This window comes from Triturus cristatus, chromosome 4_2 (genome assembly GCF_964204655.1).
Source record: "Triturus cristatus chromosome 4_2, aTriCri1.1, whole genome shotgun sequence".
NCBI lineage: Eukaryota > Metazoa > Chordata > Amphibia > Caudata > Salamandridae > Triturus > Triturus cristatus.
The window spans coordinates 312,977,019-313,049,107 of record NC_140586.1 but is presented as its reverse complement, the minus strand read 5'-3'; the positions used below and the strand labels follow the sequence as shown (position 1 = coordinate 313,049,107).

The 72,089-nt window shown below is 45.5% G+C and overlaps 1 protein-coding gene across 2 annotated transcripts; it reads right to left on the bottom strand.

Annotated features, from left to right (window-relative positions):
• Positions 1–16,359: 16,359 nt before the first annotated feature.
• Positions 16,360–65,109, bottom strand: LOC146833775 (E3 SUMO-protein ligase KIAA1586-like). Of its 2 annotated transcripts, none has more exons than XM_085601642.1 (3): positions 64,993–65,109; positions 25,725–25,875; positions 16,360–19,633 (listed from the first exon to the last, which is right to left on the bottom strand). In XM_085601642.1, exons 2-3 carry the CDS (start codon positions 25,814–25,816, stop codon positions 18,448–18,450), a joined length of 1,278 nt encoding a protein of 425 aa, XP_085457768.1. In that variant the 5' UTR covers positions 25,817–25,875; positions 64,993–65,109; the 3' UTR covers positions 16,360–18,447. The 2 variants fall into 2 exon arrangements, with proteins under 2 accessions (XP_085457768.1, XP_085457769.1); XM_085601643.1 differs by lacking the exon at positions 64,993–65,109 and adding an exon at positions 64,470–64,735.
• Between the last annotated feature and the right edge of the window lie 6,980 nt (positions 65,110–72,089).

The window sequence follows — 72,089 nt, the reverse complement described above, 5'->3', positions numbered from 1 at the left end:
AGGGATATCTTTTTATCCTTGGTTCACCACCTAGAGGGTTCTAGAGCTCCCCCTCTGCGAGATGACCTCTTCAGTGGATGACCTTACGAATGTGGATTGGGCCAATTTGGAATTAAACTTACCTATGGAAACCCAAGGTACATTCTTATTCAGCAAGAAAGTTCCATGGTAAGGATAAAAAATAATAATAGACTCACTAGATCTAATCGTCCTTAGAGTCGCAAATGAGTCAACATGTTGGTGTTATGCAGTGGGCACTGTGCTCAGTCTTCTGTCCCTTGACCCTAGAGCCAGCTATATACAGCTTTTATCCTCTATTCTCCGCGTCCTATTGAATTTTGAGGGTCCACTCAACCTTTCATCCATCTGAGGTCGATAAAATGAGTACCGTTGGGTAACAATAAACATCTATTATTCAGCGGCAAGAGACCCTTCTGGGTGAACGTGCGCTTTACAAATACACATGTTATGTTATGTTATGTGTTTACTTGAAAGGACCTTCTTTCCTTGATGCATTGATTTGCTGATCATGCCCCCACATTCCCCTCCTAATGTGTGTTTTTGAAAGATGGCCTGCAGACCATGCTGCATTTCGAATGGCTGTTGGCCCAAAACGTTCAAGTTGCTGCAGATAAGATTGCAGGGATTCTCAAAGGACTCTTCAATTACGAAAATCTTGTCTCGGCCAATAAATTTGTTTTAAATTTAAAACCTGTTTCTTGTTGCGTTTTGTATTCCACGTATACGTAGAAACAAAAGTGTAGGTATCAGTGCAACATGTGCACTGGCTGTGAGACCCAGATGATGAGGGTCTACTTCACCCCAGTTATGGCTGTCATTGATCGCACTGCCAGACGAGGGGCATTTGCCTAGCTTGGAATAGAGGTTATGGCACCCCTATTACACCAGTGTATAGAACTAACACTATAAGGCCCACCGAGTACCTCTTCATAACACTGCTGGCTCAAACTACAAAAGGATCTACACCAACCCCCCCCAAAAAACACTGAGCAAAGTTCATCTTCCTGGCCTGTTTTGTGCAACTTCATTGAGCTCTTTTTTTTTTTTTTTTTGCTTTTGCGAAGAGAAAAAAATCCCATCACTCTGCTATGTTACTTAAAACCCAATAACAGCCCCTCTACCATTTTGACTTTTTAGCAAAGAAATTGAGTTGGAAAGACAAAACCTAGAATTTGCAAATTTTCCTGCAGATTCATCAAATGACCTAAAACGGTTATTAGTGGAAACAAAAAGTGCATGTCTTATATAGAGTGCAAGAGGGTCATAACTAAACTCGATATCACCAAATCTGTAATATATACTAAAATGTGGCATGCCTAATGTAACTTTTTGGCCTTTTTGTAGCACATTCAGCAGTAGAATGAAATCTCCTGGTTGTTCTTTCTTTCAGTTTTCCGTTAAACAAAATGGATTATGTTTGTCACTTCTTTAGGTACTGTACTGTTGTCTAAGTAGGACATGCAGCGGTAGAAAGTAACTCCATCAACGTTTAGGCTTGACGGCCCAGTTCTGTGATTCCTACATATTTTGTCTTATGGGGAGAACGACACTACTGAGCATTTCTTCTATGTTTATTACTTTTAGCAGTAAAATGACCAGAGCCCCTTCGGAGTGACGCTGTCATAGTTGTCTTAGGAGTGTCCTTCCTTTCATTGGGTATGACAGACCACATAAAATGTGTCTTTGTTCTCATGCATGTATGTTCCACTGCCTTACCCTTGGATGTGATTTACATACTGGCTCCCATGTATGATTCCTTAGTCCCCTGCTTTCCCCATGTATGCACCTTGGATTCCATTGCCTTGCCAATATGTTTCCTGCATTCCTCTGTCGTACTTTTTCTTTGTGACTTGTATTTCACCGTCTTTCGTGATGTATGTGACCTACATTGCACTAGCTGCCTCCACTGGCTTCATGTATGTGGTTTGTACTCCATTGGCTTCCTCCATGTGTGTGACTTATAATCCATTGGCTTCGTCCATGTATGTGTCTTCAGTTAGACTGACATCAGGTATGTGACTTACATTCAGTTGTCTTCCTCCATGTATGTAACTTGTAACCCACTGGCTGCCTCTACTGGTTTTTGATGCATGTGACTTGTCTTCCCCTAGCTTCCTCCATGTATGTGACTTAAATTCCGTTGGCTTATGCTATGCATGTGACTTGCATCCCACTGGCTTTATGTGCGATTTGTATTCCATTAGCCGCCTCCAAGTACGTGACTTGTTTTCCATTGGTTTCTCCATGCATTTGGCTTGTATTCCACTGGCTTCCTCCAAAGGCTTCATATGTTATTTGGATTCTGCTGGCTTTATCCATGTATGTGACTTGTATTTCACAGACTTTCTTCATATGTGTGACATATATTCCACTCACTTTCTCTGTGTATGTAACTTGTACTGACTGCCTCCACTGGCTTTTTCCATGTATGTATCTTATATTTCACTGGTTTCAACTGCAAGAAGTAGGTCTATCACCTTCCTCAATACCATATAGTTAGGGTAACATTGTATTGCAACTTTGGTCACACAAACACAGGTTATGGAACAAAAAAAATGCTAACTCAGCTGATGGGCTTAATTTCACTTGCAGTTGCAAGGGATTTTTTAGGTCTCGCGCCTAGCGTTGCAGTGCGTAGCCCTGCTCGCGCAGCGAGAGACTTCTTGTAGGGGGTTTCTAAACTAACCTAGGAATCGCACACGCTTGTGTGTGTGCTTTCCGTTTTGCCCCACGCTATTTGCCTTTGCGTGCGTCTTTTTAACAAAGACAGCACGCAATTGGCCAAAGGCCGGCACATTGCTCAGCCCAAGGCCTATTGGTGTCGGTTACCCGCACCACCGCCATGTGGTTTCAATTATCATGCCCAGACACGGGCGCGATAATTGAAACCACATGTCTTGTTGAGGGTGGCGCGCGCGCACCACTCGCGGGCTTGTTTTCAAGTTACCAACTGCCGGTGGATGTTTGAGGGTTAAGTCTCACGCAAGCTGTTAATTTGAAGAAGTAGGTAACAAGCGTGTCCCCTGTTAATGTGAATATTCGGATATTTACCCTTTTAAAACAGCATAATCCTATGTGCTTAAAGGAGCTTGGGGTCTTGAACACACCCATCATTTGTCGTTTTTCGGGATAGCAACTATTGGTGTTTACTGGATTGAAAATGCAGAATCCTAAATGTTAGTGACGTCTGTGTACATTATAGTTACGGAAAGATAGGTTTTGCTGGTCGGTGGGTCCACGAGCTCAGTCGCAACTTAAAAGGATGGTTCAAAGTTACGGTATTACACGATCACTGTATGCGTGCAGTGCACGGCTTCACTTCTGGTTACCTGACTTTTTTTCCTTACCTCTTCACCGCTTTGCTGAAAAAGAGTGAAAATAGCACCTGTTTATCTCATTACGGGCGCTATAAATTAAACGCGCTGAATGATAAGCCAGAATCTGTAATTAGCACAATGCATATTTGTTCAAAACAGTGACGTTTCGAGGAAGCCCAAAGAATACGGCTTTTAATGCTAAAAAAAACCATGAGGAACAAAATGAAATCGGAGAAAGCTCCATTTTTTACTGTAAGAATGATTGAACAGTCAAAGATAAGTGTGTGTTTAATTTTGTCAAGTGTTGTACTTCCAGAGCACAGGGGGCTGCGAATGATGAGCACAGTGCGTGCGCATGTGGTTCCTGTAGAATCTGGCCACAGACTGCATTCCGACAAAGTGGGGGGGGGGGCGGCACAGACTGCCTGCCAATGAAAGTTACGGAGTGCATCACACATAGAACAAGCATTTGCAATGCAATAGGTCTCGCATTTGTGAAAGTTTAACCTACTGGCATTGTAAATGACAATGCCTTTTATTTATGTGTTGGTTTTTAAAATGTAAATAAAAGGCATTGTGATTTACAATGCCAGTAAGTTAAACTTTCACAAATGCGAGACCTGTTGCATTGCAAATGCTTGTTCTATGTGTGATGCACTCCGCATCACACATAGAAAAATAAAAATGCTTTAAAGGATTGTTTTTGTGCAGCAAGGTGTCCCTTCCTGCTCTGTCTGTAATACAAGAGGTTTCTTAGATATACTGAGTTCATCCTGTCTGAGATTCTAGTGCTTATTATTAATGTTTTTTATTTTGTTGCTTTTGTACAAAATAAACACCATGTCTGTCAGTCATTTTTCCTTTGGGTGCTTTTTCCGAAGGCAATACCATGTTTGTTATCCTACTCTCTTAAGGAGGCTCAGCTAGTAACCCTGCTCTTGCAGTTGTCAACCAAAACTGCTGATTCTTTAAAATATTCAGTTCCACATCCCCAATTTTTCCTAATCCTCAGGAATTACCTGAAGAGCAGGTTATCCCTTAGACTGTATGGGTGATGGCTAGTCCAAGGCAGTAGAGTATGAGTATTGCATTCCATTGGTTTTCTGAAGATGGTAGTGCATAATATTGCATCCTCCACTCGATAGTAATAGCATGAAAGTGTATTTAACATTTGCTATGTGATACTATAGACTGTATACCTTTGGATTTCAAATTGAGCAAATAATGGAATAATTCAAGTGTTCTATGATCCCCTGCCTAGATCAGTATTATGTTATCTATATATCTATGTCAACTAGTCAGGTTTTCTCTGCAGGGGTTCCTCTCATTGTATATATAGTGTCATATTGATCCATAAAGAGATTTACTAGGTGAGGGGCGAAGTCAGCTCATGTTGCAATTCCATTCACTTGATAGAAATGCTCATTTTTTAATCTGAAATAAATTCCTAGTAAAGGCTATTTCTAATAGCATCTTAAAGAACTGAGTGGTTAACATGTATGGAGAAGGCCTCCTATTCAATGTGATTTCTATAACCTTAAGGGGCTTATTTATGAGCGCTTGCGTCATAATTACGCCACCTTTGCGTCACTTTTTGAGACGCTGCAGCAGTGTAAATAATGCATCAAGCTGCGCCATATTTATGAAATGACGCATCTAGGCAGATGCGTCACTTCGTAAACCCCTGCGCTACATTATACCTGTGTCCAGTATAATGTATGCAGGGTGGGCGTTCCCCTGCAAAAAAGCCTTGTAGAAGTGGCGCATTGAAATCTATAAGATTTCAAAGCGCCACTTCTAGGAAACCATTGTGTCAAAACCTTACGCCTGCCACATGGTGACTCAAACAGCTTCTCTAAAGCATTGCTGGAGTTGCACTGGAAGTCCTCTTTTAATGGAAGGAAAATACGAACCTGCTAATATTTGTGCGCATGTTTGTTTTCTATGATAAATACAAAATGCTGTTTTCTGTTAGCAAGTTTTGCTATATGCCGCTCCCTGTAACAAAACCTTCATCTTTATTAATGAACAATCAAAAGAGGCGCTTTACAAACATTTTAGGAGCTGGGTTTTCAGGACAATAAATGAAGGTGTAGCGGGGACTGGAGGCAAGGCTGCTTTTGGCAGATGAATGGGATAGAAGACGGCCTGCAGATGCACTCATAAGGAGTGCTCGTTCAGAACTGCAAAAAAAAGTACTTTCACAGTGAAGTTGCCACTGGAAGGACATTGGCCAGAAGCCAGCAGCCAGTGACCGGAAGCTGTACTTGGTCCAAGCTCCACGCCAGGCAAGGACAGCAAAGCAAGAGCGGAAGTGAAAGCGGATGACATGGAGACAAGGGCTGGCCAATCGGAAGCACGTAAATTAGAGTACTATTGGAATAACCCAATGGTACGTTCAGGTAAGTAAGGGGCGGGTTTTAAGCCCTTTTTAAGATTTTGTTTTACTTACAAAAGACTTCGCAAGCACAGCGCAAGCACCGTGCAGGCTAGTTCTAAAATTGGGCATCAAAATGGGTCCCTTTCGGGCGCTACATTCATGTCCCTAACTTTATTGGCAAAAACGGTGATTGGGCTCTGAACAATGAATATATAAAACGTTATGATGATGCATATCACCGACTAAGATCTTGCTCATATTTCCCATTTTACGTAATCTTGCTTTCCCTAGTAGTATTAACTATTTACAGGATGTTGTTTCTGCCTTTTTTCGTGTAGAATATTACTCTTATACAATGCATATTATAAAGCTGAATCACCTGCAGGTGGTTATAATGGGCCACATTTGAATGCTCTGTAGTTGAGACTGGAGGCAGTGGGAGTTTTTCACAGTGCCTGTCAGTGGGTCAAAAAGGTGTTCAGAATATATGGTCATCCAATCCTTGGACTCTCAGCAAAGCGCACAGAGCAATGTTCACGTAACCCAGTCGCAATTGTGACTCTGCAAATGTGTGTATAATGTATAATAAACAGTTGTCCAAATACAGACAAGGTGAAAGTAAAGAACAATGCAATTATTACAGGTGAATGGATGGATTGTTGTGAAATGAAGAAGATGCAAGGAAGTGCACTCAGTAGAAAGGAAAAAGATGGTGCCGAATGGGAAGAGAAGAGATATAAAATATGTAGATGTTGAGAGGAATGGGGTGCACGTCTAACACTGAGTGAACGTAACAGGAGTGATTGCGACACGCTGAAGACCACCTTTCACAGGCCTCAGCATTATTTAATTCACAGTCTCACAACTGAAACATTTTCAATATTATACATTAGACCTAAACAGCCAACAACCATTGACAAAGCCAATAGTCCTGGATCAGTTTATATGGCTCTCAACTGTTGGGTTATATATCCGGGTACAATAGCAGAACGCTCGAGAGGACCCGAAATGCAGATTGGGTGGCACATTATTATATTATGTGAATCAGCTAAATGTATTTGACATTTTAAGCTACAGCATTAATTGAATAGGCTTTGCCCTTTGTAGAGACCCTCCTACTTTTTTCAAACCACTTAAAGCCTTGACAATACTCACTTATGCAATTTGTAACACACTGGATAAACTCAGCTCTCTCCTAGGCATTATCTTAGATGCCACCATTTCGAAACAGAAAGGAAGGAGATGATGAGAAAAACGAGGAATTTATTTTCCCCATTGACTAACATTGAAACAGATGCGATTTTAGGCAGGAGATAGTTAAAATAAAGCTGTTTGGCTAGGGTGACCAGACGTCCCCGTTTTCCCAGGACGGTCCCCGTTTTTGGGGAAGTGTCCCCGTGTCCCGACACTTTTCTCCAAGTGACTCAAATGTCCCTGTTTTCAAACAGTGTCCCCGTTAAACACAGAAATGTCCCTGTTTTTCATTGTTGCGGTTGAGCATGCGCGTGCATGCATGCTCTCTTTGCACTGTTTACGGCATGTGTCGTCACTGAGGTGAGCGCTGTAGCAAGAAGGGAAATCCTTTGAAGAGAGACATTTTACACGCAGCGCCACCTACGTCATCGTGCCAGCCAAAGTTTCTTCTTTGGATAAAACAATATTTCTTCATCCTGTAGCTTGTATTCATAGTCATACAAACTTTTCAGTAGCCCTTATGCATACCGTGCAAGGATTAATGCATTGCTCATTGCATGTTTTATTCATAACCAATTGATGCATGCTTTGTGTTCTCCATATCAAAGCTATGACTTGACCTTTTAAATGAACTTTCAGATCACGCAAACTGTTTAGCTGGAAAGGACTTAAAGGAGCAGGGTTAACGCCTGTGGAAGAGGCGAGCAGCGCTGCTCGAGCTTTTTGCTCAGGTCTTCACACTATTGCACTATGAGATGATACCAATGGCTAGAGTGCACTATACATATCCCAGTAAGGTAACATGACATCCCAGCAGTGACTACGCAAATGTGGGAGGACTGTGTGGTCGGCCAGCCTTTGCCACCCTTAAGACCCTAAGGCAGTAATACCTGGAGAGAAGTTTTTTTTTGTATATTGGTCCATGGCTGCCATTTGGCAATTTAGCATTCCGCAGTTTACCTCCCATGCTTTTCTGTCATGAGCAACTAAGCAACATTGGTGAGTTGTACTTTGTGTGGTGGTGACGTGCAGCTATAGAAACGAGCATTGATAAAGCTAGTAAATCTGGCGTTTGCTAGCCTGTGATGTTTTATTGATTTTTGGCAAATATATGCTATAGTCCTTAAAAGTGTAAATGTAATAAAAAGTACTAATGCTGCTGTGTGAAGGAGAGGGTTGCCAATAAAAGAAAGCGGATTTGTTGTCTGTAATGCTTCATCTCGGTCTGTGGAGTGAGCTGTAATTGTAGTCCTTTTTCTATGTCTATGACAGCTGTCAAATAGTCCTACTTTTATGTCGATGGTTACTGCAAACCGTAGTCCTACTTCTATGTCTATGACCTGTCCCCGTTTTTTGTTTTGAGAATCTGGTCACCCTATGTTTGGCTTTCGAAAAAGTGAGTCTCTCTCCTGAATCTGACCTACTGGCATGAATGTCATATGGAAGCCAACACTTGCTCTAAAACGTTCTCAATCTTCAAGTCATACTTTATGAATATAACCCAAACACACGTTTCCAAATTAAAACTCCCGTGTGCTCGCTCTGGCCGGGCTCAGCAGGGCCTCCGTTAACACAAAGCACGCCAGGAAAGAAAGCGAAAAAAGCCGTCTCCCAACAGTACAACACCGACATCTAGTGGCCAATTGGAGGAGCGAACTCGCCGAAAGTCGGTATCGATCTGCAACCTGCAAAAGTCACTGTCAATCGAGTATGTGTCATGAGTCATGAACTGCCTGTAGACCAGGGTCTTAGCGCTGGTGGCGCCCGGTGCGACAATCGTTTTTTGGCTGAAACTGGACGCACAAGAACTCTGTAGCAGTTGCTTTTAAATCGTATGTTATTGCTAAACACAGCGCCCCCCTACCCCCCCCCCAGATCAGTGTCCCCCTTGCAGGTCAGCGCCCAGTGCGTCCGCACCGCCCTAAAGCCGGTCCTGTTGTGGATAAATTAGTTTGATGACCAGATTCAAAAGGGTTAAATTTAATATAGTTACAGAAGATCAAAGATAAGGAAAACGACTTTCAAAAAAAGATCAGGACAGTACATTGTAAAGCCAAGTGCTAAAGAATGGGCATTGAATCACACTGTACAAACGAAATGCAAGGATATGCAAAGGAATTTTTTTTTAGGTTTAGTCGCCATGTCCCAGCATAAACATTGCCTTGTAGATATGGAGTGAGGCTACGTAGTGCAAGTCGCTGCGTTGCCTCACACTGCGATGGTGAGGCGTGCAATGGGATGACATGGGTGTTACAGTGAGTGTTCCTACGTAACACCCATGGCATTTGACACATTCCCAGATTTACAGTGTTCTGTAAACCTAGGAATGCGTCAACATTATTTCTCCTCGTGTTTTTCTCTTACTATGTGTGCTGCATTCAGCAGCATACACAGCGGCCGATTATGATGAGTGTCAGAAAGCCTGCGGCCTCAGGTCAGAGGCTTTCTGACACTCATTGTTGGTTTCAATTCCGACCGGCTGATTATGATACAGCCGGTCATTCCAGCTGGCTCCTGACGGACTCAAGGAGCCCGTCGGCCAGTAGGAACCGGCCGGTAATCCAAATGGATGGTGGTTCACGCTGTCCGTATTACGATGCACGGTTCCCGGCAGGGTCTCCATGCTGGCCTTCCCGACATGGAAACCCTGTCGGAAAGCATGTTTGGCAGTGGCGGTGCGTCCATTGGGGGCGTTGGGTCATTGCCCCCCCCCGCCCCTGCCCGCGCCCGCAGCTCCCTCGGCGTCTCTGAACTTAGTTTACTTAAGTTCAGAGACGCCGAGGGAGAACTGACAATGCATGTCAATCAGCATGACGTCATGTTGAGTTACATGCATTGTCAGACCAGCCAGGGACAGGCAGCATTGCAGCACAAGTGCGCCTGAGTGGGCAAGGTGAGCTCATTATTACCCCGTGCCCAGTCATGCCAGTGCTTAATTTGTAAAATATGAAGTGCAGGTGTTCAAATCTTTGTTGGAGGCCACACCTACTTTTCTCTGGCTCCACCCACTTCCTCCATTGGCTCCACCCATTTCCTCTATTAGCTCCACCCACATCGTCAACTGGCACTGCGAAAAGACAGATGAATTTCAGAAAGGGAGCCTTCCTCATAGTAAGGTTTAGATAGGAGGTTTCCCTACCCTGTGAAAATTTTGAAAAAGATTCAATCAGTCAGTCAGTCAATTATCTTTATTCGATTATTAAAAATCATAAAAGATCGAGCAAAAATACATAACAACATTTCATCAGATCACTAAATTTGCATACAATTATCACAAAAAGAAACATTAAATTTTTACAATAAAACATACATAAATATTTTAAAAGGGATAAAAAGAAGGGTTTGTTAAAAAAAGAGGAAATTCATTTTTCAGAGATAAAGTGCCTGTGCCTTATTTGAAACTTATTTAAACGTGCTCCTGCCACTAGAAAACTAGCGACAGAGAAGGCTACTTTTATATTAGGAAGAAGTTGCAAAAACAACAGGGCTGGTTTTACCTGAATAAAGCCCTGAGTACGTAGAATAGGGAGCAAGTATCTTTTTCTAATCTCAGTATAATGACCGCAAAACATAATAAAATGCATCGTATCCTGAATTGAAAAACAATCGCAATCGCATGGTTCAGCGTCATCAGGTCTAGCCCAGGTTCCAAAATTACCCAATATGAAATGAATTAAGTCAAAACGAAATCTCGTTAAGAGAAAACGATGGTAAGGGTTTGTTACCCAAAGAAGGTATGGTTCCATTCCAGGAACAGAGGTAAGCAAATAATGTTTCCTTACCATGGTTTTTTTTAGCTCTTGTGCTTCCCTTTCCAGGGCATATAGATTTATCAGAGTATTTTTAACTAATTTTAAATCTTCATGAGTTATTTCATCTGGAGATGAGAAGAGCTCCGGACGGCCTGCTAAGGACAGCTGAGTTCTCACGTATCTTACCCATGGGATTTTAAGTGCTCTGTCCAGGGCTAAACAATCTTTTAAAATGATGTGATTTAATGTGAGCTCCTGGTTAAGCCAGGTTTTTAGCCAGCCAATCACTGGGGCTAATTTTAAAATATCAGATATGTAGCCCAAGCCTACCTCTGTGTGTAATGCAAATGTCGGGGTTGATTGGGGAACAGAAAGTAGAGATCTTAAAAATTTATTTTCTACATTCTGTATTTTAGTGGAGTTAATATATCCCCAAATGACAGAGCCATACTGGGCGACTGACAAGCATTTTGCTTTATAAACTTTAATTATGCTTTCCATGGGACGGGCGCCCAGTTTTTTGGCAAAACCCAACAATCCCGCGGTCGCTCTAGCAACAGCGCTACTTTTAACCAGAAGCTGGGGACCCCAAGTGCCCTTTTCATCAAAAGTCACACCTAAGTATGGGAAAGAAGGGACTCTCTTAACCTCCTTCCCCACGCAATAAAATGTTAGCATCTTTTTTTTTTCTGCCTGCGTGTCCAGCGATCATTACATGTGATTTTTCTGTATTAATTTTCATGTCCAAAGATGACATAAAAGCTCCAAAAGATAAAAGGAGTTTATTCAATGCAACTCCAGATCGTGCAAGAAGAACAGCATCGTCCGCGTACAGGAGGACAGGTATCTTTGTCTCCCCTGCACGCGGAATATCACTATGTGATGTTCGCATTACTGCCTCAAGGTCATTAATATATAAGGTGAAGAGGAGGGGGGCAAGTATGCACCCTTGCCTAACCCCCCTCTCAGACTTAAAGAGGCAGGTGCATCTTCCTTCCCTAGTGACTCTAACTGAAGTCATGAGATCCTTATGTAGCTCAGCTAAGTAATCAACTAAAGGGGGGTCAAGGCCCATGCCCAAAAGGATCCCCCACAGCTTCGACCTGTTAACCAGGTCAAAAGCTGAGGAGAGGTCCATAAGGGCCATGTACAGTGAACCACCCCTAGCGACTACATATTTGTTTAAAATTAGCTCTAGGTTTAGGCACTGATCTAAAGTTCCTCTATTGGCTCTAAAGCCATATTGTGCATTAGATAAAATACCCTTACTTTCTAAAATCATGGACAATCTACCTAAGAGGACTCTCCCCAGAATTTTAACACTCGAATCAATAAGAGAAATAGGCCTATAACAGGCCGGGTCTATCCTCTGTCCTTTCTTGAAGATTGGCACAATGGTCGAAATTGCCCAGCTAGGGGGGAAAATAAATTCCCTTGTAGCATTAAAAATATTAGTTAAAATTTTTGAGCTAAGTTCAGGAGCGCTCTTAAAGAAGTCCGCAGGGACCCCATCTGGCCCCGGTGCCTTTTTACAGAGTGTATCTTTAATTGCAAGTATCACCTCTTCCTGAGTAAAGGGAGGAATATGAGTCAATGATTTTAGTACGGGTGTTTCGCAATCTATTGTGGTGTGGGTTTGACTATAAATATTACTAAAATGTGACACCCACTGTTCGTCTGGGATAGTACAGTCAGCTCTCTGATTATCTAGTCCCACAAAATATGGGTGATTTATGACTGCCCAAAATTTAGCACTATCTTTCTGTGTCTCGGGCAGTAACAAATCATTCCAAGCCTCATCTTTAATCTCAGATTTCCTCTTCCTAATAGCTGAATTATATTGTTTCCTCAATAATACTATCAATACTCTGTCTCTAGGTTTACACTTTAGAGCCTTAAGAAGGGCTGAATGGGCCCTAGAACAGTTTATATCAAACCATCTAGGGCCCGTTGGTTTATTAAACTTTGCCTTTACGGTCAAATCTAAGTTAACTTGATGACATATGACACTAAAGGCCTCAACCATTTTGGCACTCGGGTTTTTGTTATCTAAACAAATGGCAATTTCGTCAACAACTTTGGCCATTGTTTCCTGTAAAAAGGATGTTGGGATAACTTGGTCCCATTTCAGCCTCCGATTTTGATCTTTTAGCGCAAGACCTGTCGCACACAGTGTGTCAATCTTCCTATTTTCCAGGACTCCATATGCTAAAACCTCTAAAATCACAGGATTGTGATCGCTAAAAACAGAAGTTTCTACCATATAAGCAAATGTTTTAGGTAGAATACTTAAAGAAACAAAAATGTAATCAATAATTGTGCCAGAATCATGACCCACATATGTTGGTAGCCTCAAATCATTTGAGCAGGTACAAAATTCATAAAGGTTGAGGGTGGCCAAAAACGATTCCAAAATCTCTCCGCTTGGGGTGTGTTCAAAATGCGGAGATGAGGAATAAAAAGGAAGTATCTCAGTTTCCCTCTGACAACCTGCCAGGCAGGGATGAATGTTAAAATCTCCCATAAGGATCACCTCATACTCGTAATAACTATTCTCAATATGAGTAGATAAGAGATCCTCTAAGGATAACAAATGCTCGTTAGGAAATTGACTGGTCGAAGAATTATAAAAATTTACAAATAAAATGGGGTTACAGTTTGATAAAGTCAATTCAACCATTAAACAATTTTTGGATTTAGACTGGATGTATCTAGGTTTACCTTTAACGTCAAGTGAAATATACACAGCTAACCCACCCCTTGCTCTTCCTACTTTACTGGGGACTGCAGGTACTGAGAAATGAGAGTAGCCATCTAGGGCCAAACACTCTAACGTTTCCCAAGTTTCCTGGAAAGCAAGAATGTCATAGCTCCTGATTTTGTCCAACCATATTTTGTCTTTAAATTTGGTTCTGAGCCCAGCAATGTTCCAGCTCATAATTCTACAGGCCCTGTTGCCCGCAGAGGACTGAGGTGATAAAACAGAAGCGGGATGTGGTCCCTCAACATCATTAGTTTGACTTGGCAAAAGTCAATCATTTTGATCCATAAGAGATAGTGGCGCAAAACGGTTAAACAGTTCTAAGGGTTGTGTAACAGGGTTAAACACAAAGGGTTGTTGTCGGTGGACTGGTGCATTATTCCTTATATCTTGTCCCCATCTAGAGTGAAAATCCCAATTTGTATTCCATCCTAGGGCAGGAGTCCTTGGGATTGATACGTTCTGCTGTTCCCCATAAAAGAATTTCAAAGTGAGGGGAACCACAGTACCTTGTCTTCGTTGGGGGGGAAGGATGTTTGCAAGAATATTAGGAAGAACATGTTGATTTGAGAAGCTCACAGCCACACAGTCGCCTTTGAATTTTTTTGGCCGATTTCCCAGCCAAGGAACCCTAGTTGCTGATTTAATTACACTTGCGAGATGTTGCTGTCCTCCTGGAGCTAGCCGCATATTACTGGTTAGCCAATGTAGGGCTTTGCTACACAGTGAGTTAGAACTTTCCACCGTGCCTCTTTCTAATGGAGGGACATTTGCAAGGACTAACACCACGGGTGTGGCTTCAACAATAAATTGCAGGGGATCCGACGTAGAAGTATGGGGTTGTAATTGTGTTTGCATGTGGGGAACATTCGCCGCGGGGGTTGGATTTGCTGGGGGGCACTGGAACGTAGAGCTCCCAACAACAGCGTTGGAAATCAATGTCGATGGGATCTCCCCAGAAGGCTCTGTTCCCTCTCCAACACCCAAAGCAGTTCCGTCAACGGCTTCCCCAGGATTATTGCTCAAAAGAGTAACTAACGTGGTTAAATTTTCAATGCCACTTGCAACTGTGTTTTGATAACCACCCAGCTTCTTAACCTCTGCTTGTAATTTATCAATCTTGGATATGAGGGGTTTAACAATAGAGTTAATTTTAGTCTCATAAACGTGAGGACTTCTATAAGCTCAACTTACTTGTACAATAATGTCAAATATGACTCCTGCAGCGTGTATGGCCCTGCCCCTGCCTCCTCCTGCCAATGAGGGCCGTAGAGGGCCCGCCCTTTGCCCGGGCTTCGCCCCGGGCGTCCCGCGAAGCGGGCCTCTCTGAGCTTTATTTCCGCCTCCTGGCGCGTCAGAGCCGCGCGCCGCCGCCGGTGCTGCCGGGAGTTGTGGACCCGGGGCGGCGACGCGGAAGTTGGAGTTCCCTGCTCCCGCGAGGACTGCCCCTGACTCTTGGCGGTGGCGGCGAAGTAATGGCGTGGCGTGATGCAGGTGAGAATCCTGCTGCGTTGCTGCTTTTCCCCCTGGCTCCGCCGGCCTCTCTGAGCTTTATTTCCGCCTCCTGGCGCGTCAGAGCCGCGCGCCGCCGCTGGTGCTGCCGGGAGTTGTGGACCCGGGGCGGCGACGCGGAAGTTGGAGTTCCCTGCTCCCGCGAGGACTGCCCCTGACTCTTGGCGGTGGCGGCGAAGTAATGGCGTGGCGTGATGCAGGTGAGAATCCTGCTGCGTTGCTGCTTTTCCCCCTGGCTCCGCCGGCCTCTCTGAGCTTTATTTCCACCTCCTGGCGCGTCAGAGCCGCGCGCCGCCGCCGGTGCTGCCGGGAGTTGTGGACCCGGGGCGGCGACGCGGAAGTTGGAGTTCCCTGCTCCCGCGAGGACTGCCCCTGACTCTTGGCGGTGGCGGCGAAGTAATGGCGTGGCGTGATGCAGGTGAGAATCCTGCTGCGTTGCTGCTTTTCCCCCTGGCTCCGCCGGCCTCTCTGAGCTTTATTTCCGCCTCCTGGCGCGTCAGAGCCGCGCGCCGCCGCTGGTGCTGCCGGGAGTTGTGGACCCGGGGCGGCGACGCGGAAGTTGGAGTTCCCTGCTCCCGCGAGGACTGCCCCTGACTCTTGGCGGTGGCGGCGAAGTAATGGCGTGGCGTGATGCAGGTGAGAATCCTGCTGCGTTGCTGCTTTTCCCCCTGGCTCCGCCGGCCTCTCTGAGCTTTATTTCCACCTCCTGGCGCGTCAGAGCCGCGCGCCGCCGCTGGTGCTGCCGGGAGTTGTGGACCCGGGGCGGCGACGCGGAAGTTGGAGTTCCCTGCTCCCGCGAGGACTGCCCCTGACTCTTGGCGGTGGCGGCGAAGTAATGGCGTGGCGTGATGCAGGTGAGAATCCTGCTGCGTTGCTGATTCAATCAAAAGTGAGTTTAAAGCACAAGTTTGGAATAAATTAGCTGAGATCACTAATGCATTGAAAAGGGACAATTCCAGTGCTCTATGTGCTGATTTGGAGAAAGGACAATACTGGGTAGGGTATGCCCTTGTTAATAGCGAGTCTATGCAGTGACTGAATGAGTCTAAGAGTTCAAAAAGATGCAACTTTTACATAGCTTATGTGACAAAAAAAACCAAAATGTTGTGAAAACACTTGTCTAAACAGATAAGCGGAATAAAATCATGAAATACACTTGAATGAGTCACTTTGTCACTTCCAGTGGCCGAAGGGGTTTGGGATTTCTAAATAGCAGAGTTAGTATTCTGTTACAGCAATTACTTTTAGAGAATCAATTAAAAAAGATGATTAACAATTGGGCATGTTACTATAATTTACTCCCTGGCATGGAGCTATATGTGCATTTATTAGACATTCAGAATAGTAAAAAAGATGGAACTTAACTGGCATTTCCAAATGTAGTTCCGTAGCACACAGACAAGAGAGATGAGAAAAGAGGCATTTATTCAAAATATTACTTTTTATTAAACAATTTGTATCGTAACAAAGCACAGAAAAATGTAATTGACCCCAAAAAGTCCTATAGGTAAACAAGCCAAAAGAATAGGTAATTGCTGGCTGGGCAGTGTCTCAAGTCATACCTATTAGTGCAAAATGGCTATCGTGCCATACAAATAATAAATAAAGACAAAATAAAATAACTAAAACTAAAATGCAGATAAATACCCTCAAATAAATACATGTTCTAAAATGGAAAAACGAAAAAGTATTGTCTTATAAAAACAAAATAAATAACATATATAAAATAGAACAATAAATATAACATCCAAACAAGGAAGAGACATAAATATATCAAAATATTAAATAAACTGACACTGTCAAAAAAGTGTTATAAATGCAAATAAATAACCTATATAAACTAGAACAATAATTAAATATCCAAACACAGTAAAGCCGGCTGCCTAACTTTTTCAAAACATTGCAATGACCCGTTTTGTCAGTTGGAATTGGCTAGCATCTATTTTTCTAGAAGAGTCCACAAACAGTCCAAATTGCTTGTGCATAAGTCTTCCTCTTTCCTTGCTTTACTCCTAGTGTCATCAGCTGCCCTTCGTCTTTTTGCAAGCCATGACTGAACATAGGGGATGGGGTTGAATCTGTTCAACGGTGGGCCAACAAGATTTAAAAACATTAAAGAACATGTTGTTTCAGTCAGCAACGATGCTCTTGTAGATGTGCAAATGAGATTCATTTGAGAAAAGCCCCGCTCACATTCTGCAGAACTGATAGTAATAGTGTGTAAGGCCATCAAAAGCTCCTTGAACTGCCTTTTAATTTCTTTTCCTCCAGATTCCTTAAACTCTCTGTAAGCACGTATGGTTTCTCGACTGGCAATGTTGAATCTTTTACACAGAGACTCAATTTCACTTTCACCATAAAGAACGGGTAGCTCATCAGGCCAGTACTGTTGGTATACAACGTTTACAACGCAACTTTTACACCGCACTACCATTACAACGAAACTGTAACAACGCGAAATCTGTTACAACGCATGCCATTACAACGCATGCCATTACAACGAAATGCACTAGATGGCGTGCTAACATTAGAAATAGTGTAGTTTTACTATCCAAACACCTTCCCTACTGCAACGTGGACTGGAGTTAGAATAGTAAATTATACATTTCTAATGTCAGCACTCCATCTAGTGTACGTCGTTGTAAAAGCATGCGTTGTAAAGGCTTGCGTTGTAACAGATCTTGCGGTGTAAAAAATGCGTTGTAACGGCATGCGGTGTAAAAGCATGCGTTGTAACGTCATACATCCGTACTGTTTATATAAAACTTTCACTTAGCTAATCAGTGTATCATACTCAGCCTTTTTGTCAGTAGAATTAGTACCTCCTGTAGACAACAAACGATTTCTTAGATTTTCTGCAAGGCTACGAAAAAACTGTCCCTGTTCAATGATTTTGTCAGTGGTCTTTCCTTTGTGCAGCATCACACCTTGGAATATATTTTCTTCTATGCCCTTTTTACACTGTGAGAAGTGGTTCCCTTGCCTGTCTACCATTGCCTCAAACACTGCAATTTGCCGACAAATAGCTCGATGAGCATCAATGATTGTAGAGTCACGCTTCTGTAACTCGAGTGATAACTCTGATAACTCCTGAAGAGCATTATACATGAGGCCAAGATTAGCAACAAACTGTATAGATGATAACCGCCTTCCTAGGCCTGTGTACATATTTCGTGTGGAACTGTCACGGGAACCCTCATCAGCTGCTCTAGTAAAGTGCTTGTAGAGAGCAGGGTAAGCGTTCCAAACAGCCTCTACTGTTCTGAAGCTTGATGCAACCCAACGAGTATCTAACACTCGACCTATTCTGCAAAGCTGAATGTCAAGGGCTTCCGCACATTCTTTTAGCTCCAAACGTTTTTTTACAGATGTGGCAAATAGAGAATAGAGCTTATCAAGTACGTTTTTGAAATGATTTGTAGCGCCAATATCTTTCATGATATCATGAACGGCAAGTTCCAGGCGATGTGCTGAGCAGTGCCAGGCTACAATATTGGGAGAGATTTTTTCTTACAACCTCTTAACAACACCACTGTGGCAGCCAAACATCACTGAAGCTCCATCACAGGCAACTGAAACCAGGCATTTGGAGAGAAAGTCCTCACTGATGTTAACTGTTTCTTTTTTTAGTGCAGACAGTAAACTGTTTACTATGCCGTCAGCTGACAAATCACTCAGCTCAATGAGGTCAACAAAAATATTAGCTGGGGAGTCCATGCCAGGTAGCTGCATTCGCATGTACACAATTAAGGAACTTTTCCTATTTAATGCAGTGGCTTCATCTAGTAAAAGACTTACTTTTGGGGAAAGTTCAATAATTTTGGTAAATATCTTCCTCTTCATTTCTGAGGATATGTGGCGCTGTATGTTTGAGCCATCTACATTGGAGTGCAAAATTCGCCCCATATCAAGTCCATTCAACTGGTGGCAGTCTATCTCGGTTTCAAAACCATACGCTGGTCTGTTCCGCTTTGCTTCCTTATAAGCTACTCGGAATATTCTGGCTGTTGCTGGCATTTGTAAAGATTGCGCTTTTGCAGTTACTTGCAATAAAGGATCTTTTTTTGCATTTTCTAAGATTTTTAAAGTTGCAACATGAGCCTTGCTTTGTGCATGTTCTCTAATCTTTTTCCTCAATGATTTCTGCTGTTGGTCTATATTGGTGCCATATGCCTTTACAGTAGACTCAGTCCATTCTTTGGACAATTTCATTCCCCTGGATTTTTCAACCCCCACATCACGGACTTGGCGACACACAGAACAGCCAAGGTTAGGTCCCTTAACAATTAGCCACGTATGCTTGCGTTGGAAATAAATTTTTTGGTCATGTTTCCAACCTTTAGGGAGAATGCCTTTCCTAAAAACTCTGTCTGAATGTGGCTTAAGTGATCTATCAAACTGTTTGCTAGTGCTTGGTGTTTCCTCTGTGTCTGTACCAATCTCCACAGCATGATGCTGCTCATCTCTAAGAGGACTAGCTTGTATCTTTCCTTCTGTAGGGATTATAACGCTGCTACTAGTAGTGGTGTCACTCTCATCTAGTGCCTTCGCTCGCACTTCATCATGTTCCTTGTTCCCTTCATCCATTGGAACAACATGATCTTTTCTACCAAGTTTGCTAGCAGGCTCCTCATCATCTTGGGGCTTGACTTTTGTGAAGTAGCTTGAAATCTTCTTCTGTCCAGTATGTGACATTCTAGGGAAGCAAAGTGAAAGAAAACACGCTAGACATGTGCGAAGTGTGATGTCAATTCTTCTAGGTAACAGGCACAATTAATATTTATTTGCAGTTTGCAACAAAGACATTTATCTCTGCATCTGTACAGCTATTACCATGACTGATTATAAGAACAACCCAAATGGATCCTACTTTGACTACCCAAATTCAGGCTTTTTCCAACTCACACATACACCTGCCTGCCCTGCAGCGCTCACCAAAAGACATACAAAGTCTGTAAAGTTTACCTCACTTTTAATTTTTGGCCTCTGGTGGTATTAATACAAAAGCAGGGTGAGGTGGCAGTGTGCAGAGTTAGTTACACACTGTGATTCACAAAAAAGATTGATTAATCAACACTCAGGGATAGACTGGGAACCCAAAGTAGCCCTGGCAAGTTTTGTTAGACCACCAGCGGGGTGCAGCAAGAAAGCGCAGCAAGCTTAAAGACTGCTAGAGATGTTTGGAAGAGAATTCTACCCTCAATAACATTTTGTAAAAAGAAAGACAAAAATTGCGCACAACACATTTTACAGTACATATTTCGCTGTATTAAGTTTCAAAGCATAGTAAATTGCAAATGATGACCTAACAACCACCCAGGCCAGAAAGCATGGAAATGTCACACAAGCACCCAGGCCATAAACCGTGGAAATGTCACACATAAGCACCCAGGCCATAAACCGTGGAAATGTCACACATAAGCACCCAGGCTATAAACCATGGAAATTTCACCCATAAGTACTTAGACCAGGAAGCATGGAAACGTCACGCAAAGGAACCCAGGCCACACCGCATGAACATGGCAAATAAAGGCACCCAAGCCAGTGGCGCTGGAACAATTTTCAGAGTGTTGATGCTGCTGAAAAGTCCAATCATCATCACACTAAGTAAGGACAACATAGCAAATGAGCCTGGTCCATTTTCGCGGAAGTGGTGACACTGAGTGTGTGGTATGTTGCGGTGGAGCATTTTGAAGCCCACTAATTGTTGTGGTGTTGAACTGTATGAACTAAATTTTTCCACAATCCTAAACTCACCAACCCCACATGCCTCGACTTCCTACTCTATCCACTCCAGTGCTGTGGTAGGTAGAATTCCAGCATATTGGCTGATGGCATGCTTTGGACAGTTGAGTAGCTACCTACCAGACATCGCTAGTTATTATTTGTTAATGATATGTGTGTAAGGCATAGGCTAGCTCTATGAAACAGTGGTAACGATTCAAGATGGCTCGACATGGGTCTCTGAACTAGCAAAGTGAGTCCTGTGAGGAAGACAGGTTGTATAGGGACCCTACTCCTGCTGTCACATTCGTTATGGTCATGGTACTTATAGGGCCTCTCTAGTCTCTGCCTCTCTTCTCCTTCAGACCCCCTGGAGCCTGCTGCAGTGCTCGCTGCCAGAAGTTTGAGGCGAACCTCTTTGCCCAGGGCAGGTGACAGCAGTGCTTCCATGGCCTTCCGCAACCACCTGCGCCTGAGGTACCACTAGCTGGGCCATGGGGCTCAGCCTGGTAAGGGCTGGCCTCAGCCCGATATGAATATTGCAGCAGGAGCAGACAGGGCCGTTACTATCTCTTTCAATGGGAAAAAGTAAATACATAAAAAAAAAAGTGTGCGTCGTGCCAGCAAGAAAGAACACGCGAACGTTGATGGGTTGGATTGGAATAGGTTTTATAGAACATTGTCTGCAACAATGACCCCAACTATCATGAACTTTGACAATTTGGACATAAAGATAACAGTCCTACAAACACTGGTGTCATACACAATGTCAATTGGCGCCAAAATGGAAAGAGTCCCGGATAACAAGAGCTCAGACCCCTGTAGGGGGTTGAGTAGAGTCTTGCAGCTATAGCCCAGTAATTGAAAAACTAGCTGTATTATCAGACATCATGGAACACATGATAGAAGAAATACAGCAGGCAGTATCACTTCATGAAAATCAGAAACCAAAATTAAATGCCTGGGGCACTTCGCAAGCAAAGGAATCTGATTTTAAAAGTACAAATCAATCATTTAGTCTAACACAGGGCCTGTAGGCTGTAGCCCGCCACCCCAAGAGCTAATACTGCAGCCACAAGCAGAACAAAAAACAACTCAATCAAGACCAGCCCTTAACACCACAGGTGATCCAACTTGAAATGAGTCAATTGTACATTCAATAGAAAGCGGCTTAGGAAAAGCCAAATTCTCGTCAGCTCTGAGAGCCTGTTCCAACCTGTTCTCTCAAGAAAATAAAAAAAAGGCTGAGAAAACTCAACCCAAAACAATCCTGAGGTGTTGGGACGACCAATAATCTATGCACTCTACAAACGCGTTCCAAATATTAAAGCTGGTGGGAAGAACCTGGAGCAAACAAACAGAGACATCAATGAAGTACAAATGAATGTCATAGGTAATCGAGCAATTGTGCATGAAATTTCACTACAATCCATGGCCCGCGAGCAGTGCATCACAGGACCTTGTGAGCTTGCAGGATACCTTTGATCTGGACCTGTATGATAAAGTAATTAATACACCAAAATGGCCTTAAAGATCAAAGTGAAGACCAACCTGCCATGGCATGCAAGGAGTGCGCACAAAAACTATATGGGCACTGGGCAGACAAATGCCTAGCCAGTCCCATCCTCCCCAGACGGCGGTACACTTGGTGACGCTGCGCACCACCCGAGTAGGAGGTGAGGTGTGGGATAATAGGCAAAGTTGAAAAGCTAGCTGACTCATAGCAGCATATTAACCGGCGGATCATCACTTGACTCAAGTCACACACACACTACCAAATAAAAATACAGCGTGCGTTGGTTTTTTTTGCACGCACACACGGTATTGAGTAGTAGGCAAAACAATGCCCAGCCAGTCCCATCCTCCCCAGACAGCGGGCAGCGGCACACTTGCTGACGCACCAGTGCCACCCGACAGCAATGCACCATATTTCATAAGTAAGGTGCATTCCTGCCCTTTCACATTGGCGTTGGGCAGCACAGAAAGAAAACGTGCAGCACTGCCCTACGCTAATGCCTCAAAAATTAGGCTTGTTGTTTTTGACCAGACCCCCATGCTCACTGACCTTTGGTTTGCTAAACACGGTTTAATGTATTTCCTCAATGTACAAATGATTTGCTGTGGGAATTGGGGGCCTTTATGGTTTTCAATTGCTGGCAAAGATGAGGAGGACCGAGGACGAAGTTCTAGAAATTTGTGTCAGGAGGGGTCTTTACGCCTACTTTACGTCTCAACATCAAAAAGTTTAAATACCTCTGGCCTAGAGAGAGCATGTAAGACTTATTTGCTCTCCAGCTCGCTGCCCACCAGCATGTATTTCACTTCATAAACAAATAGCAAACCCTTGTGTTTTAATTATGGAACAGTTTGAAACGAGCTCTTCTGGGCACATTCGTTTCCTCGCCAGACTTATTATCCATTCAGGGCAAGCAAAACGACATCGGTTTCATGTTAACAAAAGTTAAATGTCAATATGAAAGTGCTTTGGACTTTCTCAAGCTCTGAAACCATTTCAAATAAGTAGATCGATACATTTATCAGTGAAACGGTCAAAGGCTAACTATTATACTGCTCAGAAAACGATGCTCAGTGTGCCAAACCAACAAGGGTACTATTGTTTACATTTCCGAGATCTGGTAAACGTGCCAGCCCAGCAGGCAATTCTTGATTCCAGTTTCTACATTGCCTCTCTATGTAAACCTTACACAGCCATAACCATTTCCAGAATACTGCTGTATGTATATCATAGTTGCCAGATGTGCCCGGTACGTAAAGCATTTTTTGCCTTGAGTTTGCACACCCTATTTATGTAGCACGTGTTGCTGTGACAGTTTCCATATTGCCCTGTTTGCAAAGCCAGATTGGCATAATAGCTGACTCACATGTTGTTGTCATGTGTGTGGTTCATATTACCGTATCAATTTCCACATTGCACAGTGTGTGATGTATACTTGGTTTATAGTTCAGTTATGAATATGTAAATACCTTAAAATATTCATAGGATACGATTCCATAGTATTTACCATTATCCCAGTCAGTGGTGGCAGAGTTTAGCCATTTCAAAAACAATCAAAGGTTGAGCGGATTTGTAATCTGTGACCTGCCCTTTAATCAGAATGTTCTGACGCAGGAAGATTAAACCACTAAATTAGATGATCGTGAGCAATCCAATCATTTCAGGAAAATAAAAAGTGGATTAGAAGAAACAGTGGCACACTTGATGCTGCAACAGGCCTTTCCCAAACGGTCCCAGATTTCTTATAGAAATTATGAACGCTGCTTTAGGATGGAGTTTGGATATATCAAAGCCAAAGGCTACAGAATCTGCTGTGCGTCTGTTAAACTTAAACATGCGAAGAAAGGGAATCAAATGAATCACACCCACACCCGGGCCCCAAGCCCCCAACCAAAGAGATTCCAGCGAGGGGAGGTCGAGGACACGGACACCCTTTCTTGCCCACGTAAGCGAGGCCTTTTTTCGGGAACAATCAATACCATGGCACTGGCAGAATGTAATTTTGGAAGAGGCCCCGTAATTTCACTGTGCAATAAACTATTTTTCTCATATCAGTTTTACTGTACGTTTTTAATGGCAAGCAGTTTGATGTCTGCACTACAGTGATAAATGTGTGAATGTTGTTTATGAATTCAGTTGCACTAAATAAGGTATTTTTGGCCCACATTTGTTTCCACCGGCACTGCCAGTGCCATGGCATACACACACTGCACACCGTTTTCCCTTGAAGACAAGAGAATGGAAATCTCCCCCAAAAGAGAAAGAGAGGTAACTGTGCTAGCGTCCTCAACATTCCTACGTTTCATTGTTGCCAATGTGCCCCTTAAGGGGTGTGTTTTTTTGTGACGGAGACCTTAATACACACAGGTGCAGCGCAGCAACCAAGATCCGGGATGAGACCAACCACAAAAAAGTGTCTGCAGTTTTAATAATTATGGTCAAAAGTCATTCACAGGCAAGGTCTTGCTTTGATCATAATGGGCTAGAGACATTTTCATTGCCTAATGAAGTGACGAAAGAAAAGGATGCTCTTAAATATCTCTTTCCGTCTCTAGTCTCTCTGACATGTGGAAAAGATATAAAAAGTCTGTACATCGATCACCCCAGCCCAGGCCATAAAAGGGGTTCTTTTAAACTCATTGTGTGTGGTGTGGAAGGGGAGGAACTCTGCAATAGAAACCACCATCTCTGATGTTTTAGTGGCTGTCAGGAAACGGTTGAAACGTTCACAAAATCACTACTACGTACAAACATAGGGGCATATCATCAAGGGCCATTTCGCTGCTTTCCTGGCTTTTATAGCCAGAAAAGCGGCGATATTCACAGCGCACTATCAGTAAGCTCGCGCTAAGCCTTGTTAGCGCTAGTTTCCATGAGTTTGCTCCCGGTTTCTTATCGCCTTGCATGTCATCGCTAATGACATGCAAAGTAGGCGTTCCGGAGCTACACTACATGGAAATAGTCGCTAACAAGGCTTCGCTTGATTAACAAGCCTGCAGCAGACCCGCTTAGCGATCAGATTAATCGCGCTAAGCTCCCTTATCGCAGGATCTTAACACCTGCTTAAAAGTCGACTACGCTATCTACTTAGTGGGAGGTGGATTGTATGGTTAAGGTCACTGGGGCGTATCAGCAAGGATCTCCTTATCTCCTGCATTTTCTCTCTTCTTTTCAGGCGATACTGGTGCTTTTCGCCGCTATTGCTGGGTTTCATATCGCCTCGGAGATAAGCCTTGATAATTATGCGCTATCTCGGCGTTGAAACCCAGCGATAGCCGGCGATGTGTGAAATAGCGCTAAGCTTGCGTTGGAAATAAATTTTTTGGTCATGTTTCCAACCTTTAGGGAGAATGCCTTTCCTAAAAACTCTGTCTGAATGTGGCTTAAGTGATCTATCAAACTGTTTGCTAGTGCTTGGTGTTTCCTCTGTGTCTGTACCAATCTCCACAGCATGATGCTGCTCATCTCTAAGAGGACTAGCTTGTATCTTTCCTTCTGTAGGGATTATAACGCTGCTACTAGTAGTGGTGTCACTCTCATCTAGTACCTTCGCTCGCACTTCATCATGTTCCTTGTTCCCTTCATCCATTGGAACGACATGATCTTTTCTACCAAGTTTGCTAGCAGGCTCCTCATCATCTTGGGGCTTGACTTTTGTGAAGTAGCTTGAAATCTTCTTCTGTCCAGTATGTGACATTCTAGGGAAGCAAAGTGAAAGAAAACACGCTAGACATGTGCGAAGTGTGATGTCAATTCTTCTAGGTAACAGGCACAATTAATATTTATTTGCAGTTTGCAACAAAGACATTTATCTCTGCATCTGTACAGCTATTACCATGACTGATTATAAGAACAACCCAAATGGATCCTACTTTGACTACCCAAATTCAGGCTTTTTCCAACTCACACATACACCTGCATGCCCTGCAGCGCTCACCAAAAAACATACAAAGTCTGTAAAGTTTACCTCACTTTTAATTTTTGGCCTCTGGTGGTATTAATACAAAAGCAGGGTGAGGTGGCAGTGTGCAGAGTTAGTTACACACTGTGATTCACAAAAAAGATTGATTAATCAACACTCAGGGATAGACTGGGAACCCAAAGTAGCCCTGGCAAGTTTTGTTAGACCACCAGCGGGGTGCAGCAAGAAAGCGCAGCAAGCTTAAAGACTGCTAGAGATGTTTGGAAGAGAATTCTACCCTCAATAACATTTTGTAAAAAGAAAGACAAAAATTGCGCACAACACATTTTACAGTACATATTTCGCTGTATTAAGTTTCAAAGCATAGTAAATTGCAAATTATGACCTAACAACCACCCAGGCCAGAAAGCATGGAAATGTCACACAAGCACCCAGGCCATAAACCGTGGAAATGTCACGCATAAGCACCCAGGCCATAAACCGTGGAAATGTCACACATAAGCACCCAGGCTATAAACCATGGAAATTTCACCCGTAAGTACTTAGACCAGGAAGCATGGAAACGTCACGCAAAGGAACCCAGGCCACACCGCATGAACATGGCAAATAAAGGCACCCAAGCCAGTGGCGCTGGAACAATTTTCAGAGTGTTGATGCTGCTGAAAAGTCCAATCATCATCACACTAAGTAAGGACAACATAGCAAATGAGCCTGGTCCATTTTCGCGGAAGTGGTGACACTGAGTGTGTGGTATGTTGCGTTGGAGCATTTTGAAGCCCACTAATTGTTGTGGTGTTGAACTGTATGAACTAAATTTTTCCACAATCCCAAACTCACCAACCCCACATGCCTCGACTTCCTGCTCTATCCACTCCAGTGCTGTGGTAGGTAGAATTCCAGCATATTGGCTGATGGCATGCTTTGGACAGTTGAGTAGCTACCTACCAGACATCGCTAGTTATTATTTGTTAATGATATGTGTGTAAGGCATAGGCTAGCTCTATGAAACAGTGGTAACGATTCAAGATGGCTCGACATGGGTCTCTGAACTAGCAAAGTGAGTCCTGTGAGGAAGACAGGTTGTATAGGGACCCTACTCCTGCTGTCACATTCGTGATGTAGCGCTTAAAAGTTTGAAAATTGTAGGGGTGCGTTATATTCATTGTTAGTCGGCACCCGCATATAATCAAATGTGTACTCAGGTATTTTGTGTGCAATGTATTAAGAACTGTATAACCTATGTCGATTTCAATAGAAGTGTTAGCTATGTACAAGCATCTTATGTATATATTGAAGCAATGCATAGAGCTTAGTCCTTTTGAACAATGTGATGTTAAAACGTGTAGATTAGAATTCGTGTCTGTAGACTGTTTAGTTTGACCACACATGAAAGAAAGACGTAAATGTCAATACTGTGATTTAAACCTGCTTGTGTAACCGAAGTAGTGGCCAGAATTCGCATATATCGTTGAGGCGAAAGGCCTGGTATTTTCTTATGTTAGCCAAGGGCAATAGGCCAAAAAGGATTTATTCCAGTAGAGGTTTTAGGCTGTAGTAAATTGCAAGTTAAAAGATGCGAAGTATGTCTGCCTTGCATGATCTCACCCCAGGTGCAAGGACAGTTGCTCGTTAGTAGAGAAGCTCTTTGTTCACAAATTGACTTATGTAGTAAAAGCCAGACATGGGAGTGCATTGGAATGTGCCAATCGTAACTCCTAGTGCGGATGGCGTCTGGGACTCAAGGCCAAGCGATGGACGATGGAACTGGACAGCGCTCTGTGGAAATTTACTGAAAGACGACCCCGCAGAAGAGGAGGCGCAAAGGGCGTGTTCTGGGATTTGGGGTTCTGTATTAGGGACAGCGCCCCGAGGGTGGAGGCAGATCAGAGCAGCCCAGGGCAGAGGAAGGCTAGGCGAAGGGATAGAGGGGGCAACTTAGACCAAGCTCTCTAAGTGAAGACTTCTTAGGAGGTTTCACTCTGACACCTTTGATTCGATTGAGGGTCTCATGGGATTGCTAAGTAGGGATGTCATCTAGAGCAGAGTAGGGACAGAGATGGTATGGTTCAGTGTCCCTAGTATCGACATTTGCTTGGTGGTTTTCTACCTCATGCTTTTAGAGATTGTACTTTTAGTTATTTTTAGCCGTATGCGGATTCTTCGTAGAGTAGCATTTGTGTTAGTGCCTATGTACTTGTTGTGCCTCGTACTGAGGACTCTGTATCTCCAAATCTTTATGCTGATAATAAAAACCAGAGAGCCAAGAGATTAAGTCTCGAGTCCTTGATTATGGCAATTTGTGGACAGTAATTTTGATAATTGTGTTTTTCCCTCCACGCTATTGGGCAAGTAAAAAGTTCCATACGACCAGAGTGGGTTCTAGTAGATAATTGCGAGATACTAAAATGGGCCGGAGCAGTTGGTAGCAGAGGATGGTTTCTTTCCGATAGCGAGGGAAGATTAGATAAGGATAAGTGATCCTCGAGGCCCAAAAGACGATAAGTGATGCTGAATCATCAGATGGCGAGCAGCAGACGGCAGCAGATGAGCATCGACGGCGAGTAGCAGCACGGCCGAAAGCAGCAGTTCCAGGAGTGAGTATGAAAATGAGATGTTGTAGATTGCGGTGTTGATTTGTTGTGTGATGTCTTGCGGAGTTGATGTGTATGTCGTGTGATTGTGAGATCAGGCTGTGAGCGCGCGCAGCCCGGGAATTGTGGTGTAGAAGACACCTGAGATAGATTTTGTTGACCACCCAAAGGAGATCGTGAGGTACCATCGATCACCTGGACCGAGATAGGGGGAGTGAACGTGTGTGTGTATGGCAACTTAACGCTGGTCGTGGGTTGTTGTGTGCGGATCGGAGTGTTAGTAACCTATCAGTGGCGAGCTGTCTGCCCGGACGGGGACAGACGGGCGCCAAGCGAGGTCAACAGGGTCGAGAGACTGTGGACGAACAGTCAGAGGCTGTGGACGGACAGCCAGGGAAGTAACTTAATCGGTTATTTCAGTGTATGAATGGGACGAGAGCAAGCGTGAAACGTGTTTGGAGAAGGGAACTGCTGCGAACGGAGGAAGGTGACGTCAGAGGGTGTCGCGCTGTGATAGGCCGGTTGGTGTGAGTTGCGCTGTTATTGGAGGATTTGAGAACAAGAAGTAAATAGAGCGCGAGAGCGAATTCGCTCATCATGAAGTGTCTTAGGGCTTTGCGAGAGTTGTGTAGAGGCGATAAGCATGTGGTTGTTCGTGGGGGAGAAGAAGCCCCTCCCGAGGATACCCCAGCACATTACATGGCAAAGAATGTGGGGTTACATACTATAGTTTGGATTGAGAATTGGCACAAGATTACACAAGGTGAAGGGGAATTAGCTTTCCCGAGGTATGGCTCATTTAGATTAGCTGTGCTGTACCAGCTGAAGTCGGTGATGGGGTCCTTAAGACCCTTGCCAAGACCAGCACAGTTCGAAGCATTACATGCGTGGATTAGAGCAGCGCATGATAAGGAAAAGGGAAGAAGTCAGGAGAGGATGAGGAAGTCGATTAGGGCATTTCAGGATGCCAAGTGGGACGCAGCGGAGAAAAGATGGAGAGTGCAGACAATTGAGGAAGAGAAATTGTATCCCGTGCTGATAGACTCGACGGGGATAAGGCATGTGAAAGCACAGGAAGAGGAGAGTGACTCCGATGATGGGGTATTGCAAAGACTGTTAGACGAGAGACCACCTCCTTATAATCCGGACGGAGAGGATGATAGGTGGGGTGAGAGGGGAGAAACTAGAAGGGTAACGATCCAACCTGAGACCCGAGTAAAAGGGTTGGTTTCGTTTGAAACAGCGAGTTCACAGGGTCAGTCTGAGGCTAGTGGGAGGATTGAAAGAGAGATGAGGTTACCGGATGCATTGAGGGTACCGGTCACCATTGGACCGATTGTGTCGATATACAGTCCGGAATCAGAGGAAAGAGAGAGGTCAGAACGAGTGGCAGAAAGGACGAGGAGAGAAAGCGGGGAAAGTGGGTTGGAAGGGGCAACGGCCCGACCTCCAAGCCCTGTACAATGGAGTACACCGTTGGCAGCAGTGTCAGACACATCGAAGGGAGAGGAAGACCAGAGATCGGAGAGACCGAGGACTCTGATGGAGTCCAGATCAGATTTAAGGTCATGGGTACCGCCGAAGAGGCAAATGAGCTGGAATATGGGCCAAGCGGGGAAGGCTCCAGATGGCTTTAAGAGTCATTCTGCTCCTATAGAGACACCAGAAGAGAGGAGAGAGAAAGAACCGGAATGCGAATATGATGAGGGACGTGGAGCAAGTTGTCAGGTGTTGAAAGGAGCCTTGAAGGCAGGGATGATAGACATAGTAAGGCTCAAGGCAGAGGCGGATGAAATTATATATGGAAGTCTACCTCTTGAGAGGATAGTGTCCTACAATCCGGATGAGCTGTTTTTCGTGGCGAAAGATGTGACGCGGAAAGCACGAATGGCACACGAGAAATTGAGGGGATTGGCGAAAGAGTATGAGGTGGATTTATCCAAGACTAGGGTGTTGCAAGGAAGTCATAGGATGCATTATACTGAGCGGGAGCTGGAGGAGAAGAGGGTTGTTGGACTGAGGTCACATACTAGAGAACTGATTCTAGCCATGCGGCCATGGTTGACGCTTGATAAGTGGGAAGAGAAATGGTCAAAGAAAAAGACCTCAAGGGGAGCGGAAGGAGGAACTCCGGCAGAGGGATTGCTACTAGCAAAGACCTTTCCCCTTAGGGAAGTGGCGAATGGAGGATATGTGCATGTACCATGGAGCAGGGGGGATTTGGCATCATTTACGAATGATTTTCCCAGGCTCAGGGAGAAGCCTGCAGAATGGTACAAGCAAGTTGAGCGTTTTGTCAAAATTTCGAAGGTGTTGTGGATAGATCTAAATACCTTATTCGATATTGTGGTCCCAGGAGATCTGTGGAACGCATGTAAAATTGCTGTTGATTGGCCGGACTATGAGCCTGATAGGAACCTGATTACAAATGGTCCGTCGCCAGTAGTGATGAGGCTGTATGAGAAAGTAATTACCTGGTTGAAATCGAAGGTTTCACCCCAAGATATTGATTGGGTGAAAATAGACAGGACGGTGCAGGAGCCAAAGGAGACAGTACATGAGTTTTATGAGAGACTTTTGAAAGCTTTTAAGCAGTACAGTGGCCTAGACGAGCTGGAGACGAAGGACATGGGACAGTTTGTGTCTAAGTTCGTGCTGGGTTTGAAGCCCGAGGTCAGTCTCATGATACAGCAGCATTTGATCTGTTGGCAGAATAAGCCCGTAGATGAAATCTTGCAATACGCTAGGTACTGCACGGATGAGATTGAGTCAAAGCACAAGAAGATGAAGGATAACCTATTGCTCATACAGATGCAAGCTGCTCAGGGACCGCCGAATGGGGGTCCAGTGGTGCGGAGACAGGGAAATTATCAGACAGGGAATCAGAATGTGCAGGGTCAGGGAAGGCCGAGGCCCGTTGACCCTAGGACAGGCATAGATGTAGCAATATTGAAAAAGACGACAGCTTGTCACCAGTGTCATCAGGTGGGGCACTGGGGGCGCGAGTGTCCCTTGAACCCCTATAATCAGCCGCAGATGGAGGGAGGAATGGGTCAGGTCCCTGGGGCGGAACAGGTACAGACGGTGACTGTACCGAGAATGATGCAAGGGGGGACCGGCATCTCGCAAGTGCAGGTTCCCCAGCCACCCAGAATACAGAATATACAGCAGGGAGCTCGGACTTATTTGCAGATGCCCATGTTCGAAGTAGGAGAGGAGAGGGATGCAGATTTGCTAGCCCAGTTAAGTTTAGGCCAGGATGATGATTGCCTACTTAGAGCCATTTTAGAAGTGGATCAGAGAGGACCTTTTGTGGAAGCGGAACTCGATGGACACCCTACTACCTTTTTGGTAGATACGGGGGCTACCAGGTCAACGATAAGATCAGCGGTAGTTCCGGGGGTAGCCCTTTCTGGAGAAAGCATACAAGTGGTTGGAGTAGCGAACAAAAGGCTAGTTAGCCCTTTGACAGAACCGATTCCAGTTAGGATAGGAAACTTTAGGGATCGACATCAGTTCGTGGTGTGCGATTCTAGTCCTGTTTGTTTGTTGGGGAGAGACTTATTGTGCAAGCTTAATTGCACAATTTACTGTACCCCGAAAGGAGTAGAGGTGCAGACAAGAGATGAGGATGCGACCTTTAAGGTTGCAAATCAGCGGGTGTGTGTGGAAGTGTACCCAGCTTTGACAGTGGAGGAGCTTCCACAGGATTTGAGGGAGTCAGTGTCGTCTGACGTGTGGGACCTAAGTGGAGAGGAGATTGGCTTAGTTAGGGGAGTGGAACCAGTGATACAGGTTAAGCCAAACGTGGAATTCCCGAGAACACCTCAGTACAAATTATCCCCTGAAACGATTGCAGGGATTAAACCTGTGATCGAGTCCATGATTAGACAGGGAATACTGGTGGAGATCATGGGTAGTCCATGTAACTCGCCCATTATGGGACTGCAGAAACCAAGTGGAAAGTTCAGAATAATACAGGACCTGCGAAAAATAAACGACATAGTTGTTCCATGTTGTCCAGTGGTACCGAATCCATCTGTGATACTGTTTCAGATCCCATGTGAAGCTGGATGGTTCACAGTGATTGACTTGTGTCAGGCATTCTTTTCGATTCCCCTACATGAAGAGAGCAGATTTCTTTTTGCATTTAGACTAGAAAATCGTGTATTAACGTGGTGTCGTATCCCACAGGGGTATACGGAGAGCCCATCGATTTTCAATCAACTCTTGAAGAAAAACTTGGAGAGTCTTGTGTTGCCACAAAACTCCGTTTTGGTGCAATACATTGACGACCTGCTTGTTGCGTCAGAAACAGAAGACGCTTGCAGGACTGATACAATTGCGTTGCTGAATTTCTTGGGAGAGAATGGTCACAAGGTGTCTCCAAGCAAGTTGCAATACTGTTTACCTGAGGTGCAGTATTTGGGGCACAGGATTCAGAAGGGTAAAAGGAAGGTGTCTCCAGATCGCATTGATGCGATTTTGAGAATGCCGGTTCCCTCGACGCAGAGGGAAGTTAGAATGTTTTTGGGAATGGTGGGCTATTGCCGTCAGTGGATCCCAAACTTTTCCTTTGAAGCGAAGCCTTTACAGCGGCTGACGCGAAAGGATGTAAGTGATCCGGTACCATGGGACGACGACTGTTTGAAATCATTTCTGAGGCTGAGAGAAGCCTTATGTAGCGCTCCTGCGTTGGGAATGCCGGATTACAACAAGGCATTTGCATTGTTCTGCTGCGAAAGAGAAGGTTGCGCATTAGCAGTGTTAACTCAGAATCATGGAGGTGTCCGTAGACCAGTTGCCTATTTCTCAGCTACTTTAGATCCAGTAGCTTCTGCGTTGCCCGGATGTCTCAGATCCGTTGCGGCAACAGGTGTCAGCATCGAGAGATGTGAGAGCATTGTAATGGGTCATCCTCTTACTGTACATGTGCCACATTCTGTTGAATTGTTGATGACTAGGACTAAAACACAGCACCTCACGAATAATAGGCTGACTCGTTATGAGCAAGTTATTCTTGCAGCCGATAATGTGATATTGAAGAGGTGTGCTGTTTTAAATCCTGCCACATTGTTACCTATTCCAAATATAGATGATAAGGAAGATTGTGAGGACCATGATTGTCTCGATGTGACTGAACTATGCACCAAACCGAGACCAGACATTGTTGATGAACCGCTCCCAGTGTCAGATGAGATTTTCTTTGTGGACGGTTCATGTTTAAGAGACGGTGTTGGTCGACTGAGAGCAGCGTTTGCTGTATGTACCATCACGGGGGTGGTTGAAGCCGCTTGTTTAGAAGGAGTACACTCCGCGCAGGTGGCTGAGCTCATTGCTCTGACTCGTGCCTGTTTGGCAGCGGAAAAGATCCGTGTAACTATTTACACGGACAGCCAGTATGGGTTTGGTGTGGTTCATGACTTCGGACAGCTATGGTCCCAGAGAGGGTTCATGACGTCTTCAGGTTCTCCCATAAGAAATGGTGATCATGTACGGAAATTGCTAAAAGCATTGCAAGGTCCTGATGAAATTGCTGTTGTTAAATGTGCTGCACACACAAAGGGAAATGATTTTGTTTCATTGGGTAACAACTATGCTGATGAGGTAGCCCGATTTTGTGCAGAGCAGGGATGCAATTTCACGGAGACCCACATTGAGGAAACTGGGGAGGAAGTGGCGTATGGTCAGATGTTAGCAATGGCAGACTCATGGGAGGAACTGAAACAGCTTCAGGAAGGGGTCTCGGATCAGGAACGAGACAGCTGGATACGAGCTGGATGTGAGAAGGGAGATGTGGATATATGGGTTTCGAATGATGGACGAGCAGTGTTGCCGGAAAGTTTGTGGAATCCCATGGCGAGGTTGATACATGGTGCTGTACATCTTGGTAGGGATGCAATGATGAGAGTGTTTCGTCAGACTTGGTATAACCCGAAGTTTCGGGCAGTGGCTGAAACCGTGTGCCAGAGGTGTGTCACCTGTCAACAGATGAATGTAGGGAAGAGAACTGCTGTGACGTTGAGTCACATAGGGAGGTCAGGTGGAACTTTCAATAGGATGCAGCTCGATTTTGTTGAAATGCCGAAGTGTAATGGGTTGAGGTACATATTAGTGATAGTATGTGTCTTTTCCAGGTGGGTGGAGGCATACCCTACACGCAGATGTGACACACTCACAGTAGCAAAACTATTATTGAGGGAACTCATTCCAAGGTACGGGTTCCCGACGTCCTTTGAATCGGACAGAGGAACTCATTTCCACAGCGAAGTCATGAAGTTGCTTTGTGCAGCTTTGAATATAGATCAGAAGTTACACTGTAGCTATAGACCGGAAGCTTCAGGGATAGTGGAGCAGGTGAATGGAACTCTGAAGGCTCGAATGGCGAAAGTGTGTTCGTCTACGTCTTTGAAATGGCCTGACGCATTACCCTTGGTCCTCATGAGCCTTCGAAGTGTGCCAGATAGAAGGACTGGGTTGTCACCCCATGAAATCCTCATGGGAAGAGCGATGCGTTTGCCTGCCATACCTGCTACTGCTTTGATAAATATCACTGATGATATGATCCTGGACTATTGTAAAGGCCTTGCTGACGTGGTCCGTTCTGTGTCTCAGCAGGTGCAGACAGCAACGGTTCCAGCCGCGAGTGACCGGTGCCACGACTTGGACCCAGGCGATTGGGTCCTAGTCCGCAAGCACGTGAGGAAGAGTTGTTTGGATGCTAGGTGGCGCGGCCCCTTTCAGGTGATCCTTGTCACGAACACAGCCGTCAAGTGTGGAGGTTTACCGAACTGGGTGCATGCTTCCCATACCCGCCGAGTCCCAGCACCCTTAGAAGATACAGCCCCTCTCGAGAACGAAAGTCCAGCTGAGCCGATAGAAACATCTGAGAGGGCCAGTCAAGCTGTAAGGGTTGCTGAAGCGGCTGATGGTGCACTGAATCGAGTTGGGGGAGGACGTGAAAGAAGTACTGACCCAGAAACAGGCGAAGGAGCAAGAGGTGCAGTGGGTAGTACAGAAACGAGTTCTGCCGAAGAGGAGGAGATCAGTGCACAGGGTATCGAAGGGAAGGCCGAGGTGCCACCGAAGCAGAAAGGGTTTGGCCCGCAAGACAAAATCGGGTAAACCTAAGGTCGGTACCAGACACAGATCTTGCACCAGTCTCGGAGGAACCAGAAGAAGAATCAGGCGACGAGGAGAATCCTCAAGGTGTGAGAAGATCAAGGAGAACAAGAGTGCCAAGTCGGAAGTACGCCTCACCAGAGTGGGCATACCCAGTGACTGATGCCCGGGTTACCGAGCACGGGAAGATTGAGGTCGATGACATTGGTCAACAGTGTCCCGCTCCAGAGAGTGGAAGTGTTGCTGAAAGTTCCGGGATTGGAGATCGAAGGAATATTGACGATTCATATTCCGAGTCCGCCATTCCTGAGTGTCATTCGAGGTATGATCTTGGACAATTTGGAGTTCCCGACGTTCACGACTGTGCCAGACCCACAAGAACTGATCATTCTTAAGCTCGAAATATTGCAGGGAGTCCTGGAGCTGTTGGGACCAGCGCTTATGTTAGATTGATTTGAGAAGGTTGCAAGCAGAAAAGAAGATAACCTAGACCCGAGCGGAAGAAGAACAAAATTAGGGATTTTTCCGTTATAGAATGAAGCAAAGTTAGGGAGGGTTGCCTAAGTTCACGAAAGAGACATTAATGAGAAAGAGACTTACCCTTTCAGAGACTGTATTGGACATTGAGCATATTCCGAAGATGGCAGATCCTGCAAACCCACATCGTAGGGCTAAATTGATAATAGGCACATTGATAGGAGTTGTGATAGTCACCATATTTGCAGTAGTGATAAGTTCGTACATGGTGGCTCACAGGCAAGAGGGAAAGGTTCAGGGAGCACCCACACCTATTACCCCAGAACAGAGAGGTGTCAGTATCAGAGAGCAGGAAATATCGAAGTTGAGGGATGATCGCAGACTCCACATGGATTTGTCGAGGGGTGATTTTAAGCTTAACGCGTATGCAAAGTTGCTGTATGAGTATGTTGATGCGATGGATGTGAAGGATTGTTACGTGTGCATGCAGTTGCCTGTTTCAGTGGATGAGGGTATCAAGTATCATCATCTCCCATTGACATATGGGATTTCTTGTAGTTTATTACTCAGTTTATTTTACGACAGGAGACAGTTCGAGTATTTCTTTTCAAATTTTGATACGGTACTTCCTGAAGTTCCAGCAATTAAGCATCTAAATAAGTATAATTATTATAAGAAAGAGGACAGACTCCTGAAGTATTTTAGACCGACTGTGAAGTTGGATACGGCGCATGCTCACAGGAATAACCTGACATGTGCGTTGTCTGAGACGGAGAAGAAATTCATTGATCAAGTAGAAGACAGGTATAGGAAATTGACCCAGACACGAGACACCGGAGATAGCCCAGTAGATTGGACTGCGGAGGAGAGAGCTCATAAGTCTAAGGGAAGTTATGGACCAATAGCGTTAGATGAGGTACAGAGAGGGAATTTGTGTATTGGTCGGCCGCAATCCGATACGGATAAGGTCGCAGTGGGACATAGCACCTGTTCTCAGACCTTTACTTTGGAAGCCTCTGTTAAGAATTTTATGCAAGGGGTGGTACAAGTAATTCCGACAGTGTATTATGTATGTGGAAAGAATGCGTATGTCAGACTGCCTGCAAATTGGTATGGCATATGCTATTTGGCTATCATATTCCCGAAGATTTATCACACAGAGGACTTGGAGTTGTTAGAGACGAAGCGACAGTCTAGAAGACGTAGGGCTACAAATGCAGGTGCAGTGATTGGGGACATATACGGAGCAATGATACCTAGTATGGGTGTGGTGTTGAATGATGTGAAGATCAGGAGGTTGGCGACTGTAGTTGATGAGTTGTCTATGAACACGGCGAGGTCGCTGTTGTTGGTGGCTGGAGAGATGTTGTCGATACGGAATATGGTTATGCAGAATCGCCTTGCTTTAGACGTGTTATTAGCCAAAGAAGGCGGAGTCTGCAAATTATTGAAGGTTCAAGAATGCTGCACATATATTCCAGACAACACGAAGGAGATAGGGAAGTACATAGATAACATCACGACTATTCACAAGGAGATTATGGATTTCACGGAGGAGAATGTGTGGGAGAAGATTGGGCAAGGATTTGGAAGAGTGGGAACGTGGTTTGCGAATTTGGGAAGAGGATTTCTTGGATCAGTGTTGAAGCCAATTATCATTGCTGTGGTTTGTGTGATTTGTTTGTGGGGATGCGTGAAAGCATGGAAGTGGTATCAAGGAGGCAAAGTCGAAAGAGCTCTTAGAGCAAACGAGAAAAGAATGGCGAAGTTTCAGGAGCAGCAATACGAGAGTCTTAAGAGAATGGAGGGAGTTCGACATGGCAAAGTTATGACTAGCGCGGTTTGAATCAGTTCTAAAGACGAGAAATGTAATGGTGTGATGACGGATGTCATCAAAGGGGGGAACTGATGTAGCGCTTAAAAGTTTGAAAATTGTAGGGGTGCGTTATATTCATTGTTAGTCGGCACCCGCATATAATCAAATGTGTACTCAGGTATTTTGTGTGCAATGTATTAAGAACTGTATAACCTATGTCGATTTCAATAGAAGTGTTAGCTATGTACAAGCATCTTATGTATATATTGAAGCAATGCATAGAGCTTAGTCCTTTTGAACAATGTGATGTTAAAACGTGTAGATTAGAATTCGTGTCTGTAGACTGTTTAGTTTGACCACACATGAAAGAAAGACGTAAATGTCAATACTGTGATTTAAACCTGCTTGTGTAACCGAAGTAGTGGCCAGAATTCGCATATATCGTTGAGGCGAAAGGCCTGGTATTTTCTTATGTTAGCCAAGGGCAATAGGCCAAAAAGGATTTATTCCAGTAGAGGTTTTAGGCTGTAGTAAATTGCAAGTTAAAAGATGCGAAGTATGTCTGCCTTGCATGATCTCACCCCAGGTGCAAGGACAGTTGCTCGTTAGTAGAGAAGCTCTTTGTTCACAAATTGACTTATGTAGTAAAAGCCAGACATGGGAGTGCATTGGAATGTGCCAATCGTAACTCCTAGTGCGGATGGCGTCTGGGACTCAAGGCCAAGCGATGGACGATGGAACTGGACAGCGCTCTGTGGAAATTTACTGAAAGACGACCCCGCAGAAGAGGAGGCGCAAAGGGCGTGTTCTGGGATTTGGGGTTCTGTATTAGGGACAGCGCCCCGAGGGTGGAGGCAGATCAGAGCAGCCCAGGGCAGAGGAAGGCTAGGCGAAGGGATAGAGGGGGCAACTTAGACCAAGCTCTCTAAGTGAAGACTTCTTAGGAGGTTTCACTCTGACACCTTTGATTCGATTGAGGGTCTCATGGGATTGCTAAGTAGGGATGTCATCTAGAGCAGAGTAGGGACAGAGATGGTATGGTTTAGTGTCCCTAGTATCGACATTTGCTTGGTGGTTTTCTACCTCATGCTTTTAGAGATTGTACTTTTAGTTATTTTTAGCCGTATGCGGATTCTTCGTAGAGTAGCATTTGTGTTAGTGCCTATGTACTTGTTGTGCCTCGTACTGAGGACTCTGTATCTCCAAATCTTTATGCTGATAATAAAAACCAGAGAGCCAAGAGATTAAGTCTCGAGTCCTTGATTATGGCAATTTGTGGACAGTAATTTTGATAATTGTGTTTTTCCCTCCACGCTATTGGGCAAGTAAAAAGTTCCATACGACCAGAGTGGGTTCTAGTAGATAATTGCGAGATACTAAAATGGGCCGGAGCATTCGTTATGGTCATGGTACTTGTAGGGCCTCTCTAGTCTCTGCCTCTCTTCTCCTTCAGACCCCCTGGAGCCTGCTGCAGTGCTCGCTGCCAGAAGTTTGAGGCGAACCTCTTTGCCCAGGGCAGGTGACAGCAGTGCTTCCATGGCCTTCCGCAGCCACCTGCGCCTGAGGTACCACCAGCTGGGCCATGGGGCTCAGCCTGGTAAGGGCTGGCCTCAGCCCGATATGAATATTGCAGCAGGAGCAGACAGGGCCGTTACTATCTCTTTCAATGGGAAAAAGTAAATACATAAAATAAAAGTGTGCGTCGTGCCAGCAAGAAAGAACACGCGAACGTTGATGGGTTGGATTGGAATAGGTTTTATAGAACATTGTCTGCAACAATGACCCCAACTATCATGAACTTTGACAATTTGGACATAAAGATAACAGTCCTACAAACTCTGGTGTCATACACAATGTCAATTGGCGCCAAAATGGAAAGAGTCCCGGATAACAAGAGCTCAGACCCCTGTAGGGGGTTGAGTAGAGTCTTGCAGCTATAGCCCAGTAATTGAAAAACTAGCTGTATTATCAGACATCATGGAACACATGATAGAAGAAATACAGCAGGCAGTATCACTTCATGAAAATCAGAAACCAAAATTAAATGCCTGGGGCACTTCGCAAGCAAAGGAATCTGATTTTAAAAGTACAAATCAATCATTTAGTCTAACACAGGGCCTGTAGGCTGTAGCCCGCCACCCCAAGAGCTAATACTGCAGCCACAAGCAGAACAAAAAACAACTCAATCAAGACCAGCCCTTAACACCACAGGTGATCCAACTTGAAATGAGTCAATTGTACATTCAATAGAAAGCGACTTAGTAAAAGCCAAATTCTCGTCAGCTCTGAGAGCCTGTTCCAACCTGTTCTCTCAAGAAAATAAAAAAAAGGCTGAGAAAACTCAACCCAAAACAATCCTGAGGTGTTGGGACGACCAATAATCTATGCACTCTACAAACGCGTTCCAAATATTAAAGCTGGTGGGAAGAACCTGGAGCAAACAAACAGAGACATCAATGAAGTACAAATGAATGTCATAGGTAATCGAGCAATTGTGCATGAAATTTCACTACAATCCATGGCCCGCGAGCAGTGCATCACAGGACCTTGTGAGCTTGCAGGATACCTTTGATCTGGACCTGTATGATAAAGTAATTAATACACCAAAATGGCCTTAAAGATCAAAGTGAAGACCAACCTGCCATGGCATGCAAGGAGTGCGCACAAAAACTATATGACTATATGGGCACTGGGCAGACAAATGCCTAGCCAGTCCCATCCTCCCCAGACGGCGGTACACTTGGTGACGCTGCGCACCACCCGAGTAGGAGGTGAGGTGTGGGATAATAGGCAAAGTTGAAAAGCTAGCTGACTCATAGCAGCATATTAACCGGCGGATCATCACTTGACTCAAGTCACACACACACTACCAAATAAAAATACAGCGTGCGTTGGTTTTTTTTGCACGCACACACGGTATTGAGTAGTAGGCAAAACAATGCCCAGCCAGTCCCATCCTCCCCAGACAGCGGGCAGCGGCACACTTGCTGACGCACCAGTGCCACCCGACAGCAATGCACCATATTTCATAAGTAAGGTGCATTCCTGCCCTTTCACATTGGCGTTGGGCAGCACAGAAAGAAAACGTGCAGCACTGCCCTACGCTAATGCCTCAAAAATTAGGCTTGTTGTTTTTGACCAGACCCCCATGCTCACTGACCTTTGGTTTGCTAAACACGGTTTAATGTATTTCCTCAATGTACAAATGATTTGCTGTGGGAATTGGGGGCCTTTATGGTTTTCAATTGCTGGCAAAGATGAGGAGGACCGAGGACGAAGTTCTAGAAATTTGTGTCAGGAGGGGTCTTTACGCCTACTTTACGTCTCAACATCAAAAAGTTTAAATACCTCTGGCCTAGAGAGAGCATGTAAGACTTATTTGCTCTCCAGCTCGCTGCCCACCAGCATGTATTTCACTTCATAAACAAATAGCAAACCCTTGTGTTTTAATTATGGAACAGTTTGAAACGAGCTCTTCTGGGCACATTCGTTTCCTCGCCAGACTTATTATCCATTCAGGGCAAGCAAAACGACATCGGTTTCATGTTAACAAAAGTTAAATGTCAATATGAAAGTGCTTTGGACTTTCTCAAGCTCTGAAACCATTTCAAATAAGTAGATCGATACATTTATCAGTGAAACGGTCAAAGGCTAACTATTATACTGCTCAGAAAACGATGCTCAGTGTGCCAAACCAACAAGGGTACTATTGTTTACATTTCCGAGATCTGGTAAACGTGCCAGCCCAGCAGGCAATTCTTGATTCCAGTTTCTACATTGCCTCTCTATGTAAACCTTACACAGCCATAACCATTTCCAGAATACTGCTGTATGTATATCATAGTTGCCAGATGTGCCCGGTACGTAAAGCATTTTTTGCCTTGAGTTTGCACACCCTATTTATGTAGCACGTGTTGCTGTGACAGTTTCCATATTGCCCTGTTTGCAAAGCCAGATTGGCATAATAGCTGACTCACATGTTGTTGTCATGTGTGTGGTTCATATTACCGTATCAATTTCCACATTGCACAGTGTGTGATGTATACTTGGTTTATAGTTCAGTTATGAATATGTAAATACCTTAAAATATTCATAGGATACGATTCCATAGTTTTTACCATTATCCCAGTCAGTGGTGGCAGAGTTTAGCCATCTCAAAAACAATCAAAGGTTGAGCGGATTTGTAATCTGTGACCTGCCCTTTAATCAGAATGTTCTGACGCAGGAAGATTAAACCACTAAATTAGATGATCGTGAGCTATCCAATCATTTCAGGAAAATAAAAAGTGGATTAGAAGAAACAGTGGCACACTTGATGCTGCAACAGGCCTTTCCCAAACGGTCCCAGATTTCTTATAGAAATTATGAACGCTGCTTTAGGATGGAGTTTGGATATATCAAAGCCAAAGGCTACAGAATCTGCTGTGCGTCTGTTAAACTTAAACATGCGAAGAAAGGGAATCAAATGAATCACACCCACACCCGGGCCCCAAGCCCCCAACCAAAGAGATTCCAGCGAGGGGAGGTCGAGGACACGGACACCCTTTCTTGCCCACGTAAGCGAGGCCTTTTTTCGGGAACAATCAATACCATGGCACTGGCAGAATGTAATTTTGGAAGAGGCCCCGTAATTTCACTGTGCAATAAACTATTTTTCTCATATCAGTTTTACTGTACGTTTTTAATGGCAAGCAGTTTGATGTCTGCACTACAGTGATAAATGTGTGAATGTTGTTTATGAATTCAGTTGCACTAAATAAGGTATTTTTGGCCCACATTTGTTTCCACCGGCACTGCCAGTGCCATGGCATACACACACTGCACACCGTTTTCCCTTGAAGACAAGAGAATGGAAATCTCCCCCAAAAGAGAAAGAGAGGTAACTGTGCTAGCGTCCTCAACATTCCTACGTTTCATTGTTGCCAATGTGCCCCTTAAGGGGTGTGTTTTTTTGTGACGGAGACCTTAATACACACAGGTGCAGCGCAGCAACCAAGATCCGGGATGAGACCAACCACAAAAAAGTGTCTGCAGTTTTAATAATTATGGTCAAAAGTCATTCACAGGCAAGGTCTTGCTTTGATCATAATGGGCTAGAGACATTTTCATTGCCTAATGAAGTGACGAAAGAAAAGGATGCTCTTAAATATCTCTTTCCGTCTCAAGTCTCTCTGACATGTGGAAAAGATATAAAAAGTCTGTACATCGATCACCCCAGCCCAGGCCATAAAAGGGGTTCTTTTAAACTCATTGTGTGTGGTGTGGAAGGGGAGGAACTCTGCAATAGAAACCACCATCTCTGATGTTTTAGTGGCTGTCAGGAAACGGTTGAAACGTTCACAAAATCACTACTACGTACAAACATAGGGGCATATTATCAAGGGCCATTTCGCTGCTTTCCTGGCTTTTATAGCCAGAAAAGCGGCGATATTCACAGCGCACTATCAGTAAGCTCGCGCTAAGCCTTGTTAGCGCTAGTTTCCATGAGTTTGCTCCCGGTTTCTTATCGCCTTGCATGTCATCGCTAATGACATGCAAAGTAGGCGTTCCGGAGCTAAACTACATGGAAATAGTCGCTAACAAGGCTTCGCTTGATTAACAAGCCTGCAGCAGACCCGCTTAGCGATCAGATTAATCGCGCTAAGCTCCCTTATCGCAGGATCTTAACACCTGCTTAAAAGTCGACTACGCTATCTACTTAGTGGGAGGTGGATTGTATGGTTAAGGTCACTGGGGCGTATCAGCAAGGATCTCCTTATCTCCTGCATTTTCTCTCTTCTTTTCAGGCGATACTGGTGCTTTTCGCCGCTATTGCTGGGTTTCATATCGCCTCGGAGATAAGCCTTGATAATTATGCGCTATCTCGGCGTTGAAACACAGCGATAGCCGGTGATGTGTGAAATAGCGCTAAGCGCGCTTTGCGATGTTCATCGCAACTTGTTGTTAATATGCCCCTTGGTTTGCCCACCCAGACACGGGCGCTATCCTGTCACGTGTCCTCCTTTTATCATTCTCTCCCAAAAACATTGCAATCTATCTGAAGCTAAAAAAATAAAATCAGCACACAGTCGCTATCTAGTACAGTCCAGATTAGGGGCAGCGCGGATTAGCCGCGGCCGGCGCGAGACCCCCAGACATGACCTGTGATGGGTTCGAACATATCCTAGATTCCTCTCCAGCGCCTACACAGCAGCGCCTCCGCCCTTGTGCCGCTTCAGGAATGCGATATTCTTCGCTAATTCAGCCAGTGCTGCCGTCTATAGCGCCTGGACCCGGTCATGAGGTGAGTTTAGGAGTGTGAACACACTCCATATTACCGTCTATAACATAATAAATGTAGCATTAATATGAATTCACGTATTATTACTTTCTGATTATCTATGTTTACCAGCAGTTATGTAAAATGATGGATTCTTTATGTAGCAAATGCTTATAAATAAAAACCTAGGGCCTCATTTATGAAAAGTGACGCATCACTGCGTGAAAACAGTGATGCGCCACTTTTCACTGCCCCCTCCCTGCGACTCCAGTGATGCGTCATATTTACAGTATGACGCATCATGTCGCAAGGAGATACAGATACGTCAGTATTTCTGACGTATCTGTAGGCGCAAAAGTGACGCATCGCTGGAGTGTGTCACAAAAGTGACGCAACTCCAGCAATGTGTCCTTTCACATGGGGCAAGCCCCATGTGAAAGGGCCTGCGTCAGTCTTACACCTGCTGTGAGGCAGGCGCAAGAAATTGACGCATTTGGCACCCTAGAAGTGGCGCAGTGAAATCTCGTAGATTTCACTGCGTCACTTCTACGACCCTTTGTTGCGTCAAAACGCCCCCCTTGCATACATTATACCTGGCGCAGGTATAATGTGGCGCAGGGGTTTACAAAGTGACGCATCTACCTAGATGCGTCACTTTGTAAATATGGCGCAACATGGCACTTGTTTTACGCCACTGGTGCGTCACAAAAAGTGACGCACCGGCGGCGCAAAAGTGACGCAGGGGCTCATAAATGAGCCCCCTAGACTGTTAGATGAAAATCGAACACCACTTGCTCATTCATGAACGTGCCGTTTAGTTTACATATAAAAAAAAACAATAATACTCAAATAACCCAAAGAAAGCTATAAAAAAATGTTTGTGTGTGGCTCCTCTGGGGCGCCTTCCAAGGGCCTCAAAAAGCTCGCCGTGCATCAAGTCTGCAGTTTTTGTCAGGTGAGCTGGGGGGGCTAGTTGTGTATGGCCACAATGTCGTGGGGGTTTAAGGCATTCTTGAATTGATACCGTGCAGAACGTTGGACTCAGGGGCTTGTAATTCAGTTTTTTTCCCTCGTGAGCATGGGCCCACACGTTACAGCAAAAGGGCTGTTTGGGATATGAAATAAAGATGATATCCTCTTGAAGTAAAATTGAAGTTTTATTCAGGTTAAGACCCACGACCTTCCTCTCCGGTTCCCCAGTCAGTTTTTTCTAGTCATACACTAACCAGGCACTCGTCACTTTATTTATTACATGACGTCTACAACAAAGCAGAGCAAAGCAGCGGAAGTACAAAATCTCGGCCCGCCCACTGCCACGATTTACGAGGAGCAGATTCAATCACTCAATTAATTATATAACGCGCCTTATAACAATCGAGAGGCCGGAAATCGGTACAGGTGATTTCCACAGCTACCACCGGCAGCCATTGTTTCAGGGCACGTTATGTATATAATCGAAGCCCATCATTGCCGAAAGATTATTCTGTATTATTTCGTGAACAATAATGGGGTCCTAAGTTGGTTTCTTCTAGCTCTGAAACTGCTTTGTACATACTCCCGCACGGGTGATCATCTTTGGGGAAAGTGAAACAATTTCCCGCACACGTCGTCACGAGACAATAGGCAGCCACGAACGCAGGCCGCACCACGGACACACGGTATCACAGTAGTGCCAGTGGCAAAAAAATGCAGTTCCTTCAATCTTTCTTACCGTGTTTACTCGTGGTGGGCCGTGGGCAGTCCGACTCAGAGGAATAACTGATTATTTTAGGCGTGGTGGTGCACCGAACGGTTCCGAACCGCAGTGTGACTCCCGGACTGGTTAGCAGTGGGCACTGGCAGGCTGCAGTTGTGCTGGGGCGTGGCGGCGGTGGCGCGCGTGGGCATGTGACAAAAAGCTGCCACGCGCTGCGCGTACAGCGGCCCCGCCCCCTACCCCCATCAGAACACTCAACAGAACCGAGTCCGACCCACAAATCCAGCCCGCCCCTGGCGCCCCAATAAACAAACCAGTGTGACGCGCACGCACGCACAGTCAACTGTGTTAAGTGCACGCACGCCGCATGGCCCACTGAGCCCACCCCACTCACTGACTTCACTGTAAACTTTAAACAATTAAACCGGCGAAAGTGAAACCGTTACCAGGCTGCGGCCTCTCTGCCGCCATGATCGATGGAGGATCACACACACTACTACGCCACCAACACCATGGCACCAATAATTTATTCTCTTTCGCACCGTGCGGTGCGTGCGCGGCACGGCAGCAGGTTAAAAATAAAATCATTGAAATCAGTAGTACTAGTAGTGTGAGTTAGTCACTCTGTCGAATGTCGATGAACTGAACTCAACTCACACAGCCGCACTGAACTGCTCCTGTGACCTGCAGGCTCTGCCAGGTGAGGCTGCATGATTGAACACGCACACGCTGATGAGACTGAGTGTACAGTGAGTATTTAATCTAAATTCGAAAAAAACACCAATGACGCACGGCACGGGTCGGGCGAGATGCGTAGACCCGGCCCTGTCAATTAAGTGCCGGTGCTCAGCACCGGCAAGCACCGGCACAAATTAAGCCCTGAGTCATGCGCACTTGTGTTTTCCCTGACTTGCGCATGCCCATTAGGAGCCCCTCGGTCTCCTAATGGGCAGGCGGCGGGCGAAGAGTAAGCTGTGCCCTCAGCCAATCCTGGCGCTGCAGCAGCACCAGGATTGGCTGAGGGGTTGTCACTCCAGTGCTGACGTGCTGTTCCTGTTTGAAGAGGGCAGAGGCGCCACCGCGGACCAGGAGCAGAGGCGGTCAGGTAAGTTTTCCTCTTAATTTTATTCTCCCTCGGCCCCCCACCCCCGCGCGACCCCCCCTCTCGCGACTGCCTCCTCGCTCTTTGAAGAATGTTTTTGCGTGCATTGCAAAATAAAATGCATACGGCGCATGCAGCTCTGTATTCACAAACGTGGTCTTTTTAAACCATCCTGCTTTCGTTTTTTAATGATATAAGCAATGGGTATTAGGTCTCACTAGGCGCTACAGATAGATAGTTCATGATGTTCAACCGATTGTGAGATGTGCTCTGTCGTAAGTCACTGCGTGAGTCCAGTTCTCCCACTGCTGGCAGCTGCCTCCCCTCTCCTTTGTTCCCCCTCTTCCCTCCCTGTCTCGCTCCTCCTCATGTAGTAAAAACCGTTCGGAGACTTCAAGAAACCGAAACAGGTATTACCTTCTCTTTCCTCCTTTCATTTATTTGCTTCCTTGTGAAATGGATCCAAAAAAGAAAAACACTTGCTGGAGTGTAAACGTAGGTTTTTGCTGACATTTTTCAATTTCTAAGTGCAGCCTCAGGGTAGAGAGAAATAAAACATTCAAAATATGAAAAATAACTAACTAACTAAAGCAAGGTGGCCATATTGATTTATTCACACCTAAACACATTAGCGCCACATTACAGTGTTTACCAGTGAAGCCCTACTTTTGATGCCTCCTCGCTCTTTGAACAACCATGTTTTCCCTGGGTGGGAAAGCACACTATTCCTGGAGGTACTGAAATACCTGCTTGTTGGGTGCGTGCATTGGAAAACAAAATGCGTACTGCTGCTCTGTATTCACAAACGTGGTCTTTTTAATCCATTCTGCTTTCGTTTTGTAATGATAAAAGCAATGGGCATTAGGTCAGCTCCGTTACTCTCACACGTTCCTTTCTGCACCCTTGTTCCCTTACGTCACTGTTTCCTTCTCTTTCTATTCCCCGGTTAACTGACTTTTCTCTCTTGCTCTGGGGGTGAAGGCCGATGATGAGAAATACGCCCCGGACTGGACGCCGGACCTTAAAAGAGTGGCAGCGCTAAGTGCCCACCACCTGCAATCACCGGTACATATTAGGCGCTATAGTAGAGTCTAGAGATAGTTCATCCTATTCTTGTGTGAGATGTGCTCTGTCGTAACTACTTGTCATTTGCTATGATGGGGGAATGGAGGTGCGGAGACAGAGAAAGAGACGAGGGAAGAAGGGATACTGAGATGTAGGGAGGGATAGCAAGCAAGATGGATGTGACAGCACCAAGATAGGGAGAGATAGCAAGATAGAAAGAGGAAGCAAGATAGGGAGAGAGGAGAGCATGGGGGGTTGCGAGACAATGGAAGGGGCAGCAAGAGACAGCCACCGGGCAGTGTCAGCAGCACCCAGCCAGTGACAGAGGAGGGGAGATGCTGAGATAGCGAAAGATATAAGGTAGGAAGGGATACTTAGATGATGGGAAAGTGAGAGTGTCACTGGAAAAGAGTGACGCTGATAGAGCAGCTTGCAGCCACTTACAGGTGAAGGTGGTGAATTGTGGGAGAGAGATAGGTAAAGAGAAAAGTGACAGTTCACAGAGGCACTTTCACAATTGGTTTATTAACCTTCCTGCTTTCTCAAATTTGCTTGAAAATGCACCATTTTTCTTCTCTTTTTTCAAAATTTTCACGGGAAGAGAATCGCAACAAACCCCCCTTATGGTGGTTCGGGCTCGCTCACTACGCTCACTCGTAACATTGCAGTATACCAATCATTTTACGCCCCACCACTTTCAAATGTCACCAGCCACCCCTGGTTTTTGGGCACCCCTAGCAGGGCTCCTTACCCTTATGGCCTCTTGTTGGGTGCCGAGGGGACACCTATGGTGCCCCCCTGTTAATCCTTGTACCTTGAGGTGCCTGCCACGGGGTGCAGGAATTTACACAACCTCACATTTCCCTAATGGAGCATGTACTACTCCCATAAGAAAATCTGGGAATGTGACCACACCATGTGCGGTCGCATCCTTATTAGACGGTCGGGACCGCCAACCGGAGGTCGGTCAGTGTCGTTTCCGCAATGGTGTTGCGTCCATTCGACATCGTAATAGGCCCCTCGGAAGAAGAAAATCGCCGTCATTGATTGTTTTTGTGCAAGAAAGTGTCCCTTCCTGCACATAAACAATAATTCCCACAACGCAGACACCCTTGCACCGTGGTTCAAGGGTGCCTGCGTTGGCACATGGCAGCCAATTGAGCGCCAGTGCAGGGAAAGAGAACATGAATTAGCCGTATCTGATAGATATGGCGCATTTCTGCCCTTTTCTTTTGCAGTAGGGCAGCGCAGCAGGAAGGCTTGCGGCGCTGGTCTAGGCATAATATGGTAAATTAGGCCCTGTATTGCTGTTTGCAGCAGTGTAGCCGGTATGTGATAAGCTCTGGTGCGAGGTATTAAATCGCTGCCCCGGCTGCTGTTTGAATTGCAAAATAAAGCAGTAATCAGGTTTCAGCGGGCTCCCCTGGCCTCTGGGCCCTGGTGACAATGCATCCGCTGCACCCATGGAAGCTACATTCCTAGATCAGCCCCAGATAATGCGGGCAAACATCAAAGATATAGACACGTAGGGGTATATTTATGTCAATGCAATGCAGTGCAGCAAGTCACCTTGCTGCGCTGCATTACAAGGAAAAGGTGGGAATGCGCCATATATATTTCAATATGGTGTATTCCTGTCCTTTCCCCATTGCTGGTGCACAATGGGCTGCCTATCACCAATGGAGGCACCCTTACACCATGTGTTCTGCAGCATACATAGAAGGAGCAAAATGCCATTAATGATTGTTGTTGTCCAGCAAGGGACACCTTCCTGCGCAAAAACAATCATCCCTGCAACTCAGACACCCTTGCACCATGGTGCAAGGGTGTCTGCATTGGCGCACGGCTACTGTTTCGGCACTAGCGCAGGGGAGAAGGACAGGAATGCGCTGTATCTTGCAGATACTGTGCATTTTTGCCCTTTCATTTAGACGCATTGCAGCGCAGCAGGAAGGCTTGCTGTGCTGGTGTGCGTTAAATCAAAATAAATGAGACTCGTCTTCCATACATGTAGGGAGTATAGTTTAAGAGTGCTTGGTCTGGATAAGCACAAACTCCCCCCCATCCTTCTGCTGTCAGCGGGTCTTCATCCTTCCCTCATCTGACCTTCCTGGTCCCTCTTCCTTGACACCACATCCCTTTTGCTCCCTTCACGATTCTCTTGTCAGCCCTTCCACTTCTCATCTTAATCCTCTCAAGAGCCTCCTATGATGTTCCTCCTAATAGCTGTTCCTAGACACCCAAACATTCTTGGAAGAGGGGATTTCTCTGGTGAAGTGCAAGAGTAGCAAGTTGAGAGACGGGCACCATTTCCACTGCACCAATCAACTCACGGCTGCATGGCACTCTGGCTCGAGGGTCAGGGCCCAAGGTGCCTGCTGCTGGACTGACTACGTCTATGTTAATGCTGTTTTAGGATACACATGACCAACTTTTAATCCTTCCCTCTCTTTTCTATATATTGTTTTTTTTAAACTGGTGTTTTAATATCTTTCAAGAACAAAATGGCATTAATAAGCAAAAAATGCAGTGATTCTTGGGAAAAAAAACCTCAGCGGAAATGAAAAGCTCTGCTATGAGTAACATCGACCAAGATTCATAACAGACACAACATGAGCATGACCAGTGGACCTAGACAACATAAAGGAGATAGTATCGGATGTGGACTCTGATGGTACAATTAAGTGAAAAGGTTAACAAATCCTTAACATTATAGGCCCATTGACTAGGTCATAAACATGTCAGGTGATCATATAGGTACTACTAAATAGAATCATCCGAAAGGCGAAAGCCAGAACTCTACAGTCGAAATCAAAATACATTCACCCACAGATATTATGACCATTCTGGCTACTTCTTAAGAAGCACCTCCCAACTCTAGACATTCCATATCCACTGCAGATAATCCTTATTATGTGACTAAGGATTCTTTGCCGCCCTCAGTCTGGCGGGGCATAGTATATTGACCTGGCCTGATAATTGACAATGTCTTTTCTCACTACCTTGCAAAACCCTGCTTTTTGCCATCAGCAAACATCAGGGGAACAACACACTGATTGAACCATATTTATAACAACCCTATTCTTAAATGCTCGCCAGAACACCACATCACAATGAACCTCATTCTGTAAAGTCACCAAAACCAGAATAAAACCGTCCTTAAGATCTCATCTCCTTCATACTGGCAATCTGTTGGCCCTCTTTGGTTTGATGGGATAAAGTCCAGGCTCCAGGTTCATCTTCCTTCTCTTAAACTCTGAAATAGGGACCAGCAAGATGCTGCCATTATCTGGTTCACACCAGATAATTAGCCTAAGGTTCAGAGCCAGTCTGTACTGCTGAAGTCTCTCAAGTGTATCCAACTAAGAAGTTATGGAGGATACTGTATGTTATTTAAATTATTTAGGGGCATATGATCAAGAACGGCGTTAACAATTATCGCCGGTTTAGCGGCAGAAAACTGCCGCTAAAGCGGCGATAATGGGCTTGCATGCCCATGAGAATCCCCATAGAAGCTAATGTTCTGGTGTCAACATGGGCTTCTATTGGAATTCTCTGTGGCATATTATCAAGCCCATTATCGCCGCTTTAGCGGCAGTTTTCTGCCGCTAAAGCTGCGATAATTTTAACACCATGCTTGATAATATGCCCCGTAATCTTTTTTCCATTCACATCGGTGGATTATAAAATCAGACTTCCAATCAACTCTAACAGTGTTATCTCCAGTGAGTTGCCCGGTCACCGTACTGGGGAAAAGGCTGAAAGAAATCCTTCAATGGAGCAACAGGTTTTGACTTTCTCCAGACACTTCTGTGGTTTCAGAAGGATGAGCTTGAGTTTTTTCCCTTGTGAAAGCACCACTGAACCCTGATCATCGGACCCTTTGTCTTCGGTTAGCACAAACCCTTCGAACCAGAAAGCAGAGGGTTTGTGAATGCCGAAACCCTTTTTCCTATGTACTAAACACATTTAGTGACTTAGAAAATTGTTTCTGAAGCACTAAATGTGTTTAGAAAATGATACCCATTGGGCATTTGGAAGGGGCGTGCTGAAGGAATTGCTTCCAAATACTGATTCAGTGTGCTATGTATCAGGTTTTGGAACCAACATAAGGCCGCAAATATTTATATTTTACCGACACCTCAAAGATATGGTATCCCACTTGCAAAAGGTAAGCGTTCCCCTTGATACCCTTTCTCTTCCTGAATGTAAAACACAATTTTTGTTTAAAAAGATGCAGGGGACCTCAGCCTCCACGTAAACTAACAAAAAAATAACCTTTTCTTTTTAAATGCAGTCCCATTTACTTTAGGGAAAACAGACGGCATTTAAAAAAACATTTGATTGATTAAAAAGCAATCACAGACATGATGGTGTGCTGACCCCAACAGGCCACCATTTGGGTGATGGTGGGGCCTGGGATCTGATGCCAGGGTAGCCACCTTATGATCCCCACCCTTCCTTGATTGCTGCTTGTACCCTATCATCCCCACCCTTCCTTGATTACTGCTTGTCCCCCATGATCCCCACCCTTCCTTGATTGCTGCTTGTCCCCCATGATCCCCACCCTTCCTTGATTGCTGCTTGTCCCCCATGATCCCCACCCTTCCTTGATTGCTGCTTGTCCCCCATGATCCCCACCCTTCCTTGATTGCTGCTTGTCCCCCATGATCCCCACCCTTCCTTGATTGCTGCTTGTCCCCCATGATCCCCACCCTTCCTTGATTGCTGCTTGTACCCTATCATCCCCACCCTTCCTTGATTGCTGCTTGTCCCCCATGATCCCCACCCTTCCTTGATTGCTGCTTGTCCCCCATGATCCCCACCCTTCCTTGATTGCTGCTTGTCCCCCATGATCCCCACCCTTCCTTGATTGCTGCTTGTCCCCCATGATCCCCACCCTTCCTTGATTGCTGCTTGTCATCATGGGTTGGTGCTGCACGGTCCTTGTCTGGGTAGGGTTGCAATTTCTAGTGGGAAGTGTAGCAACCCAGACCTCTTCCCAGGAATATATCACCCAAGGTTAGGCAGATCCGGTTAATTTGTATTCCATAAATGATTTATAGTATGACGGTTCACATAAAAGCCTCAATATTTATTTCCACTTTTAAATTATAACACAATCATTGCCACTAGATCTTTTTTTCTTCCTTTCATCTTCGCCTGCAGGGAGAACTTGCTTGAAGATGGCATGAGATTGAAAGAGCATTGGGCCTTGAAACGTAATATTTTAGCCAAGTCATCAAAATTTCTCCCCCTTGGTCCTATGGACCTTTGGTAGCAGACATGAAACATTGAAAAAGAGTTTTCATCAACTATACATTTCTAACTTCTGTACCAGTGGGACTCCACATTAAGGACCAGGAATCACTGAATATAGTTAAAAAGGTTTTATTTGGATTATCGATCAATCCAGTATATATACGCAGACAAAAAATAAGTTCAGTAAAAGCAGGAATACAAAAGGTAAACTGAAGTATCTCAGTTGGTTAGTGCAAAGAAAAATATATCCAATTGCAATTATCACAATTTTATAAACTCAGATCGAAGGAAACAGGTGTTCCATAAAGAAACTTTAAAAAGGAGATTTCACTCTCCTGACATGGATTAGATATGAAGTAATCTAAACAGAATCTCTAGGTCGGCAGCTTAGGACAAAAAGAAAGAAAGGTGTCAGCATGATCCAACCCAGTGGAAGTCCAAAAGAAGAAAAAATCAGGGGCAGATTTACAAGCCCCCTGCACCACCAGTACGTCACTTTTTGTGACGTACTGGAAGCACATTTCACTTCTCCATATTTACAAGGAGAGGAAAAGCCACCCTGCGTGACTTTTCTTCTCCTTGTAAATATGGCCCCTTCACACGCAGTGCTGTGAGGAGAAGGGGCGTTCCATGGAAGTTTCTGTGGGTGTGCCCATGCAACACCCATGGAACGAGACACATTTACAGATTTACGAGGAATCGTAAATCTGGGAATGCGTGTCAATGCTATGCCTCCCCAGGGGAGGCTTAGCGAGGGGCAACGAGGAGAAATGTTTTCATTTCTCCTCATTTTTTCCTCTTTCAAACCGTGCTGCATTCTACAGCACAAATTGAAAGAGGAAAATGCCTGTAGTGATTCTTTTTGTGCAGGAAGGTGCCCCTTCTTGCACAAAAACAATCTCCCCATTGTGCAGGCATCCTTGTGCCATGGTGCAAGGATGCCTGCGCCGGCGCATGGCAGCAGTTTGTGCGCCAGCGCAGGGGAGAGCACAGGAATGCGACATATCATTGTAGATATGTCGCATTCCTGTGCTTCGGAAGTGCCACAGCGTGGCGCAGCCAAAGGGCTTGCGTTGCCATGCTGCGGCACTTTCTTGTTGAGTTGCCCCTCAGTGTTTAGCAGGAATAGGGCAAGTAGAGAAGTCTGTTACTCTCCAAGTCCAAAGGAATCTGGTCTGCTCTACTTACAAATGTGAGAACACCAATTTAAAAGCAACAAGAAATTCATAACATTCTTAGCTCTCTCACACCACCAGGGACCAATCAGTTCACTGTTTTACTGCATTTGTAACATCAGTTCAGGTTCACACCATTTTGAACTGCAGCTTCGGTTCATAATGTTGAACATCTTGCTATCCTGGTACATTTTGAACACAAGGCCTCTTTTGACCATTGTTTCTCCACCTTCACTGCCAAGTTTTGTTTTCAGGCCTCTCTATCAGTCATCTAATACAGACAATTAGCCTTTCTCTAACTAATAAAGACCATAATAATAAACCTGCAAGGCAAAGAGAAAACCTGCTGGCAAAGCAAAATTCATTTAAATTGAGGCCTGTAGTCAGCTAACTTTAGTTAAGCATTTTATTGTGCGCTTCGAGTACATTTTAATACATACATGTGTAACTTAAGGAGTAAATGCACCTCTTCCCAGGCTTTCAAAACTGACCTCAAAGCTCTCCTCCTTCAAAGACACTTCCAAATTTAATTCACAGCCTCCATTATCTGCAGGAAGTCCTTCCATTATAGGAAATTCTGTTCTCCATGCCTATAGAAGTGCCTTCCCAGTGTGTTTTTGTGTTTTAAGTGTCTGCCATTTAGTGCAGTATTATACCTCTACTTGTACTTTGTACTCTTTTGTAACATGCACACTTGTCACCTTTCCTTTTGTAACGTATCGTTTGCTACCTCTTGTATTTTGTTTGCTTTTGATACATGCTCAATTGCCACCTTTGCCTCATGTAACGTAACGTTTGTTTTAGTGTTTTGAGTGTCTGCCATTTATTGCAGTATTGTACCTCTACTTATACTTTGTATGCTTTTTGTAACCAGCGCACGTCACTTTTTCCTTTTGTAACGTATCGTTTGCTACCTCTTGTATTTTGTTTGTTCTTGATACTTGCACAATTGTCACTATTGTCTCATGTAACGTAACGTTTGCTTTTGTAACATGCTCATTTGTAATTTTCACCTCATGTATCATTACTGTTCCTATTGTGAAGCGCTCTGATACCTTCGGGTAAAGTCCGCGCTATATAAAAACGCATAAAATAAAAATAAAATAAAATAAGCAAATGTCACTTTCAAAATAAATGCAATATAACTTAAAATGTAAGTATAAAATGATTAAACTGAACATTAGTACACATGTATATAAATCACTAGTTTCCACAGTGAATACATTTCAATAATTGCATTTAAATGTATCACACACATTAATAAAGTTAATGCCCACATTAAATATAAAGTCAAGTGCATGTATATAGTTTGCACTTCTGTGATGTCTGAGGATGGAGTCTAAACTTCGCTGCTCCAAAATCAACTCATAAACTGGTCACATGCGCCAACAAAATCACTCTCCACGCCAATAGGACACAGCTCTACGGTTCAGCATGCCTTTACTGACCCACAGGGAAAATCCTAAAAAAAATCTAGTGGGGGGACTTTGGATGCAGTAACATCGTGGGAAGACAGAAGAGGAAGTGATCCTAAAACCCTACAACATCAATTATGTAGAAGGGAATAATAGCCTACTTTTCAGCCATAGCTGAGAAAAGTTTAAGAATATAAATATATTGAGGATTGTTAGCTTTAAAACTTAATTACATATGACAGTCACAAGATGGCAGCAAAAGAACAGAACATTCCCACGTCCTAGTACGTTTTGTCCATTAGCAGCGAAAGGAAATGCTAGACCGAGCGGGGAGGGGGGCGGGGGAGGGGGGAAAAGTTTAAAGTTCTTGTTTCTTACAGTTGGAAATAGGACAGTGATATATGCGATTTGTGTGGTAAAATTGGAAGAAATGATGAGAAGTAACTAATGACGTGATAAGGGAAATTGTATCTTCGCTGAACGGAAGTAAGAACTCTGTAATTTGATGTGATGCACATGTATGAAAATGTATTGTTAAAACGCAAATGCTAATAAAAGCATTTACAAAAAAAAAAGGAAAGGAAATGCTAGCATTTGATCGACCAGACCAGTGATTTGCTTCTTCTTAACTACTTTTTCTTTTAGTTTTAGGGGCACTCTATGGGCCTTGTGTACTAAATTTGGCACAGGGAAGTGCCGCAAGCCTTCCTGCTGCGCTGCCCTACGTCTAAAGAAAAGGGCAGGAATGTGCCGTATCTATGATATTTATGTCCTCTTTCACAGCGCTGGCGCACAAATGGCTGCCATGGGTCAACGCAGGCACCCTGCACCATGGTACAAGGGTGTCTGTGTTGAAATCAGGTTGTTTTTGTAGGGGAAGGGACACCTTCCTTCACAAAAACAACCCTCATGCCCTGGGGCGGTGCAGGGGCTTATTTACAAGCCTCTTGCGCTGCTGGTACTTCACTTTTACCCATATTAAAAGTGATGCACCGCCAGTGCAAGGTGCTTGTAAATAAGCCCCGTAGGCTTGTGACACATTCCGAGGTTTACAGCATGTTGTAAATTTGGGAATGTGTCAAATGCCATGAGTATTATGTGAGAACACCCACTGCAACCCCCATGGCATGCCTTCCCATCACAGTGTGAGGCAATGTGCGACTTGGGCTATCTACACACCATTGAGGGATGGCGTGAGCTACACCCGACTGAATGCAGACCCAACCAAAGAAATTAGCAAGCTGATTTTGAAAATCACGGAAGGGGTCTTAAACAAGGTTTCCTGTCTGACCTGGAATTTAGCTATTTAAACCAGAAACAACCACGCCTGCCAACCATCTATGCACTGCCGAAAGTCCACAACAACTTAGATCAACCACCTGGGCTCCCCATAGTCTCTGGCTGTAGGTCCCTGTTGGACCCACTATGCAAGTACGTGGTTTTCTTCCTGAAACCATGCGCGAAGGCAACAAGAGCATACCTATGAGACACCATGGAGACCATCAGATTGGTGGACAACCTGTCCTTTGATCCCACAAGCCAACTACTGGTCACTATGGACATCGTTTCTTTATGCACTAGCATCTCACAATTACCTGCTTCGAAAGTAATGGGCAAGGTGCTGGAGAACGGGAGACCTCAACCAACCAGGGTTCCAACCAACTTCATCATCAAGCTCCTGGAGGTAGCAATACTGAGAAACCTTTTCTTTTTCCAAGGTGATTACTCTCTGCAAACCAAGGAAGTCGCCATGGGCGCGAGCTTTGCACCTGGACGATTTTCAGAATGCATACATCTATAGTGAGATCAATCCCTACAGCGATCACATAACTTTCTAGAAACGCAACATAGATGACATTCTGTTCATCTGGACAGGGAGTCCCGCAGAATTGGAGACTTTTCATTCATGGCTGAATGAAAGATCAACTGACATCATGTTCACAATACATTTGGACACCAAGTTGATTGACTTCTTGGACGTTTCCATCAAAACAGAGAATAATTCATTATACACAACCCTTTTCAGAAAGACAACCGAGAGAAACACACTATTGAGGCACAGCAATCATCATCCCAGAAGTTTGAGGGACAACTTGCCTTTCGGACAATTTTGAGAATTCGTCGAAACTGTTCAGACAATGACGACCTCTTTGAGGAATCTGAGGGGCTCCTCAACCGTCTTGTTGAAAGGGGACTCTACTAACACCTAAGTCACGCACAAATGATCCCTTAAGCAGAATGATATGTGTCACTGCCTATTGCACTCGCAGCAATAAAATCAGGGGAATTGTGAACAACCACTGGAGACTTATCACAGACGATCTGGAATTGGTCAGTCCCCCTTTGCATTCATTTAAAAAGGGCAAAAGCGTGTGTGACCACTTGGCCTGTTCACTCCTGGAGACTCTGCCACAACCGTACATCCAAACCTTATGGCACATACCTGAGACAGTGGGCCATTACAAATGTGGGAGGTGCAAAGCATGCAGTTTAACCATTGAGACGAGGCAACTGAGCTACAAACAGCACACTGTTGATCTTAAAACCCACACGAATTGTAACACTACTGATGTCATTTACGCAATCATCTGCCCTTACAATCAGATGTATATAGGGCCAACACTCCAGAAGGTAAAGGTCCGCATCCCACCATATTGTAGCAGGGTCGGAAGTGGTACAGCCGGGGCACCTCTAGTTGAGTATTTCCAAACACTGAGTCATTCACCAGAAAGTCTCAAATGGGTGGTCCTTGAAAAGGTCACATTGGGTGTCAGGGGCGGGGACATTAACTCAGTCCTCAGTGTTTGAGAGTGTAAATGGATGCATTAGTTTGACACGGTCCATGATGGGCTAAATGAACTGGATGCTACCTGTGCACAACTGTCATGCCTCAACAATGAGTGATCCAAGAGTACCCTTTTCATGTGCCGTACTAACTATGTACAGAATTTGATATTATGAACCTTCAATCAATCAATCAATCAATCAATCATTTGTAAAGTGCGCTACATACTCGTGAAGGTCTCAAGGCGTGGGGGGGCGCTACTAATCGAACAGTCAGGTCTTGAGTATCCTCCTGAAGGTCAGCAGGTCTTGGGTCTGTCGTAGGCGAGGTGGGAGGGTGTTCCATGTCTTGGCGGCGAGGTGGGAGAAGGATCTCCCGCCGGTGGTTGTTCTTTGGATGCGCAGGACGGTGGTGAGTGAGAGGTCGGTGGAGCGTAGCTGGCGGTTGGGGATGTAGAAGGAGAGCCGTCTATTGAGGTAGGCTGGGCCGGTCTTGTGGAGTGCTTTGTGTGCGTGGATGAGGAGATTGAAGGATATCCTCTTGTTGACAGGGAGCCAGTGCAGGTTTCTCAAGTGGGGGGTGATGTGGCCGTGTCATGGTATGTCGAGGATCAGTCATGCCGAGGCGTTTTGGATGCGTTGTAGTCGTTTGATGAGCTTGGTCGGAGCTCCTGCGTAGAGGGCGTTTCCGTAGTCGAGTCTGCTGCTGACGAGGGCCTGGGTGACTGTCTTTCTTGTATCTGTCGGGATCCATCTGTAGATCTTGCGGTGCATGCGGAGGGTGTTGAAGCAGGAGGAGGAGACAGCGTTGACTTGCTTGGTCATTGAGAACATTGAGTCGAGGATGATTCCCAGGATGCGTGCGTGGTCGGCTGGTATCGGGGCTGCCCCCAGTGATATCGGCCAGCAGGAGTCGTCCCAGGCTGAAGGGTTGGAGCAGAGGATGAGGACCTCCGTCTTGTCCGAGTTCAGCTTCAGATGGCTGATCTTCATCCAGTCGGCGACGGCCTTCATTTCTTCGTGGAGGTTGGCTTTGGCGGTGATGGGGTCCTTGGTGAGGGAGAGGATCAGTTGAGTGTCGTCAGCGTAGGAGATTATGTTGAGGTCGTGCTGTCGGGCGACGTGTGCGAGCGGGGCCATGTAAAATGTTGAACAGTCTCGGGCTGAGGGAGGATCCCTGATGAACCTTGTGTCTGTATGCACTCATGCTTGTATATCTCACCATTGAGAAATTGTCTTTCTATTTTTGATCGACCAGGCATCCTAATCCTTGATAAATGGGCTGACACTTCCCCCATATAATTTTTTACGTGGGCGTTATCACTCTAGATATCTGGTCATTTTCTTGCCGTAATCCACTACCGATGTTGGCTTGTCACACTCTTGCTAAATCGACCAGGCAACTTAATCCTTGATGTATGGGCTGACACCGCTCCCATATAATAATTTTACGCGGCAGTTAATATTTGATATCGGGTCTTTTCCTTGCCGTAACCCACCCCTGGTTACAACCGATGCTGCCATCTGAGATTCATTTGAGGTTTGGGTACAATAATTGCCTCCCTTTTCTTTCATCTAATTTATTTAAAATACCCCTCACCCCTCATTGACATTTGAGCCCGGAGTTATGTGATATCCCTTTTCTTCTCCTGTCTCATGATACGTCTTTATTCACACTGACAACATCAGGGCGGTTTTGTTTGCATCCAGCTGCGGATCACTTTATGTCCCACTTTACTGCGTGCACGTTGACTGCTCAGATGCTTGTACTTAACTGATATCGTAGTTACCCCGCCCACCAGACATCTGCTGACTTTGACCGAGCACTGAGGTATATACTACTCTGACCCGTTCCTGTCCTTGAATATTTTTGTGTCCCTACTTGAGGCCAACCACCTCTCCTTGTGTTCCCTCCATAGAAATTGTTGGAATTTAAACTGTTCTGGAGCTTTTGATTAATTGAGGCTTCATTTTTCGTCCATCACCAAGAATTCATAGTGAGTAAGTCTATTTAACATGGTTCAGCCCACTTGGTACGTTCAGATTTTTAATCTCCAAGTCAATACATTTGTATATATTCAAATATAATTGTTGATACATTTCCAACACTTTGGTTTTTTACAGCACATCAAGCTGTTCTTCCAGTTGTTGGAGTCCCCCTCCGTTGCCATAGGAGCCTACTGGTCCACCATTTCAAGTGAATCCATCAGATCTTTCTGGGTGGCACTAATGGTAACATACATTGACTTTCCTTAATTTATAATTACCATCATAGTTTCCATCACCTGAAATATTAAGGACAATATTCTTAAATTACCCTTAGGTGTCTCAACACGTCCTGATGAATACCCTTCTATAAGGATCCAAATTCCCTTCATACACTCTTGGGGTCGAAAAGTCGAAGGTCTTATTTGTTTTTCACGTACAGACAACAGCAATCGATTTATGTGCCATTTGGTGTACTTTGTTTTCCTATGTATGTTTAGCCTTCAATGTGGCTGGATAGGTCACAATCACATTTTGATGTAAATTTTGCACATTTGATTTGATTTGTGATTTATAGAGCGCATGGCTACCCCAGGGCTTCTCAGCGCTGAGAGACTCCTGCTGAACAAAGGCTAGAAATAGATTAGTGATACTGCCTGAACAGCCATGTTTTGATCGACTTCCAGAATGCTGCTTCCTTTGTCAGTATTCGAAATTCACGTGGTAATGAGTTCCACAACTTGAGTGCAAGGTTAGAGAAGGATCTACCTCCCCACCTGGCTCTCCTGATTCTTGTCGTTTTTAACAGTTGTTCAGAGCCAGGCTTCTCTTTGGGACATAAAGGGTCAACAGGTCACTAACTTTACTTGGCCCTTGTTGTGTAAAGCTCTGTGAGTAATGACGAGTGCCTTGAACTTGATTATGGCCTCCACCGGAAGCCAATGAAGTGCTTTGAGATGCTTCCTAACTGACTCCCGGATTGGGGCCTTGCACAGTAGCCTTGCTGCAGCGTTCTGGAGCACCTGGAGCCTGTTGATCATGAATTTAGGAGCCCGTAGGAAAAGTGAATTTCTGCAGTCCAGGCGTGACGTGACCAAGGAGTGGACTACTGTCTAAGCTGTATTGGAATATGCTCCAGGATTTTGCGGAGCATTCTAAGTAGTCTGAAGCATGTACCTGTCTGTTTCTTAGCTTGGGTCACCATTGTTAGGTCTTTTTCAAGCCAGAAACCCAGATTTGTTATCGATTCCTTCGGAGTGGGTAGGCTACCTAGGCAATTGGGCCAGCTGATTAAGGGCCTGGGAACTGCCTTGTCACTGAGGATAATTAGTTCTGTTTTATCCCCATTCAATTTTAAACAGCTATTTGTCATCCAACCCATCCCTCTTATCCTACAGGGAGCTAAGCTGAGTCCCCGTTGGTTCTGGGGTCTAAGGAAATCACCAACTGGGTGTCATCAGCGTAGGCTGTCATTAAGACATCAAACTCTTGGGATATCTGTGATAATGGCTTCATATAGACATTGAACAGTGTAGATCTCAGCGAGGAGCCCTGAGGCACCCCGCAGATCAGAGGCATCGTACTGGAAAGGAGATTGTTTTCCATAACTTGGAAGGTCCTCCCTTCCAGAAACGAAGCCAGCCACTGAAGAGTTTTATCTTGGACACCGATGGCCATCAGTCTATTTTGCAAAAAATGGTGGTCTACCAAGTCATACACTGTGCTCAGGTCCAGAGGTACTAGAGCTGCAGAACTTACCTGGTCCAGAGACATTTTGATTTCCTCTACTACTGTTAGTAATGCTGATTCTGTGCTGTGCTGCACACAACATCCCATCTGTGTGGGGTGGAGGCATTGGTTAGCTTCCAGAAACTCTGTCAGAGGTCTATTTACGTGTTTTTCCACCAGCTTCCCAACAAATGCAACATTGAGATGGGGTGGTAGTTCTCTAATTGCGCTGGATTTAGACTGGGCTTCTTAAGCAGTGGTCTGATTATGGCATGCTTCCATGCCCCTGGTACTAGGCCCGAATCAAGAGAGAGGTTTATGATCTTAAGTAATGTTGGAAGGAGGGTGTCTGGGACTTTTTTCAGAATATGCAGTGGGGCAGAGTCTAGTAGCGAGCCTGACCTCACCTTTTCCATCAATAACTTCACCTCCTCCGTGTGCACTGGGGGGAAGCTAGTAAAGGTTTGCGTGGGGGCGGTCTTTGCCTCATCACCTTCCTGCCTTGGGGGTATTTCTCTTTCAGTCATGAGCACGCTATAGAAGTCCGTAACTTTGTGAGGAAATAAGTGCCAAGGTTGTTGCATCTCTCCTCCGAGGCCTCCATCGTATGGGTAGCTTGTGGTGGGGAGGTTAAGGCCTTGACTACTGCGAAGAGTTCCTTTGAGGAATTCTGTGCCTGGCTAATTTTTTCCTCAAAGAATTTGTCCTGTGCTTCTTTTATGCTATTGTGATAAAGTCTGATCACCACCTTGTACTTAGCTTTGAGATGTGGACCGTATGATTTCCTCCAGTCCCGTTCAACTTTTTTTGCAGCTTTTCTTTAAAAAAAAGCAGTTGGGGGTGGAACCATGATGCCATTATTGGTCTCGACTTTGATTTAAGGGAGGTTTTGGGAGCTATTTTGTCCAGTGATTGCGTAATCTGAGTTTCCCAACTGGAATAAGCTATTTCCACTGTTTCCAGTGCCTCGGGGTTCGATATGGCCATGGTCGCTAGGATGTACCCCCAAGCCTCTGTATTCAACTCGGCCCAGCTTCTTTTCTTTGTACCTACCGATAGGGGGGCTTTACCTTCTCTCTTGCTCTGTTGCCTGAATTGAATGGAATGAAGTGGTGATATGACCAGGGCAATGGTATTGGCAGAGCGACTACGATGTTGGGGTCATTTGATATTACTAAGTCAAGTATATGGCCCTTAATATGTGAGGCAGACGTGACCAGCTGTGAGAGTTGAAGGCCCTCAAGATCTAGCTGCAGCCTTTTGACATTGGAGAGGTTCTGATCCTCGAAGTGTAAATTTAGGTCACCTACTATGGTGGTATGCGGTTTCTTTACCAGAATACTGGCTAGAAAATCTGGTAGGCTATCTAACAACTCTCCATAGGGGCACGGGGGTCTATAAATTAAAAGTCCAGAAAAAGTATTTGTTGGTAACAAGGTAATTGAGAATTGGAGGCTTTCGCAGCCCCGGATAAGTAGGGCATCGATAGTGCAGTTGAATTCACTTTCATCAAGATGGCAAGTCTGCCCCCCACCTGCCCTATACAGTCCAGTCTGAATATTTGATATCCTGGTGGGAGGGCCATTACAATGTCTGAGGTGGAACTGTCAGTAAGCCAACTTTCCGTGATAAAAAGTACATCTAAATTAGCTTCCTCTAGTAGCAGGCAGATTTCAGTTTTGTGTTTGGGTAGTGAATGGCAATTAATTAAACCTAGCCTCCAAGCCTGCGCCTTCATGTGCAGACTGTGCTTGGTTAGCTTGGACTTGACCAGCACTATTATCTTCAAGTTACAGTGTTGGCAAACCTGGGCTTGTGTTTGCTCAGATTGGAATTGCCAGCCCTTCTCACAGCCTTCTGTGTAGGGGGCTTGAGACTGTGCAATTGCTTACCGGAATAAGTGAGCCGTGTAGTTGGGGCAGAATTCCAGGCCCCTGCGTGCGTTCGGGCGCGGACGTGCGCGGACGGTCGCAGACGGGCTTGCCAGCGGTGTGCCAGCGGCGCACCAGCTGCATGCGTCCGCTGCTCGCTCGCTGCCTGGCCTTCATTTAAGCGTGTGGGACCAACAACCAGACTGATGACCTATGTTGCTGCATCTGAGCATGGTAGAGAGGGGTAACTCTACCTCTCTACCGCACTCTATGACCCCTGCCTGTCTGCCGGCACGAGGAGTGCCCCACTCGATTGCCAAAAAAGGGCTTTTAAAAATTGCAGCAGGAATGTTGCTGAGAAGCGCATTGCATCTGTAAATTCGGTGCAAATGCGGGGGATTCAGGAAACAGTGGGTAAATTGAACGAATTTAAAACTGCCAACGTTGTCAACACATTAAAACAGCTCTTTAAAACATTAATACAGCTCATAAAACCATAACAAATACAGCGCGGTACTAGGGGTCCCGCTCAGGACACCTCTACCTTCAAGAGTAGTCTCCGCTGCGAGCCCGCTGCACGGCCTTCATTTAAGCATGTGGGGCCAACAACTAGACTGCTGACCTATGTTGCTGCCTCTGAGTGCACTCTATGGTAAAGAGGGGTAACTCTACCTCTCTACCACACTCTATGATCCCTGCCTGTATGCCGGCGTGAGGAGTGCCCCACCCTATTGCCAAGTAAGGGTTTTTAAAAATTGGTGCGGGAATGTTGCTGAGATGTGCAATGCGTCTGTAAATTCGGTGCAAATGCGGGGGATTCAGTAAACAGTGGGTAAATTAAACAAATTTAAAACTGCCAATGTTGTCAACACATTAAAAAAGTTCTTTAAAACATTGATACGGCTCGTAAAACCATAACAAATACAGCAAAGTACTAGAGGTCCTACTCGGGACACCTCTACCTTCAAGAGTAGTCTTACCTTTCCTTTCTAACAACCCTCAATAGCTCACACCTTCTAGAACTCATCTCCTTCCCTCTGGAGCACAGCAGTATAAATATGTGATACTTTTTCCATCCAAACATGGATGTGAATATTTTTTATAATATAAATACATTGTACAAATTGAATTATTACCGGTGATGTTGTGTTTAATGTTTAAAGGTATTTACACTGTGACCACCTCATTTTGCACTGCATTGGCACTAGGTAGCTAAATTTAGTACCAGTGCTAGGGGAAACATAGGGGGGGTTATTTTCAAGAATGTGTGATAATTATCGCAAAATTAGCTTAACGCAACTCTTTACATCGCAATCTATTGCAGGAAAATAACGCTGCGTTAACGTTGTATTCTCAACACGGCGGTACCATGCGATAGGCTCACGATAATGCGTCAAATGTCCGCGATAAAGTCAACACGATGCCGCAAAAATGAGAAACACGAATGCAAAAAATTTGCGATGAGGCCAATCGCAATACAAAAATCAGTGAAAAACAGCCACAGGCCTGCAATTTCCACGCCTCATGCGGGAAAATGCACTCTAAAAGCAACAACAAAAAAGGGGAGAAAAAAAGAAACTGCGTAGCACCATGATGCATCCAGACCGAGTGCAGAGGCCAACGCGAACCCCACAAGCCCCACAGACCACCAGCAAGGAACCTCGTGGTCGGGGAAGGCCAAGGAGAAGAGGAAGAGGCAGACTGGGTGCAGTCTGCAGGATAACCAGATCAGCGTCACAGAGGTGACAGAACACTACCATCCACTGAACGTCAATTTGACAAATGTGAATGCAGTCGGAGTGTCGAGGAGGTCTATGGAGAAGGCCAAGAGGCGCTGTCATGATGTGAAAAGCCAAACCAAGCACAAACCTGCTGCCAACAGGAAGGCAGCAACGGCGACAGGAGGTTGAGTTCTGCGCCACAGGAGGAGCTGGAGGAAATGGAGGCCACAGTCATCAGTGTGGAGATGGTACAAGGAGTTGGGAGTATGGACACAGCTCGTTAGGACCTGACACAACATCAACAGGGTGAGGAACGACCAGGGACTGGGGTGACGGGGGAGATGGGCACAATGGCACACATGCCCTATGATGTGTAGCACACTGCACACCCACAATGACCCAGGATCCTGTCCCTGATCCCGTGGCACACTGCAGCACACACATATAGCAATAACAGCACATCCGACGACAATGTGGTACAAAGTGCAACACCGACACTGCAGAACAGCGGACCGCTCATGCAGAGAAACGGGCCAATCACATCTACCATGGCAGGAAACTGGGAGATGGAAACGTATGTGTACAACCTCACATCCGCCATGTAGTCCAAATGTCCACTCTCCCGCATCAAATATTCAGCACCTCCCAAACAGTCACAATGTACATTGTCATACAGTCTGCATGTAAACTAGAACAATGCATCAACATACATGTCAACACAATGTCAACATGCATCTCCCCTTCACATTGCAGAGGGACAAACAACACCTCCAGCAGAGCAGACCAGACAACTCATCAGTGATGCTGGAGAGGACCACCACACCTTCGACACTGACGCCCTACAACAGCTCATGGACATCTTAGGCAACCCACCCCCAGGAGCAGGGCAGCCAAGCTACATAGAGGAGACCCCAGCCCCTGCACAGACCACACTGCAAGAAACACCCGCCACCACGGCTGGCTCCCAACATTTCACCGAGGCACACATTGCATTCCAATGCCAGGTGTTAGACTGCCAAAAGGAGGTGGCCTAACAGGTGCGTGTGGCGTCAGAGCTCATGGAAGCCGAACTAGATCACATACGTGGATGTCCCATCAGGGACCACCTACAACCCACAAAGGAGACCCACACTGCGATAGAGACATATGCATATTTCCTGTACTGAAGCACGCCCAGAGCCCCGGAATATTCATTCACACACCCAAGCTGGACCTCCGTATGACAGCCCAGTCCACTCCTCTTACGTATTGAGTGGGTGACAACAAAGCTACATGTCCAAGGTCTTACCCGCTGCCAGCGGTGACATGGTTGCGTCCGCTGTACACAGCACAATGTAATGTTGTAGGGCCTGGGGCCCTCATGCATACATTATGACCACACGGACACACGCAGATAGTTTGTGGAACTGGCTACGGGCACGTGCTCCCTGCTCCTTTATTGGCAGGGTCACATGTACAGTGACGCCTGTGCTGGATGTGTGTGGGGTGAGTATAAGCCAGCCTGCACGGAGTGGTTGGTGCTGGCAACAACTTGAACAGTGAACACTATTAAAACGGAAACAGAAAACACCAGTATTACAGAGACAACTGCGGAGCATCATGGTGGTAGCCAGAGCAAGTACAGAGGTCACCCAATATGCAAAACGAAGTGTCCATGAGTTGCTGTGCACTGAGGTTGGGGCACTAGAGCTGAGCGTGCTCATGTGAAGAAAATGTCTAGGATTGTGTCCCTTCGGGATATTCCTGCTGCAGCTGCAGTGGGGTGTGTCACACCTGCATCATCTTCCTCATCATCGTCCCAGGTCTCCCACACTGCCTGAGGTGACATTGCTGCGTGAGCTCTCCACAGCACACAACTCAATCAGAAATGGTCCATGAGTTGTGGTGCACTGAGTTAGTGGTACCTTGAGTGCTGAACATGGTATCAGGCAGATGATGGCATCCACAACAGGTGTGAGCAACTCCGTTATTCTGCCAGTACGGCTGTTTCGACCCTGGCAGTTGGCGTTTGGAGGTGGTTCTGGCGGTGGTGGCGTGTGCCTCCTGCGGTGATGCGACGTCCGGGCCGGTCAGGACTCGATTTGATGTGTGAGCCCTGGTGGACCGCAGTTGAGGCCGGAGGCAGCGGACAGCGCAGGGCCACAGACACATGGCGTTGATTACCCCAAGGCCATCGCTTCGAAGGCCATCCAATATCTCATCAGACAGGGTCCCTAACTTGAGTTGCACAGAGTTAGTGGCCCTGGATGCACTGCGGCCGGCACAGGCACACTGCCACGGGACGGTGACTTGCAGTGCACTGAGGTAGGGCCACACGGGCTGAGCGGGTCCTCGTCGATGTCGAAGGTGAATGTGGTGGAGGGTTGCGGGGGACAGTGGAAGATGTCCTCCAGGGCATGATGCAGAGGGCAGAAGCCATCCGGAAGCGGCAAATTGAGGAGTTGAATGCTACGGCCTCGTTATTACCACCAAATCGGTATCAGCTACATGAGGATGAAGACAACCCCCAGTCCATAGACTCAGACGCCACCAAAGTTCAACCAGAGAGTGTCCATGAATGTCGGGAAACAGACTTAGTGGCACTGGGGCTGAGAGGGGATGCAGTCTGCGATGAGGCCGGTACAATGATATGAACTCTGCCAGTGCTAAATCAAGACTCAGTCCCAAATGTGTGACCTACTCGAGCGCAGTGTGGCCCGAGGGCAGTAGTCCATGAGGACCCACACACACGTGTGGTTGGAATGCTATACACAGACTTGGTGGCACCACATTGAAGGGAGTATAGTGATATAAACTCTGCCATAAAAATTGTCCTCTTCCATAGTGTAATCAAGACTCAGTTCCAAATGTGTGACCTACTTGTCCGCTGTGTATGCCGGTGGAGTACGTCAATGAGAAAGAAGAACTGCGGGCCTGTGTAGCGGAGGCTGTGATGGTCTGAGGCGGCTGCCAAGGTCGCGGGCCTCGGGCTTGAAGCTTGCGCCGGCACATGGTGGGCCCTCTTTGAGACACGCTAGTGTCTGCAGGTGAGCAGTGAGGCCTGGCTGCGCAGGGGCGGGCAAGACGGATTCGGGGACCAGCGGCCCGGGGCGCAGCAGATGCACAGGATCAAGGCACCACCGCTCATGGCGATGGCGTTGGCCTCATGGCAGGGTGGGAGGTGCCGCCCTGGCATGTAGTAAGGACTCCCTTAATACGTACATACATTGTTAAGTTAGCATAACCACGTTAGAAGTTAGAAAGCCATCTTGCTGCTTTTGCACACGACACTGCGTTCACATGTTATTGCTTAAACAAACTGCTGACTCGAGTTTTGCCTCACACGAGAGCAATCTGTTAGTACCATCCCGAGCTTTGCGAAGCGACCTTGGTCTGCACACGATGTGACAAACAGTCTGAGTTGTTAGACAATGCATGTTTTCCACTCTAGGTTGATCGACCCACTATTTAGTCATAACACACGAGCAGCTGCACATACCTGAAAGTTGGTGCTTTTAATATCACGGACATCATGTTTATTATTCAGACCGAAGACGAGCCTTCCTGCGAGAAGACTCCTGATGCTCCTGTGATGTGATTTCACTAAGCTGATCTTTAAGGTATGGGGTCCCCTATTCAAGCCTAAGAGACCTTCTGTTAGTCTAATAATAATATTAGCTTCTTAGTAAAGGGAAGGTGGTAGTATCCACTGTCATTATAACATGATCACCCCTTTTATATTCTATGGAATTGTAACTATGCTGATGGTTTTGATTTTAATCATTTGTCTGCTTGTATTAGCCAAAGTACTGCATATTAGGACACGTGGTCTATAAAAATAAACTCTTTTTATTTTCACCGTGTCTCTGTTGATTCTTGTTGTGGACTGATGTGAGAATAATATACGCACAGGTATTTCCGATTCCCACCATTCCTGAGTATGTACTGAGTCGCTTGTTCTGGGTTGTCTTTTCATTGGGACCGCCGAGCTAAATCTCGGATAACGAATGGGACACTTATGCTAGCCGGATACTGGGTTCTGGGTTCTGAGGTGAGTTTCTGGTACACCACAACTCACTGAGGTCCTGGGGTTCTACGCATAGTTCTGTGTATAAGCAGAATCCCTGCAACATGGCGCACCTAACGTTTGGTCTATGAGTTGAAACGCCTTAGTAGTGCTCGCGTTTGTCCACAACGCCCTCATTCTTGTTTACGGATAACAAGTCTGACGGATTTAAACCTACCTAGGTCTATTGATATAGGTTCTTTCAAGCTTGATAATTAAAAAGGTTATTGAACCCTTGTGCTACTGATAGTTTCGAGTGTGTGTTGTCCTAATGTCGGTGGATATTCCGGCGCATAGCCGTGCAGCTCTGAAACGTCATTTGACGCAGTATGGGGTGCCGGACACTGGTATGAAAGTCATCTTTGTGGTGGGAGCCGATGCGGCTCATCCCTATGAGTTGTTCTACTCTTGGGTGACGATTCCGGTGGTGGGGGATGATGACACCTTTCATTCTTACACTGCCGCTGCCGTGCCTGCAAACTATACGCCGTATAGGACACAGGAAATACCAATATCTGCTTGGCAGCATCTTATTTGGTTTAATGGCGCCCTTCCCCATGTGGTTATACCGCCGAGAATGGTCCCTTTATCAATTGCAGGGGCCACTTGGCCGGTACTAGCCGGATTTACGCCTCATCCCCGTTACCTCACGGTGACGGTAGCTGAGTTGCGTGTACTACAGACTGCCCTAATTACGGTATATAGGGCGTTGGTGCAGTACGTGTCGCGCAATATGCAGGCGGGGGCACCTGCTGTTGCGGGGCAGCCTACTGATCATCACGCGGTGGTCATTAGTCCAGTTATGATTAATTCTGTTATGGGCAAGCGCCCCCAAAATAGGGATGATTTCCCCTTTTGGCTTGCTGAAAAATTTGACCAAATAGAAGCGGTTTACCCGAATACTACTCCTGTGGAGAAACACAGGATCCTCACCATTAGTTTGCCTAAAGACTTGGTCCCCCACATAGATGATTGTGTAAATTGGGGCAAGGTCTTTGCAGCGACGTACGCGCAGTGCTTTGGCACTCCGTCTATGTTGCAGCTGCCCTCCGTTATCAAAAGAGTTCAAGAGAACCATGGTGCGGAGTCTGCGATAGAGTTAGGGATGCGGCTCCTCGGTCAATTTGACCTGGTGGCTACCATGATAATTGGAAACCTAAAGGGTGATGCTTTGCATTTCCAGGTTCGTAATGAACTGAAGCGAGTTGCTGAGGAGGACAAACCGCAGGAATTTGCGAAAATAATCGCAGAGGCATATCGGGATTTGGGTCGTAGCTCTTTAGGGGTTAAGCCTGTCATAAAGAATCCCGATCTAAAACAGCAGGGTAAGGCAGAAACGTCTGGTAAGGACGAACGACCCATTTTTCCAAAACAAAAATGGCGGTTTAAACAACAGGGAAAGCAGCAGCAACAGAAACAGGGCTCTCGGCCTGCCTCTCCCGTACAGTCAAGTAGTGAACGCACTTATGATCTGCGCGATCGTGCTGCTATAAAGTCTCCTGATAGATTTCAGGTTTCTGAACAGCGCTCTCCTCGTTCTTCACAGGAAACATCGGCTACACAGTCCGGTGGCGGAGGCGGTGGCAAAGGTCGGGGTGCTCCACAACAGCGTGAACAACCCCGACAGACTGAGGGTAAAGGCAAGCAGGACGAATTTGCACGACAAAGACCCCCGTTTCAGAAGAAGAAAGTGGCGGCTCTGACGGCAAGGTATGCCTCAGATAGTGCGGACACAGCTTCGGAACCGGACATGGGCGCTGACGCTCCTGGACAGCGCAGCGGAAATTACCATAGTCCGTCAAGCTCTGCGTCCATTTCTGGCGGTGACAGCAACTGATATCTCGGTTACTGTTGAAACAGCTGACACCAGAGTGG

Bases quoted from the DNA above. Each gene is read 5' to 3' on its own strand.
- LOC146833775 (XM_085601642.1), bottom strand. From the start codon at position 25,816: ATGATGAGGAGCCTGCTAGCAAACTTGGTAGAAAAGATCATGTCGTTC. The intron at 19,634-25,724 runs GTACTAGATGAG...TTGCTTCCCTAG, and splicing joins ATGATGAAGTGCGAGCGAAG to AATGTCACATACTGGACAGA.